General features: G+C 38.6%; 1 protein-coding gene across 2 annotated transcripts; it reads left to right on the forward strand.

Moving 5' to 3' along the window:
- The first annotated feature begins 7,078 nt into the window (after positions 1 to 7,078).
- MANEA (mannosidase endo-alpha) lies at positions 7,079 to 28,509 on the forward strand. Of its 2 annotated transcripts, none has more exons than XM_076333258.1 (5): positions 7,079 to 7,156; positions 13,555 to 14,147; positions 19,823 to 19,932; positions 22,361 to 22,437; positions 23,145 to 28,509. In XM_076333258.1, the coding sequence occupies exons 2-5, from the start codon at positions 13,598 to 13,600 to the stop codon at positions 23,779 to 23,781; spliced, it is 1,374 nt and encodes a 457-aa protein (XP_076189373.1). In that variant the 5' UTR covers positions 7,079 to 7,156; positions 13,555 to 13,597; the 3' UTR covers positions 23,782 to 28,509. The 2 variants fall into 2 exon arrangements, with proteins under 2 accessions (XP_076189373.1, XP_076189374.1); XM_076333259.1 differs by lacking the exon at positions 7,079 to 7,156 and adding an exon at positions 7,689 to 7,700.
- Positions 28,510 to 72,089: the final 43,580 nt, after the last annotated feature.

Genomic DNA, 72,089 nt, shown 5'->3' on the forward strand with positions numbered 1-72,089 from the left:
GACCTTCCAGGTACTAATGCTTGGCTATACAGTACGGACAGATATTTTTGTGAATTGGTGCACCTTCCTAATGTATCCTGGTGTCCATGATCTTGCTCTGCTACTCCAAATTCTAACAATGTTCCAAAAGGAGACCCCCAATACAGGAAAAGTTTTTTGTAGGTAGAATAGCTCTTCAAGTGCAGTTTTTGCAGAGAATGGCTAAAAGAACAATATGGATTCTATGTCAGTAATATGCACCTAATGTTTTATGCGTCTCAATTACATCCACACAGATATACAGATGGAAATAAATGTTGTTTTATACAACAACGCTGTAATAAAAATGGTAACACACTTCCCACTCTTGTTTATGAGCTCAAAGTAACGGAATGGAAGGCAGGAATATTATAAACACAAATACATCTTTTTTCTTTTCTTTATGAGGAAAATCTGTGCTTCATAGTGCTTCCAGTATTGGAAGTTCTCATTCCACAGTCTAATTCCACATATTCCCTCCCATTCCTTTTTCGACTCCTTCAATGCCAGCACCTGTAACAGTGGAGCCTGATTAGGCAGAATACACATTTCTTTGTAGCTTTTTGTCATCACAGCTGCACTACTATTGTCAGGCCATGCAATACTTTTTGGTGGTTTAAGATACTGCATACCTTTGACTTACTTTGAGCCGATATTTATGCTTAATATATGACTACAAATTTAACTTGTTGTTTACTGGGAAATGAGACAAATTATTTATGTCAACCAGCAATCATTTAAAAAAAAATTAAAAATTGTACATTTGTTAATATTCATTTACCTATAGATTAATCATGTACCTAGTGGTCAAAATTAAAATGTAGTAGCCTTTGTATGACAGTTACATGTCTCAATGTGAAATTTATTAGTGCTTCATTTATTGGCGGCTCACAGCTTAGACAGGTGTACTCTGCACTGGGTCAAAAACTGGCTGGACGGCCGGGCCCAGAGAGTTGTGGTGAATGGAGTTACATCCAGTTGGCGGCCGGTCACGAGCGGTGTTCCCCAGGGCTCAGTACTGGGGCCGGTCTTGTTCAATATCTTTATCAATGATCTGGATGAGGGGATTGAGTGCACCCTCAGTAAGTTTGCAGGCGACACCAAGTTGGGCAGGAGCATTGATCTGCTCGAGGGTAGGAAGGCTCTGCAGAGGGACCTGGACAGGCTGGATCGATGGGCCCAGGCCAATTGTATGAGGTTCAACAAGGCCAAGTGCCGGGTCCTGCACTTCGGCCACAACAACCCCATGCAGCGCTACAGGCTTGGGGAAGAGTGGCTGGAAAGCTGCCTGGTGGAAAAGGACCTGGGGGTGCTGGTTGACAGCCGGCTGAACATGAGCCGGCAGTGTGCCCAGGCGGCCAAGAAGGCCAATGGCATCCTGGCCTGTATCAGAAATAGTGTGGCCAGCAGGAGGAGGGAAGTGATCGTGCCCCTGTACTCGGCACTGGTGAGGCTGCACCTCGAATACTGTGTTCAGTTTTGGGCCCCTCACTACAAGAAGGACGTTGAGGTGCTGGAGCGTGTCCAGAGAAGGGCAACGAGGCTGGTGAGCGGTCTGGAGAACAAGTCTTATGAGGAGCAGCTGAGGGAACTGGGGTTGTTTAGCCTGCAGAAAAGGAGGCTGAGGGGAGACCTCATCGCTCTCTACAACTACCTGAAAGGAGGTTGTAGCAAGGTGGGTGTTGGTCTCTTCTCCCAAGTAACTAGCGATAGGACAAGAGGAAATGGCCTCAAGTTGTGCCAGGGGAGATTTAGATTGGACATGAGGAAAAATTTCTTTACTGAAAGAGTGGTTAAACATTGGAAGAGGCTGCCTGGAGAAGTGGTTGAGTCACCATCCCTGGAGGTATTTAAAAGACGCGCAGATGAGGCGCTTAGGGACATGGTTTAGTGGGCATGGTGGTGTTGGGTTGACAGTTGGACTCGATGATCTTAGAGGTCTTTTCCAACCTTAATGATTCTATGATTGTATGATTTATTCCTAAAATAAAAGCTAGTAAAAAGTTGGAATTGCAAACATAGCACATTGTTTGGTACTTGTACATCTTCATCACTGATGTTCCACAAAAAAAGTCATACTACTAATGAAAATACTCGTGTGTATACACATGAGTTGTGTATATGCAGTAGTTAAGCACCTGGTCCCTTTGAACCTCACAGTTTTGAACACGGGTGGCAGTTTATTTAACTCTGCAGTGGGTTTTATGCCATCTCGGTCTTCACTGGGTCCCTTACCAGACTAGAAGAACGTTTTTTCATCCTGCAGAGCTATCCTGACCACAAAACAAAATCACTAGGCTGCTGTGTCTTGAGAAACTTAATGGGCACTCTAAAATGGGGCCTTTTAAAGTGGCAAGACTACAGCCTGTTTGAACATACAGGAAGGGAAATCTAGGGATGTGCGTTTGCATTTTATATGTAAATTGTCTTGTATGTCAATAAGAACAGTACTTATTTCTTCTGAAAGTTTGTATGCCTTAATGCATGACTAGCAACTGAAATGCTTGATTACTCTTAGAAGTGTGATGAAATACTATTCAGCTAATTTATTTCCTCTATTAATACTAACCCAACTAAGGATGCTTAAATGGTATTGGAACACTCTGAATCCAAATGGATGTTTTTAAAGAGTACCCACAGGCTAAATGTGTCACATTTTTTTAAACTCTCCCTTCCTTTGCCTCCTTTTCTTGGCAATACCACCTAACTCAGATATTTTTAAAGCATGTATCACCTTGTCATCTAAACATTCATCTTCCTTGAAGAACTATTTCTTCTGCTGCAATTGTTGAAAACAAAAAAAAGAAGAAAAAAAAAAAAATCAATGCATAAGACCACCTAGGCTGTATTACATTTTCTGCCAGAAAAAGAAAACCTCATTGTCTCATCACAGTTCATTTAATCTGAGAGGAAGCACAAATGAGGCTTCTAATTTCTGAAGGAGATGAGACTCCAAATCAAATACATCCGTAGATTGATAAGTACTCCAGGGAAAATTTTGAAAACAATGTGTAAATTCTTTCTGTACCATTTTCTCTATGGGCAGAGAGAAGAAATTGTTTCCCCTCACCCTCTAAAATACTATGTAACTTTACTTCAAATGAAAGAATACTAGAAAGAGTTATGTTTTAACTGGCTATACCATTCCAGAAAACATCTTAAAACTTAGTAAGAAATGAAAGAAAAAGCACATCTAGATATATGCTAAATAAGTGATGTGCAAAATATTTTCTGCATTCATTGCCCAATGAATAACCTTCATACAAATCCAATATATACAACAGCACAGAGTTCAATAAGCTTGGTAGGTACTCCTATATTAACAAGGTATACAACATTTTTGCCTCGTAAAATTATTAGCTACATTAGATTATTTCTCTCTCTAAGTAAATTTCTACTTGCATACATTGCCTAGATATACAAAAAAGTAAATGGAACTTTCTGAGGTGAGTACAGTACATGTCCAATGGCTACAATTCCAAACTTTTTTCTAGCTTATCCTGTTTGGGGTTTTTTTTTAATTTCCCAACACAAATTAAAAAAATGTGCAAAACCCACTGTTTTCTAAGGAAAAACACTGGTTTTCTAAATTTCAAAATTACTTCATAACTCCTATATGTATAGAATAGTTTCATTTCTGAAAGGCTGGAACAAATCTCTAATACACTCAACAGTTTAGTGAACCATTCAATAAATCCAGGGATTAGTTTCATGACAGAAAAAGAGTATGACCTTTAGTAAGGTTTGTTTATACTCACAGTTTGAAGATCTACAGTTGTCCATGGCCTGCAGTCAGGTAATCTGGCTGTGTACTCTTGAAGTCTTCATAATCAAAACTTTCATTGCTCTAAATAATCTGCATGACCAGTCCTTACTGTTTCAAAGTTACCTTTCCAAACTTGTAAGAAGCAGGCATATAGCTATCTAAATCCCAAATCCCACCAAAATATTATAGTATTTCTGCTGCTGTTGAAACCTTTAGGTGAAAAATGGACCAGGACTTTGCCACTTTTTGTGGCACAAAAGGAAGGTTGTCTTTAGCGTCTGCCCAGCAAAATGTAGGATGCAGCAATAAGAGGCTCTGGGAAGAAGGATTCAAAGAGGTGGCTATGTATCACGTAAAGTGGCAGAGATTCACGAAACTTTGAACGAGGAGCTCTGGAGTAAGAACGACTACCAGAAGGAAAATATTTTTTTTTTCTCTCTGTCCAGAGGGATCCAATTTTACCAAATACTTAGTAAACAAAGAACAGGATTAAAAATGAAGCATCAGGACGAGTATTGATGCCACATTTTCAGTATCAAGAGGAAAAGAATGAAAAGGAGTACAAGAAAGAGGGATGTACGTTCCATGTTCAAGGTAGCATTATCTGTATTCCGACTCTGTAGGAGTATTTTCCTATCTGGAAATATAGCTCAGAATTAAATTTCAATATTAGATTAGTTTTCATTAGAGTCCTGAACTTAAAAACCTCATTTGTGTTGTCACTAAATGAATAAGGTTTCCAAATCCTGGCTTCTCACCTAACTTAGTCTCAAGGGAATTTGTTTTTCATACTTACCTCTGAGAATTGTCTGCTAACTATTCTAGGACAAAAAGTGATTATAGTAAGGATTTGAAAAAGTAAGGAAGTGTAAGAAAGAGAGAGATTCATGATTTTGAGACAGATAGGGCTATTAGGAATAGAAGGAAAGGCTACAAGCACAGGCTATTCCCTCTTTTGCGTTTGTTCTGAAGCCAGAACAGTCTATTACAGCATAAGTCTATTATATGCATAAATAAAGAACAAGTGAGAAGATACAGGATATAATGGAGAAGAAAATTATGGAAGCTGCAGGAAAGATAAGAATATACACTGAAGGCAGGCTAGGGAAAGGTACACCTTGATCTAACACAGAAAAATAAGCAAGCATAAGACCAAGAAGGAAAAATAAATATAACACAAGATATTGAAAAAGAAAGTTAACCAACAATATTACCACAATCATATTAACCTCCCTTGTTCCACCTAAACTTAAACTGAACATAATTATTTATTTCCTTATTATGCAGAAGGCTTGGAGGAAATTGTGTGATATAACTGTTTTGGTTTGTTGTTTTTTTAAATCTTAGCAAAAATGTTCCGACATAATAGAACTATGTCAGAACAACAACTTTTAGGGTTGTTTCCCTTCCCTCTGATTAAATGAATATATTTTTTTCTTTCTGTTTATTTCCTAACACTAGTAAATTTTTATCCTGTAAACATGTACTCTTAATGGAACATGACCACATGAAGCTTCAGATTTACTTTTTCCACTCTTAAGCTTTCCGATTATCTTATTTTCGAACAAACTTTCTTAGTTCCAGTAGGAGTTCTTCCACATGGTAAAGAGAAAGTGAAAATTAAAGTTATGTTCTCCATAAAACAGAAGTGAAGAGCACCCTTGTACCACCTTTTCTTTTGAAAGAGAGAAGGAAAGAAGAAGAAGAGAAAGAAAAAAGAAAGAAGAAAGAAAAAAAGGAAAAAGCAAGAAAGACAACAAAAGAAAGAAAATGCAGTAAAAGAAAAATTTTGTAAGACTGAGAAAATGATACGGATATCCAGTTTTCAAGTGTCGGTCTCCAGTCTATTCATACGCCAACTCATTTATTATTAAAGCATGGCATTCCTGAATCACTTACAACATATTCCCTGTTAATGAAATTATTCGGATACTCGCAAGAAATAATATGAGAAATAAGCATTACTGCAAATGTATTTCCCATCAGAGCACTCAGACAGCCTAAAGAAAACATCATGCAACAATTCTGCCTGTCAATTTTCTCAGGACTCAGGGAGAACCACGGGAGCTGTTGAATTTCCTTGTTTGTATCTACAGAGTGAGACACTCATTCCAAGTCTTTTCATCCACATACGAGGTGAAATACTGCCTCTGTTGAAATCAATGAGAGTTTTGCTATTGATTTCAATGAAACCACAATTCTGGTCACTGTTTGTATTCTGTTTCTCTCAGGGCTTAGAGGGGTTCTTAAAAAAAATCAGGCAAACTACACCACAGGGATCCAACCCATTATAGTCACTTTTCATTAGGCAAAGGGAAGAAATGTTTTCATTCTGTGGGAAAACTGTGCTGTTTACCTACTGCAACAATTGGTATCGAGTCAATCTGAAGTGCTCATCAACAAGTGTTCTTCTTGACAGGGTTCTAGAAAATGGGTTTGTTTGTTTTTTTTTCATTTATTTGCTTACTAATCTCATTATGCCAACTAGTCATAGCTCATTTTCACTATTTTGCAAAAAAGAAAGAGAAAAGCACACATGAAATGTTAGCATATGAAACACCAGTGAAACCATTTTTACATTATTGCAATTACATGCAATTACAAAATGACTGTATGAGCATATACCACACTTCTATCCACGTATTTTTTCCTGATTTATTCCCATATAGGTGACATGGTATAAAGATGGGCAACCACCCCAACGCCCTGACTTCCTCAATGCATCACCATCTTGAATGCCTTACTCTTAACGTAAACTACCATCCTTAGCTGTGCAGAGGTGCCGCTCTTTCACGCAGTATCGTGCATCGTCCACAGATTTAAGCCCTGAGCTTTATCCAGCCATTACCATTGGGCAAGTTCTTCCCCAGCTGAAAAGCAACCAACAATCCAGCAAAGAACGTTAGAGAACGGAAGAATTTTTAGGCCTTTTGAGTAAAAAAGGCTATTTCAAAGCCCAAGAAGGTCTAACACGCAGCTGCTCACGCCCTTTCCTCACAGAAGGAAAAGGCAGGGAGCCCCGGCGCGCACCCGGCCGCAGGCATGCTGACGACCTCGGCCTCCCCCCCCCGCAAGCCTGCAGTAACCGGCGCTGAGGCCTCACAACCGGGCACGAACTGCGCGCTCCCAACCGCGCGTTACCGAGGCACCAGCCGCTCCCCCGCCCGCAGAGACCTCCACCCCCGCCCGCCAGCCCCGCGCCTGCGCGCCCGCCGGCGCATGCGCGCCTGCCCCCCAGCTTCGGCGGAGCGGTGCGAGCCCGCCTCGGAGCCCTTCCTCGGCCTGCCCGGCCGCCGCGCCCGGCTCCCCCACGAGCACGCCCCCCTTCCCGCCCGCCCACCGGCCGTCGGGCAGCGCCCCTGCTTCGGGCGGGTGAGTAACGGCAGCGGCCCGCGGAGCATCTGGTCTGGTGGCCCACCCCGGGCCTCAGCTGCGCCGCGAGCGCCGCTGCCGGCCGGCCCCGGGGGCTGGGGAAGGGCAAGGGGCAGCGAGGAGACGGCTGGGCCGGGCGCCGCGGCGTGCGGGGCAGCCCTTGGGCTCCTCGGAGTCGGGCCCTCCTTGGGCGCTCCTTGAGGCCGGGAGAGGAGGGGAAGGCGCCCGCCCCCGCCCGCGGCCGTTGTCGGAGGGGCCGGAGACGCCCCTGCGCGGTGCCCTCCCTCTTCCCTCCTGCGAAGGCCTCTCGCCCGCGGCAGATGCTCAGCGTCTGGCAGGGAGCTGGTGCTTGGCTGAAGGCTCCGGCGCTTGGCTCGTCAGCGTTAGAGAAAAGCGTGAACGCTCGTCCTTTGGTGGCTTGCTCAGGGAAGGGGAGCAACGCGGCAAGCTGTCTTCGCTCCCCTTTCTTACTTTCAGTTCTCGTCAAACAGCCTCGCTCTGCGGCTGCCTGTGCTGTGAACTGCCCCGGGAAGCCGGTTCGCAGGTAGCTCCCGATGAGGAGGCAGGCTGGAGGTTGCTTTCTTTTCGTGGTCCGCAGCTGCGCAAAGTTTGGCCTGTGTTTCAATGTCCTTTCAAAGCAAGAGAACACTGGCATGTTGAAGTCAAATACTCTTATATATTAAATATAGTTTAATGCTGAAGGCCGTCTTACCACGTTTAGAACAAGAAAATGTAGCAGGATTGATTCTTTGTTCTTGCTGCTATCTTTCTTAAATTCAAATCTGGTTAGCAAAAGTCACATTCCCTGTTTTGTGAGTTATATAGTTACCCATGTTAGAACTGCCATATTTCAAATACCTCTTTCTTAATTGGGTGGACCAAAAGGAAAGCTTATATTATTGGAAGTGCTTAAAAATATATATATTTAGTATGTAAGCACAGCTATAAAGTGTCTGCATACCATATGTAATGTCTTCTTCCATCTTTAATGACTTTCAAGGGCTTTTTTAAAAAGTCTTTAGAAAAAGACTTTTCCTATGCAGACACTTTTTGAGAAATTTCCCAGCTTCTCTAATACTAGAAGCACTCCTGAGGCTCTCACAAAGAAGATGTGGTCAGCCTCTGTTGCTTTTTTTTTAATTATTATTTGTGTTCCCCAGACTAGAATGTGCTATGTCAATGTGATGGTTTGGACAGACTCTTACCAGCCCTCAGGGAAGTTTACTAAATCTCACCTGGTCAATTACTTGGGAACCAAAGTAGGTGCACATCTGCACTGTAGCTCCAGAATGAAGGGCTTTGAAGGCCTAGAAGCTTCAGCTCTGTCTAGAGCTGATCTGTCACTTCAGAGTTTTCAGGTTCTTCGACCTGGGAAATCTTAGCAGAAGTTAAACTTAGAAAATTTAGCTGAGAAACTTTCATACCGGCCATGGGCTGCCAACCTCAGTGACTTTTGGGTGACTTTACCCTTGCATCAAGAAAGTCAGATTTTCATCTCTCTCTTCTGTATTGCACTTTCATTTATTGTGTTTAAGGAACATCAGAACAAATAAATCATAGTATTTGCTGGTTGTCACTAAAATAGATGCATCTGTTTTATCTGAAAATACTTTCTTTGCATTGAGTGTTTCTCTTTTGGAATCAGTAAAACTGGAAAAAACCAACCCATAGGGTGGGGTATTGAAACTTTAGTTATCATATGACCAAAATGATCTAGAGTAGTTAATCCCCCCTTTTTTTTTCAGACTAAAGAAACACCCTTATTTTGGGAAACGGGGGGGGGGGGGAAGCTCTGTTGTCATCTGTCCATCTGTACCCTTTTTTCTTCATATAGTGGAAAGGACAAACAGAAGGTTTGCCTGCAGGATAGCTTAAGGATATAAAAAGCAGCAGCGAGGGAGAAAAAAAATCATCATCACTGTCCAGTATGAGCTTGAATGGGAGAGGTTATCCTTGAGGCAGGCTTGCTATTGAGTTTGGAGAACAGTTTAGAAAATACTTCAGCTTTTTTCACGGATGCAATTTTTTTTTTCATGGAGATATTCATTGTTTTGGGAAGAACAACTGGAGATTTTGTACTACTGTGACAAGTTTCATACTATTTATTCCCATATAAGAAATAAATTAATTTGGAACAGAGATGGTCATAGAGGGATAAATATACTTACATCTATTTTGGACATTTAAGTCTATATAGAAGCTTACAAACTAAAAGTAAAATAACTGTGTAAGATATTTTTGGAGAAGGGGAATAAATGTTCTGGAAATATAGGTTCTACCCATTCATGGTAAAGCTTCATATTTTTCTGATGTGTAATGAAGGAAATTGTAGTATCTGTAATCATAAAAGGAGAAACCAAAAGACATCAGTTGAATTCTGTGCTTTCGATCTGGACCTGAAGGCTACAATTCATGATTTGGAAAAGCGTGTGTGGTAGTGAAGAGTACATTGACAGAGTTAACTGAAGATCCTGACTTCTTCAGGCACCTTTCAGTGCAAAATTTGCCAAAGAACTTTCCAGTATGGAGTGACTGGATGATTAAAATAAATTAAAAAAAAAAAAAGTTTAGAAATATGTAGTGTAACGCACAGAGTGAAGAAAACAGTTTTAATTTCACAGTAATGATCTCTGAGCTCATTTTTACCACTCAGGAACTAGATTCAGGGATGATGATAATTCTGTGGTCAGGTTGTGTGCATTAGCTGTGAACTGAATTGATAGAAAGCAGAAGTTTTTGAAAAAGGGACAGGGAGCAAAATTTAAAAAAAAAAGGGGGGGCGGGAAATGTGTTGAAAGACACACTGTATTCAAATGTGTTCCCTTAATCTCAGAAAGGAAGGATGTAATGGACCTGAAACAGTACAGAAAAGAAACACCTCAAAAATGTTTAAATGTATCCAGTGATAGGGATACAATATATAGATTAAACAGACTAGAAATTTCTCTAAAGGAAAACTCACCTGATAGAAGCAGTTAAATTATTAGCAAAGTAGAAAATGTAAATAGTAATAACTAAATGTAAATAAATGCTTGCTTACTCTCCCTTCTAATTCGAGAACTAGGGGCATCAAATTAAACTAGCAGGTGAGTTTCTAAACGGAAGGGTTTTTTTATATTATACAAAGAAATGACCTTTTGTTCAGGAAGTCTTTGATCCACAAATAGCTGAAGATGTCTAACTGTTCTGGTAAAGCACTGGTATATATTAAACCTGGTTTTTGCCCATCGGCAGAGACTGGTGATCTAAACTAACTCATTCTTCCTTCTGACCTGTTACAGACGGATTTTTGCGTTCTTTTAAAATTAATTCACTAGGCAAGAGAAAGAGCTTGAACTACTTACATTTTTGGCTGGTACACCAACATGGGTCAACAAACTTGGGGTTAGAATCCAAAAGCTGCCTGTGTGCGAGATCTTAATCTGCATAAAGCTGAAGGTATTCAGGCTGACTTTTTCCTACTGAGAAAGGGAATTGACATTAGATCCAAATTTACCCAATAGTCCAAGGCAAGAAACTTCATAAATACGTAGGAGTGACCTGTGTACCTCAGTAAATTGAAGTCAGATTCTAAAATGTGGATGTCCATGACAGAAATACAAAATCACAGCTATGCTATCTCTAATGGCTGTTGAATCAGAAATGTATTCTAAGATTTTTCCAGTTCCAAGGATAGGCATAACTTTGGGTAGCTGTTTCACATGGCGTGTTTGCTCAGTCTGTTTCCCCAATATTACCGTTCTGCTGTGGCACTAGCGTTGATGAGCATAATTTATCTGTCACTGTCTCTAACAAGTAGCTCTGAACAAGATTAAATGACAATGCAAGCATTGCCAACCTGTAGCTCTTCAGTGCAGCTTTTACACTATAGATATCTATGACAGGGCTGAATTATGTCATCATCATTGAGACTGATGTCTCCCCAAAACACAAGCCTTTACCATAGGTACCACTTGTTCTAGAAATTTTGCACTTTGATGCTGAGCCTCTATATAAGCATACCAGAGGTTCATAGTTGTGCTATGGTAGACCAGGGTCTGTCATGATGTTAGTCAAATTTTAGTAAGTATGCTGCTCATTTTTTAATATACTTTCATGATAAATATTCCATTGAAAAAATACTTGTTGAAATAAGAACGTGGAGCACTAAGATCAATTCCTGACACTCCAGAAAAAGCACTTTATGATAGTGAAATCTTGATGCAATGGGGGAGGAATTTAGTAGCAGATATGTCAAGCAAAGAATAAAAAGGAACAGTTTCTTCAATATGGAATAGGAAAGCCCAAATGAAAGACCTTATGAACATTATAATTATAGACATTACAGTCATGAATTCTTTTTTACAGATGAGATGAGATTAAATAATTGCAGAAGTAATTTATCACTGGCAGTCCTGTATGTTGTTTGATGAAGATCAATAGCATCATTCAGCAGTAACTGAATACATTAATACATTAGCCAGGTTAATAATATTCTTTCCTTTTTAAAAAAAAAAAGAACCAAAAAAGAAAATCCTGACCCTTTAGAAAACTTCAGCTTGTCTAATCCAAAAATTGAGTTAAACTCCCAGGGAGAGGGAGCATGATAGACTAGAAAGAAGACTGAAAAGGTCAGGAAAAATAGTAGAAGTAGTTTGAATGTGTTTAAAGTTAATTTCTTATTAGAAGAAAAATGTTCTGGACTCCAAATAATCTCTTTGACATAATTCTAAGATCTTGGGATGGATTGTGAGCTATAGAAAAAGGACCCTGTAATTTGATGTAAAGTGATGTGAAATCTGTTAATGAAAAGTCTTAAATGAAGTACTATAAGAATATATGCCGTAAAATAATTTTCCCTGACAGTAGCCAAAGGTATGGTTTCACAATCCAGTTGGGCAGAACGAGCAGCATCATTTTCGTCCTCTTCCCTTCCCCCATCTGTGCTATTAGCTCATTTGTTGGCATTAGTGCTGTGATTGGTACTCATTCAGCTGAGTCAGCTCTCTAACAAGATAAAAGTGCATAGGGTTTTTTTTGTTGTTTATTTTTGAGATGTTAACAGGGTTTTGCTGTTGAAGTGTATGAACAGCCTTACTATGAAAATCAGATGAATCCCAGAGGTAACTAAAAGTAGGCAGCAGGACGAATGAATTAAGGTTGGAAATGGAAGTAGAACTTCCCTTTTTGGCAGTGTCATACTGCTAATCCAATTCAGGCTGTATTGTTAAAAAGTATATTCTAAAATTCCTTATCTAAATTTATCACAGCAGTAACAAATAGAGTGTTGTGACAACTGACCTATATGTTAATGCACTTTAACAGTAGTAAAGAACATTGGTAGGAAACCAAGGTGAGATACTTTATAAGTGTTTTAAAACGACCTGTGTGTATATCAGTAAATTAAAGTAAGATTCTAAAATTTGGACGTCAGTGACAGAAATACAAAATCACAGCTATGCTATGTCTAATGGCTGTTCAATCAGAAATGTATTCTAATCTTTTCCAGTTTAGTGTTGTCAGTTTTATGCATAATCTTGTTCCACGTAATTCTGTGGTAACCTAAATTTCGCTAATCCTTTTCATTGGCTCTCTTGTGTTTAATGTTGAACAAGAATTAAAGTTATAAATAAAGTAATCAGGCGTTCCATTATACCGATTTTCTTCCCCCTATGTTCAGGGCTCAAATCTTGCTGTGTACTATTGGTCTTGTTTTGAACTTAGTCCTGGAATTCTACATGAAGTGGCATGCAGCTGTGACATTGTACTAACAGGCTGCCAGCAGCTAACTTACAGGCTTTCTGGTTGAGGTACATCCTTAATGCTATGCTGGTTTTTTTTGTTTACATAATTCAGAAAACAAATTAGAATTTTAGATCTGGAAAGTTGCAAGGCATCACTGTTTCGAGATGAATTTGCCAAAGTATTTAGTCAATGTATTGGTTAGCTAAAGACGAAGTGGTTGGTCCAAAGCCAGTAAACAGGTTAGTAAATGAAACCTGTATTCTGGACATAAGCTGTACTTCTGTCATACCCCATTTTGTCCTTTACTCTTGTTCTGCTACGTTATTCTCCTTTCATGGCTTCTGCTTTTTTTCTTCTATTTTCTGTGCTATTTCTATCAGACTTGTCAAAACACAATAGTTCTGAAATAATGTAACCAGAATTTCCATTTCATTTGGGTTTATAAAATATGTGAGTAGTTGGTGGTAGAACCTCAGAACCCGACACATATTCTCCAAAGCAGAAATATTTTTTGTTCCCCACCCCCCCAGCAAAGGGCTGTTAGTTATGCAGTCAGCGTATGTGTCACATTTATCTCCGTATTATTTCTATTATGTAGAAACTTTATGAAGCATTTCATACTGTTGAATTAGGTAATAAGAAATCTGACTTTAAAATATTTGTCTTTTGATCAGTTGCGGCCAAAATCCTTCTGTTTGGATTCTGAACTATGACATCATGGCAAGATTTCGCAGAAGAACGTGCATCATTTTGTTGCTTTTTATTTTGTTTATTTGCTCCATAATGATGGCTTTGAAGACCCTGAGACCTGACAGAGCTGGCTTTGGGGATCCATTTGGACTTGGTTTGTTGCCCGAGCTTCAACAACGGATAGTGCTCTTAGACAATAAACAGAATTCACTAAATAAGGTTCAAGGAGATACTGTAACGCGTGTCAGTAATTTGCATAGTATCGCAGTCAATACTATGAAAGCATCTATGTCTCCTGTAAACAAGCTGGAAGAAGAGCTGGCTTCTCCTAATTATAACTTTCACATATTCTACTATAGTTGGTTTGGGAATCCACAGTTTGATGGTAAATATATTCACTGGAACCATCCATTGTTGCCACATTGGGATCCCAAAATTGCAAACAATTATCCAAAGGGAAGGCATAATCCTCCTGAGGACATCGGGGCCAACTTTTATCCTGAACTCGGATCTTACAGTTCCAAAGACCCTTCTGTCATAGAAGCCCACATGAAACAAATGCGTTCAGCTTCAACTGGTAATGAATGTTAACGTTTCAGCCTGTTGTTCGTGTATCCAGCCTTAAATATGTGAATGAACACAACTGACCATTCTTCCATTTTTCTGTGTAATTCTGGAAATGTCTGAAACTTGTAAATGTCTTTGTATTTCTGAGTTTTAACCCCCCAACCGAAACCTACATCTTAAAAGCTGTGTCTGATGAGTGTAACAGCACAGAAATGCAAGAACTGTATTTGTAATCCTGTAGGTGCACGTATTTCATGACTTACTGTTAAGCACTGATAACGTATGCAGAAAATACGGTAATCATTGCTAGAATATATCATCTGTGTATTTTATTTTTGGAGATGAATACTTCAGTTTTAAGAACAGGTTTCAGTAAATCATGTCAACATGGTTATGGAGCAGTCTGTTCAAATAGGAGCAGTTTTTTTCTGAATTCTTTGTGTGTAATAATGATTATGTATTAATTCATATGTCAAAGAGCATGTAGGATTATAGCTTTTATACAATTTATATTTTTTGCAGTGTATTTATAGGTGTTCTCCTTAGCTATGGAAATGTCTAATCCAAACCTTCTAGAACTCGGGTATGATAGTTTCAATGTAGCTAATTATAGTTTATTTCTTTGTCCAAAAGTATCTTTTTCAATACAAATTGATGTTCCCTTTCTCTAAATAAGAGGGACTATATACCTGAGAATATTCAATATATTTTTGGTGTCATTCTTTGTTGTAGGGCTTTACGGTCCTTTTTATTTTCATCTTCTTTAAAATAAGCAGTCGTATAGGCTAATATTTAACTCTGAACAGCTTCTGTAAATGTAGTTGGAACAACATGACCAGACCTCATAGCATTATTGAGAGTGCTAATCACCTTGAGTATAATCACTTTCATTCACCCAATCATTAAGTTTTGATGTAATTGTTATATTCCCATTAGTAGTGTTTACTTGTATAATGTTTATTTCTTGGTTATTGTTTTCTCCTGGTTTTTAACCTAGCCTGTATTTTGTACAAGGGTTAATACAAATGTAGGAAATTTCTCACCCTTTTCAGTAATATGATAACTGTTAACAGGAACACCAGCAACAGTGGGAAAACTGTTGCAGAGAAATCTCAGGTATTAGTTGCCAGTAAGCACTTTTTTAGTCTTATCTAAAACAAAATAATGCATGACAGTGTGATGAAAGCAGAGAGGGCACTTGTAGATTTAGAAGAATCTGTGATGTTTCTCATCCTCGTAATACAAATGTCTAATAAAGCTGAACTGCTGGTGGAAAAGGTGCCAAATACTAGGAAAAATGCTTTGCAAAATAAGGGGGTTTTTTTCTTAGTAGCTTAAATTAGTTTTCCGTTTAAAACTCAGCAATGTGAATGAGTAGTTCATGCTTCCTGTGACATACTCTTTGTAACATATTACTGATATTTGCCAAAAGTGATTTTTTTTTTTTCTGCTGTTATTCTGACTTATGGATTTAAGTACACTTGAATTTGTTCTCTTCCGTCTAGATTTGACCAATATAAATCATCAACTGTTTTTTCCTCAGGTCATTACTTCAAATATTGCATCTTTTTTTAATAAGAATTATACTTTGTTCATTTTTTGTGTACTGTGAGGTTGACTATTTACAGTTTCTTCTTTTTGTCTTTTAGCCAATGTCTAATCCATGACTGCATTTTACCTTCTGTCAAATAATAATTTTTCTTCTAGCCTTTTTTGAGGCTTTATCAAGGATCTTACAAAAGGAGAAAAATGTAAGTGTTTTTTTCAGGCAACACTGTGTAATGATCAAAGGCATATAAGAGATTGAAGTAGCAGGAGTCTCATGCAGCGCTTCCTTGTATTGTTATATTTTACAATTCTTTCCTTACTTATTAATTTCCTAATTTTTAACAGATTAATACAATAGATTTTATTCCTCGGATTGCTTGGTGAAATTTATTTTTTTGCATCAGCCTATGTTTGTGGTAGTCCGGTTTGAAGTCCTTCATTTATTTTGAATGACTCTACTCTGGTTTTAAACATGTTTTTGCTATTGTTTTTGGCATCGAGTCCATCCTTTTTTAGATGCCTGAAGTGGTACATAACTTTATTTTTTTAACCACAGGAAAGAAAATATTAAGTAGTCTTTCTCAGGGAAAATGTGAATTTAGATTCCTTGATGAACAATTCTGTCTCCTGAACTTTTCTACGTTTCCTAAACATCTTGACAGATGTATTCAGGATACCTTGAGTGTAACCTGAGTTTGTTACTGCTGTTCTACTTGTCCTTTACATCTTACTCATTTGAATTTTGTCCTTTTCTTTTGTGGGAAAGAAAAGATAGGGTGATAAAATGTGGTAAAATATTGCACTTTTCTTGTCCTTGAGCAGACTATCTCTTGTGATAGTTAGTCTATTATTTCTGATTCTCTTTTTGATAAAATATGGAGAGAATATGCTGAGGGTAGTTGAACTAACTTCTCCTGTGTATAGTGAGCTCAAATTTCTGGTTTTGATGTTAGAAGATGATTGTGTATTCACTTTATTTATGCTTTCTTTTGCATAATTTTGGACTTGTTTGTTTGGAAATTGTTAGTCAGAAATGTTATAATGTTAGTAAAATAGATGAAATTTGGAGTATATACTTCCCTATGTCAGTGACCTAATTTGTGTACTTAAATCTTTACCTAGTTAAAAAGAATCACATTGACTTATTCTTCCGTATGTTTTAAATAGTATTGTTAGGAAAATATTCCTACGTCAGTATTTCATGTATTTCTCTCTGTCTTACCTTCTTCCTGATATTATTTCCAGCTACACACCTAAAAGGCCTAACTTATTTATCTGACAGCATTTTATTTTAGAAGGAGAGGGTTTCCTTTCTGAAGAGGTATGTGTTCTTTTGCTTTCATGGAGAGAGCATCAGGAAAATTTACAGTATAGGGACATTGTATTTGTTGGTTTTTTTGACAGGAATAGTAACATCCTTAAATTATTGAGAGTTACTCAAGCATTTTTTTTAGGTAATAAATTTAAAAACTAATTTCACATGGTTGGAAGGATGGATTACACCATAGTAACTGGTTTTGGCAAAAAGGAAGGTTGTGGGATTACAGTCACTGCTTCCAGTATGAAATGGTTGTTTTGGAGTAGAGCCAGAATTGCAATGCAGAAATATGGTGGGGAATAAAGTTTCATAAAATAAGAACTTCTTTCATCACATGCATAGCCCTAATCTCTTGAGTCTTCTCTAACCCTATGTATCCTAATATTCTCTGGCTGTACTGTGGCATAGCTGTAACGCCTTAGTTGGGAGCGTTCTCCTCCTCTTGGTACAACCTGGAGGTTAGGATGATGTGCTGAAAAGTGGGGGGGAATGGCTCTAAGTGTTAGGCTTGGGACACTGAGCACAGATCTGTTCCTGTCCTGGTTTTGGCAGGGATAGAGTTAATTTCCTTCCTAGTAGCTGGTACAGTGCTGTGTTTTGGTTTTAGGACGAGAACAATGTTGATAACACACCCATGTTTTAGTTGTTGCTAGGTAGTGCTTACACTAGTCAAGGACTTTTCAGCTTCCCATGCTCTGCCGACTGAGAAGGCTGCAAGTGCCCAAGAAGCTGGGAGGGGGCACAGCCAGGACAGCTGACCCAAACTGGCCAAAGGGACATTCCATACCATGTGACGTCATGCTCAGTACATAAACTGGGGAAAGCTGGCCGGGGGGGACGCTGCTCGGGGACTAGCTGGGCATCGGTCGGCGGGTGGTGAGCAATTGTACTGTACATCACTTGCTTTGTGTATTATTAATATTAATATTATTATACTATTTTATTTCAATTATTAAACTGTTTTTATCTCAACCCACGAGTTTTTCTCACTTCTACTCTTCCAATTCTCTCCCCCATCCCACCGGGGGCAGGGGGGAGTGAGCGAGTGGCTGAGTGGTGCTTAGTTGCCAACTGAGGTTAAACCACGACAGTCCTTTTTGGCGCCCAACGTGGGGCTTGAAGGGTTTGAGATAATAACAGATTAACCACAGCGTATTAAGGAATTTATATCTGTTAACAGTTGTGGGTCACAATGTTGGTTCTTCTGTTCTCGATGTTGATTTGTCTAATCTGCATCGTGCTCCTTTTTTTGCTGTACATGTTAGAGATTGGTGTTGGTTTTTGCAGTTTGCTGTGGTCTGCAGTGATTGGTGATGTTCTGCTTGGGAGGTTTATTTTTAAAACATTGACCTTGGGCTTAATTTGGTATCTGAGTTTCATACTGAAGCCATTACTGTACTATGGATACCACTTCGTGGAGACAACTAGCAATTACAGTTCTTCCTCTGAGAGTTTTTTTACAGAGGAAATACAGAATGGCAGCATCGCTACCTTCTTCTATGATGTTTCCTCCTTCATTACAGTAACTTTTCAGTATTTTGAACAGCCTTGGGTAGTTAAGATACTTCTATTGGTATTTCTTTGGAATATTGTTTTGGTTTTGTCTAAGGTTAATAAGCAATTTAAGAATATCATCCAGAGATCTGCCCCAAGGCTGGATAGTTCTGAGTGGCAGGGTGTGTGGGATAGCATGGGCAAGTACCTAGGCCAATGGGCACCCCCAGTGTTTTGGAACTTCACCCCTGAGCAAGTGCAGAATCCTGCAAAATTAGTAGAACATTTGGAAAAAGTATGCCGTCACCCTGGCAACTCAGAGAGATGCAGCTCATTGCAACGTGCTGGGGCCTGGCCCATGCCTACCGAGCCCTGTTCAACACCATTCAGTACCCTCAAAGGGAAGAGAAGGTCTCTGGATCTGACGGTAAAACGACAGGCCCTGCAGCCACTCTGACCCCGGCGACAGACCCTGCAGCCACTCAGACCCCAGCCACAGGCCCTGCGGCTGAACCAAAGAACCATTTCTTTGTGCCGGTATCAGTCGCCCCTGTATACAAGAAGAAATCTTGGAAGCGGAAGTCGGCTCGTTTAGTAAGGGAGGAAGAAGCTGCTTCTAAAAGGGAGCCAGAGGAAGAAGTGTATGAGGCAGACTACCCTGGAGAAGGACCATCACGAGAACAGGAGGAGGAGGGCTGGCAACTGCCCAGGGAGGAAGAAGAGGAAGAATTCATGAAAGAGGCAGTAACCACCTGATCTCTATCCCTGAGTGAGCTGCGAGATATACGAAAAGATTTCAGACGTCGTCCAGGCGAGCATATTGTCACCTGGCTGCTCCGATGCTGGGATAATGGGGCCAGTAGCCTGGAATTAGAGGGTAGGGAAGCCAAGCAGCTGGGATCCCTTTCTAGGGAAGGGGGCATTGACAAAGCGATTGGAAAAGGGACGCGAGTCCTCAGCCTTTGGAGGCGACTCTTGTCAAGCATGAAGGAAAGGTGACCCTTCAAGGAAGATGTCATATGTCACCCAGGCAAGTGCATCACCATGGAGAAGGGTATCCCAATTTTTAACCAACTGAGGTTAAACCACGACAGTTCCCTTGACAGATTATCTTACCACTGTTTGTTTTGTTGTCTCTTAAACAAAGAGAGAAGTTGAAATCCACTCTGAGAATACTGAGATTTTGTAACTGGTTAAAAAGTAATTTGAAATTCTGATATTGCGTAGATTTCACATCAAACAATAATTATAACTCATGACAATGTTATAATGTACATGTTATATGTTAAACAACATGATTTAAAACTTAAGTTTTGTGTTTTCAGGTGTAATAGTGCTTTCATGGTATCCACCGGGTATGGCTGATGAAAATGGAGAACCAACTGATGATTTGGTGCCTGTTATTTTGGATTATGCACATAAATATAATCTAAAGGTAAAGTATTTTTAAGATGCATAAAACAGGACTACTTAGGAAAGTAAACCTTGCTAAGAGTTTACTACATTTGACTCATGGTGTAGAGCAGGGAGCCTTGTCATGTAATGGTGGCTTCTGTTTCTGTCTCCTATTATGCTGCACTTATTTTGGGTCACAGAAGCAGGTATAAGTGCCCTTTGAATTACACTGAATTTTGATAAGACCTGAGCAATATTGCCTTATAACTAGAATGAACATCATAATCTGCCTTTTTTCTGGTTTGGATCAGTTCTAAAGCTTACAGAATCTAAGGTATGGTGTTGTGGAATTTTTTTTTCTTTTTAGGAAACAGTTTTTAAAATTAGACAATATGTTGTTTTCAAATGAGTCTTGGGAGTTGAGGGAAGTATTACATTTTTCAAAATATTATGGAATACAATGATCTATAAACTAAGGAACTTTGAAAAAGAAGAAAGACTAACCTCATTTTTTGCATTACTGCATAACTTGCTGGCGCCTGATCATAGAGGTCAGGAGCAAGCATCTGTGAGTAATAAAGAGGGATTTAGAAGTTCTAGTTTGAATGAATGTCTTTATTCCAGAAGGTATCAGGAACACTTGCCTTGGACAGTAAGGTCAGAGCGGTGCTGCTCTGACTTTAGGTTACTCCAGGGCATGACAGCATAGAAAGGCTAAATTACTGGCTTCCTGAAATAGGTGAAATATCAAATCAATTAAAGATTATGTAGATTGATCAGTAGAATCTAAAATCGCAGTTTGATTTTGTTTATTTGTAGAGTAAAACTTGTATTTTCCCTTGGGATAAAGAAAACATGCATTGCCTTTTAGTCTTGCCGAGTAATAAATTTGAGTTTTTAAATTATCTAAGTAGCTGTATACGTTTCATCTCTGGAGGGTGTTGTCTGTACTGGGGACTAAAAATACAGCCTGTTCATCTGCTCTGGTTTTAGTTGGTCATGCAAGTTGCAGAAATTTCCTGTCACTAGTAGCAATTGTAGATTCTTTGACAAGCAGGAGGAAAGTAGGAAGGTTAAATCGGATACAGAAGTAATTTTGAAACTGTTAAAAATGCTGTGTGAATTGCATTATGTGACATAAGTTGCACATATGTAATAGTAAATTATTAAAAAGAAAAAAAAAAGTATTATCCTTCCCCAGAATTTTCAGATCATCTGATGGAGCTTGCACTCACCTAAAAGAACTTACTAACATTCAAGTCTCTCAAAGGAGCCAAGGCAAAATGAAATAAGCTACCAAGGAAAATGCATGTAATAGTATAGTAATGATTGGAATATGGATGGAACTGCTATTATTGCTTGGAATAATTACTGAAATACAGCTATTAAGTATAGATACTACCAGGGAATGCTACCCTCACTGTAATGTTTTTAAACATTCTTGCACTAGTAAGTTATTACAGTTAAGTGTTAGGAATGTCAGTAGACCAAAACCAACATACAAAATACATTTCTATTATGTCTGCTAAATACAAGTCTGCTAAAAGATATGTCTTTTTGATTTGCCTGGTTTTGATAGTTGGAAATGAAATATGAAATTATAGTGCTCTTCAACCTGTCCTGTCAGTTCTAGTGATTTAGTCTAACACTATAGTTTGTACCTAATAGAGATAGATACTGGCTTTACAATGGAAATTTGCTACTGTTGCAGTTATTGAAGACTTTATTAAATGCATTCTGCTCTAAAATTGCTTCTGAAAAACTAGTTGCTTTGATTAATGTAATATACTCTTCCATTTAATTGTATATTTGAAAACAATGGCATTTTTACATTGAAATGACTTCACATGTATAGGTTAAATAGTTCCATAAGCTCCAAGCTTGAAATTCAGAGCAGTAGCAGTACATTATATTAGATTTAGTTCCAAGAGTTTATCGCTGTTAATAAATGTATAAAATTTTAAATTAAAGTTTTCATACCCCATATCTTAAAATCTATTTTGACACTGAAAACTCTCGTTGGAGAATTATCTATAGCAAATTTAATACATTGTTTAGAAAGTAAATATTAAAATGTTTCATTGGTTAATCAGTTCTTTGACTTTTGAATAGATAATATTTTATTTCAACTTTTAGTTTCTGCTGTAGTTTTTTTTAAGTTTTCTGAAGCATGCTTGCTACTTGCTGTAGCCTAGGGGAAACAAAAGCAGTGTTTTGTTTTAGTGTAAAAAACTGAATATTTACTCTATTACCAAACTTCCTTGGATCTGAAGCTTTTAATCTTAGCAGTGCAGGAGTCAAACTAGCATTGGATTATTCTCAAAAAAACCTAATGAAAATGTTTGTTCTGTAAAGAAGAACTATATTTAATGTGACTGGTACTTGCTTCATATAATACGCAGTGCCCATGTATTCAGTAGTATAGTATTTTACGTTTGTGTTGCTCTTACTATGCTTTCATCTTTCAGGTCACTTTTCATATTGAACCTTACAAAGATAGAGATGATCGCAGTATGTACCACAATGTCAAATACATCATTGACAAGTGAGTGCTTTCAGAATGGTTTCCTTTGGGGTTTGTTACAATCTGGTTTAGGGGACTTCTGTATATTATCTAAAGCTTGGAAGAATATATAAAAATGTGTACTGAGACTGAAGAAAACTATAAGAAACTTTGTTCCTATTTCAGTGGTACAAAACTCAGTCTGTTTTTTAAATATTGAAGTGTGAATTTTACATAGATACTCAAATGTAAATTGCTTTCAACATTCATTAGTATTACAAGTCATAATACTTCAGATTAAAGCAGTTAAAGTATTAGCTACATGATATATGAATTAAACATACATTTTTTTAGTGACAAAATAGCAGCTAGAGCTTTAATGTGTTGACCTCTAATGATTTTAATTCAGCTCGACAAATTCTGTACAGCTACTAGTTGTTTTGTTTATCAATGATACTTAGACTGTCTTATTTCATACTGAATTAGAGAATTGCCCGTCAGAGAAAACTAATACCTATAGTGCAGTTTGACACGAAGTTACTAATTTGTAGTAGTTTAAAGGTTCTTTGCAGATTCATTATTTAATACTTCAGCAAACACTGGACTGAAAATGGATATGAATTGCTATGTTTTGAAGTGCATGCACTGTCTTTTTAAATTAGTTTTTAGGAAGAGTCTTCAGCTCAGATTGTAAAACAGTTTTTTCCAAATGGCAAATTTTGTCTTAATGATACTTGTTTGCTTTATAGATATGGAGGCCATCCAGCCTTTTACAGGCATAAGACCAGCACAGGCAGATTTCTTCCCATGTTTTATGTTTATGATTCTTACGTAACAATTCCTGAAATATGGGCAAATCTGTTAACTGTTTCTGGATCCCAGACTATTCGAAATACTCCGTATGATGCGTTATTCATTGCACTTCTTGTAGAAGAAAGACACAAGCATGACATTCACAGAAGTGGCTTTGATGGAATGTACACGTACTTTGCCACCAATGGCTTCTCCTATGGCTCATCTCATCATAATTGGGCAAGTTTAAAAGCCTTCTGTGATAGTAACAACTTAATGTTTATTCCAAGTGTGGGGCCAGGATATATTGATACCAGTATCCGACCATGGAACAACCACAACACCCGTAATCGTGTCAATGGGAAGTACTACGAGACTGCCTTCAGTGCAGCCCTTTTGGTGCGACCAGAAATTATTTCTATTACATCTTTTAATGAATGGCATGAGGGAACTCAGATTGAAAAAGCTGTCCCCAAACGGACTGGACAGGTGGTTTACCTTGATTATAAGCCCCATAAACCAAATGTTTACCTAGAGCTTACTCAGAAGTGGTCTGAGAAGTACAGAAAAGAACAAGAACAGTGGCTTATGTGAGCTGTTGCTGCTGCAGTTGTTTCCTAACACGTTAACTACATTGAGAAAGAAATTGAGAGCTGAAAAATCTGTTATTAAATGTCTTTATTATAGATATGTTCAAATTATTCTCTCTCTTGAATGTATATGCACTACTACTGAATTTGAATTTTGAAGAGTAAAAAGATGATGAGAATATTGGCGTTTCTGTCTTACTGGATATTGTTCAAGAATATTCAGGGAAAATGCTGGGGGGTTGGTTGGTTGGTTGTTTTTAAACTTCGTAATTTGCATGCTGAGCTTCCAGAACATCTGCATGGGATAATTCTATGTGACCAAAGTAGAACAAACATTTGGCATAGTTATACTTACTTCCTTTATTCTTGTAGTTGTGTTTCTAATCTAAGTGATGCTGTAATCTAAATTTTTATCCTGTTAACTTCTTGCAGGATGCATGTCTGTAGTGTGTGGAATAATCTACATCTACTGTTTTTAATGCTTTGCACACGGGGAGTTCTTGACATATGACTAACTTGTGGTAAAAACACTGAAGAGGTATGTGTGATGCAACACTAGTGGGTTTTGTTTAAAAAAAAAAAAAAAAAAAGTATTTGAAAGATGGAGTTCCAAAGAACTGCTGAAGGATTTCTAGTTTACTTCCATTTGTTCTGTTCAGTACATGGTGCAGACTTTTGCAGATTACTGGGTACTGACCAGTAACATTTTTTTCTATGTTACTTTGAATTTAAAAAAAAAAATATTTTTGAAAATGAGAGTGGAAAAGATTTTTTTGAGGGGGGGAAACCCCTAAACATGCAAAACCTGCTAAAACTTCCATTGTTATATGTTGTCTGCTAATTGACTGCAGACACAGATCTAGTGTGGTTTTTAAGCTGTTTAAAGATTCTAAAGCTAATATCTTACTACTCCTACAATAAATACAATTTTAGGAAATGCTTTTTTGTTTCTTATTTAGGAGCAGTCTAGTTTGGTAGCAATGACAGCAACTACCCGTTAGTTTAATTTGAAATCTGAGATTTCTGTTTTTCATACAGTTCATCTAGTTGTTCCAGGATTCAGAATAATAGATACTAAAATCTTGTTATCGTTCAGATAAGCTCCCTACCAATGCTACTTTTAATACTGTGGTGTGGCTGGAAATGAGTACTTTCAGACCTAAGAATCTCACCTTTCAAGTGTTGTGATTATTAACTGTTTTTCTTAATGGAGCTTGAAAGGATCAAGTGACATGGACGTGTCTCCTCAGCAATCCTTTTTTTGGCATTTTCATACAACTTCATAGAAAAGTCCTGAACTTTGGAACAGTAGAAATTGCAGTGATTTGTTTATTTGCAGCAAGTGTTTAATCTGTAGCAAAGTGGCTTTTTTTAGTTGTTTTTTTTTAATTTATATACAAGGTGCTGATCCTGTGTTTTAGTTCATATGCTGGAACTCTTGTGACCACTAGAATTCCATTGATTTCAGCACGACCCATGGAAATTACACTCTTTACTCGGTTCTCACAGTAATCTGTCCATGAAGTTGTAAGGTGAATGTGAGGACTTCTGTTAAAAAAGAAAACAAACCAAAACAGTACATTTTTTCCAGAAACCTTTGTCATTCCAAATAAACATAAGCCAGTTACTACTAATATTTTTTAGAGTCCTTCTGGTATGAAAAAGGTTTGTTTATGTATCTTTCACTTATTTACAGTTTCAGTCTCTTGTCATTTCTCTGCAGTTGTTAAAGAGATGAGGTGTCATATAATGCCCTCAGCTGCTTGAAAAAAATGCAGAAATTAGGTGACATATATAACCTGGCGTGTTGAAGTGCGCCTCTAGAGTCAGTGGAGTCTTATTAATATCTCTTCATAATTTTTTGCATTTTCCTACTGCATTTCTGCAAACTCCAAAGTGCTTCTGAAAGAAATGTTTACTTATGCTTATTTTGTTTTACTTATGCTCAGGTGGATAAACTGAAGTAGATGTAGCTATATGTCCACAGTCACAAAATAGTGTCTGACATGTACGAAGCACTTGCTAGACTTGTATCACTTCCAAGTTAACCACTCACTCCCTTGATTAAGGAAACTGATTTATTTTTTTTTACTATAAATCCCTTAAATAGCTATACATAGTTTGTTTTTATAATTTGTTACACGTTTATGCTTTTACAGCCCAAAGAGCCCATATATTTATTTTAAATGTGAGGGAATCATTAAGTTTTTGCATATCAATATTGCATATATTATTAAAAAAATCTTCTGAAATCAAACCTTTTGAAAGGACAAGTCTCTTCATTTTCCCTTTGCTTAAACTTTTGCCATCCACCAGTCTTTTCTCACTGTAGTTGTCTGAGCACTTTACTAGTCTTGACAGCCTTGCACTCAGCTTTCGGCTCCTTACTTTCTCCCGGTGGCAGTTTATTTTCTCTGTGACTATAAAAGTTGCTCCTTTTGTTGCTGTTTATAGAAATGTTTGAAATTTCTTCTCAAATATTGTACAACTGAGGTGATCTATCTTGTTTAAAATACAATTTATGGTAACAGTTTAATGGATCTTCATTACTCTGAAAGACTTCTGTAATTGCTGTAAAGGTGTCGTTTAGCCCTTGCCATGAACTGGCATGGGCCATGACACACTGGTGTCTTAATGGGATCCTTAGAAGAATTTACAGAATTTCTGTAGGAAAGAATGAAAATTAAGTGCCTAGAAATTCATCGCCCCTGAGCACTTACTGTATTTTTATGTGCTTGATGTGTTTTAAAATATAAATATGCAACTTGATAAAATATTTCAGAGTTTAGAATTTAATTTGATCATCCTAAGGAGAGCTGATGGAATAGCAGCTACTAGAACTGCCCCACCTACCTGCCCAATACTTTCTCTCTACTTAGAGCAAACATCAGTGCTACTCTTGGTATAGGGGATGGAGAGTTTTGCCAATGGACTGCTGCTGCAGTCATGATAGCCTTTGGAAATTTGAGTAAAAATAGGTCTGTGGGAGAGGATTTGTACAAATGCAAAAGAATAAGATTGTTACAAGTGCAGTTATTGGGGTGAGGGAGGGGGAAGGTGAATGTGTTTAGAAGGCAATTGTTCCAAGCTTTATAGTTACAGTAAAAAAAAAAAAAAAAAAAAAAAAGACTCCAATGTGCAACCAAAATTGGGAGAGAGGTAAGAATATTTATCATGAGTTTCAGATCTAAAATGGAATTTAAGGAATATCCAGGTCCTATTTCACTTTGGCTTCACACCTCTATTATTTCTTGACTAATTGAAAAAAAATATAGTAATGATTACTTTTAATATTTTTACACTGATTAATTGCATTTGACTCATCTTGTTATAGTATGTTACAGTACTTAGAGTGATACACAACATTTATATAGATTAGGCAGGAAACACTATGGGAATTTTTAATAGAGATCATGCCATGCTATGCCTCTGCAAATATAGCAATACCTGAAGTTATCGGTCACATACTAGTGACTGAGTATCCCCAGAGGGGAAATGGTTTCTGAGACAAGTAGCAAGTCCTGTGGTAAAACTTCTTTTTAAAAGAAAATCTATAGGTTCATTTCTGCTTCTGTTAGTTGTGATCAAGTAAATTTAGTTCTGTGAGCTATCTCAGAACCGAAGCTTAATACGTCTTCTCTGAAATAAGGATTTATGTTACATCTTGTATAGTAGTGCGTGTTTCTCAGATCTATAAACTTGTACTGAATTTTGAGGGAAAGAACACATGCATACGCTCTTACTATTTCAGTGGCAAGCTGTAGATTATTGTGAATGTAGTTTCTGTACTGATGTTCATCATGTTTGTCTAGTGCCTTTCTTTTGAGGTGCCAACGATTTGTCTCTTAAGAGGTTGTTGAAGCAGAAGGGTCTTTAGTGAACTCATTTTTATTATGAAACTTGATATGTATACACTCTGCATATTTTGAATTAACATGTTTTACACATGGCTCTTGGGTTCTCCTGAAAACATTTTGCAGGAGTGTTTTCAGCGCTGTGTTGCTAGTAGGAGAATGTATCTCTGGGCACATGGACAAGGACGTACTGTAATTTAGGGCACTTTTTTTTTTTTGTGACTCTTGTGTACCTAAAAAGAGGAAATAAAGTATTTACAGACAAATTATTTACCACTTAATGTCAACTGAAAATCTCTCTCCCAGTCTTAAGGTATTTTACAAGTATTGGTCCTCATCTTTCTACTTGCTTAAGATAGTGTCAGTATTTAATTCTTTTTTTTATCTTTTACTTTTGACCAGCATGTTAAATGTTGCATAAACTTCTAAAGTGATTGTATTTCTAAGGCTTCATAGTTGTAATATTCAGTAAAGAGAATCTACAAGATTATTGGCACTGTGGAAAAGCCTGATATGAATTTGATATTGTATAGGTATGATTTTGTTGTGAATGGAGAGTGTATCTTTGCTATGTATTGAACATGAATTAAAAAAAAAAAACAAAAACATTTCTTTTAATACCCTACCTGGCTGTGGCAGCGATGCATTTGCTTACATGCATATATAAAAACAAGTGTGCGTGTGTGTGTCTATTATATATATGCATATAACTGAAGTCATTATTTTTAAAGTACTATATCATTGTATTAAAATTACAGGCTGGATTCTGCTACTTTTAAGTAGGCAATGTTTTTAATTGCCTATGATGTTTACAAAAAACCTAGTTGCTTATGTATGAGTACTTTCATGAACAATAAATATGTGCCCAAAAAGTGTGATTTAAATGGAGTGTGTGATAATATTTTTTTTAATAATACGAGTTTAGAAAGTGAATAAAATAAATAATACAAAAAATTAAAAAATAATTTCATCATTTCATATTTCCTTTGTAAGTGACTCTTCCCTGTAGTTAAGGTATTTTGCTCCACGATGCAAATGATTTCCTGAAAATTTCCTGTCTCAGGAAATGCAAAAGGTAATCAACACAAGGCGTACTTGAAGTTTGAACTTACGTATGTACCTGTAATTGACACTTTAGTAGGAGACTGTGAAGTACTTCTGTATTTTAGTAGATAAAACATCTCCTAGGGTATTTCATGTCACTTCATGTGAATTTAGTAGAAAGAAGAAAGAGATAACAATGAAACAGTATTTATTGCCTTTTTCCTTTATCTAATCTGATCACTTTCTATACAGTATATGGAATATATATTCAATAAATTCTTTGTGTGAAAGATAAGGAAGAATGACTGTTCATGTTTGTTTTCTTCAGCTGGGCAGTGTAGATAGAGGAAACAGTAGTACAACAAAAAGCACCTATAGATTTCATTTTTTAAACTTCAGTTTAGTCACGTTTAAAAAAAATACTGTGAAAATAATGGAATATCCAAAGTTTAATACCAAAAAAATTTGAAAAATTAATTCCCTGACCCGCTTTACTGGTAGATTTGGAGTAAAAATATCTTGCTTCTATCATAATTGTTTCAGTATTTTACAAATAGAAAGGTACAGTCTGTTAAGCTGGAGTCAAGAAAGAGTCTGTTAAGCTGGAGTCAAGAAAGAAGAGACTTACGTTATTGTACAGTGTGATGATCTTATTGAAAGTGATGAGAATTCTGTGTATTCCATTATTGCTACTATTCAAAGCTGGCTTAGCACATTCAAAAATGGGGACTTTTTAAAAACGAATTCTGATCTTAGAATATATGTATGCAAATGTATGCACACACAATTTTTTTTTTCCATTTCTACATGAAAAATCTAACTGCCCTTGTATGACAGAAGAAATCTAGTGCAATTTTAAGCAGTTCCCAGATCTGTGCCTGTCAGTGTTCATGGAGTCTTCCAGAATGGCTCTCTTCTTGATCCTAGCAGTTAAGCAGTGTGGATAGTCAGAAGTAATTAGAGTATTCAAGTTCACTTCCTACAATCTTTTATCTAAAGGCATGGGTATAAATTTACTGAACTTTTCATAATTAGAGAATTTTGATAATTATTAAATGGAACTGCTTTCAACATAGATTATAATGTAGCAAAAGTGTACACTGACTGGCTAAAAATCCATGTTGGAGAAAACTACATCTATTTTATTAGATAATGTTGATGTCTGTTACTGCATTCAGAGCTGATTTTAGAAAATGTTTTGTTTTTAAATTGCATCCCATCTCTACTTAGAATATATAAGACATTTTTATTTAGTTAGAATAGATGTTTTTTAAAACTTTGAAGAGGTATGTTACTAGCTCTGCATAGAGCTAACACAATAACATGGTTTGTTGGGTTTTTTTCTTTTTTTAATACATTGAAATGAGTACTATGCATCTGAGAGCAGGACGTGGCCTTCAGAGTTGGTTTTATAACTTGAAGTCATTGCTATGGAAAACAGCACGATCTCTCAAGACTGATTTCTCAGACTGCAGTGTGATTCAACAAATAAAGAACAAACCAGAACTCCAGTTGTTTTTTAGAATACTAGTGAAAAATTAGGCTGCCAGTTTGTTGTGATTTCAACAGAAGTTTCTTGGAAAATTCTCATGTACTATGGTAGAAAATACTTTTAACATAAAGCTAAGATTGACTACTCATTAGGATAAGGTAGCCAGTTAAAGTTTGATAAGTATGAATTTATCACTATATATATTTCAACAATACAATATTTCATATCACTACCACTAATCAAAATAATTTAATAATAATGTATACTTATTTTTAAAAGAGAAACGCATTGGCTCAAAAGAAGCCAATAACCTCAGAAAGCAATGTTAATCTATTAGTAACAATACTAAGATTTTTCAGGGGGGAAAGAAGTAGCCAGCCATTTACTTTGTGAGAAGCTCAGCAGTCCTTATATTGCCTCATATGTGATTCTTGGTGAGTACACAAATTTTATTCCAGGTAAGTGAGTGAAGGATCTACTTTCAAAAAATACATTTTGAAAGCACAAATAGAAATCACAATTAGTCGTACTGTTAGCATACTAAAAGTACATCTGTTTTGCTATTTAGGTCCAGCCTTTGGCAAGCTTCCTGATCTACTACTAGTACTTGGAATTTGCTGCATATATTTGTACTTTTTTTTTTTTTTTAATGAAAACATAAGAGAACAAGCATAAAGCAAAAATTTTAAAATTCCATTGCAGTAACATGACATTGAAAAGATAAGCTGTATAGAAGTGAGGAAAATAGTTAAGAGATGTCAAAGTGATAAAATGTCTGGAGGTTATATACAGATAATATAACCATATTGAGATTATTACACCAATCAGAAAAGATTTTTAAGAGGACTGGAAGAAGTTAATGTAGTTAAACAACAGAATAAAGAAAAGTGTTAGAAATAAAAGACATCTTTCAAATGAAGTTTCTGTCCAAATGATAAAACCAGTAAGGAGCGTAAGTTCTGTCATTAACAAAGGCAGGCTAAAAAAATCCCCCACCAAACTTGGAGGAACAGCTTCCTAAACCTATAGAAATAATAATGAACTCTTTTTTCCCCCCAGAAGAAAATGCAGCAAACCATGATAGGCAAGACATAATACAATATTAAGACAAAAAACCCCAAAAAACTTAAAAGATCTATATACCGGAGGCATCATTAATGTGTATTTCTAAAACATGTCAGAAGCAAACAGAAAGCTGGTAGTGTGCTGGTAGAGCTGGCAGATAACAGAGCAATAAAAGGAGCTTTCAAAGAAGATAAGGCTGTAGCAGAGGAGTTTAAAGTGTTTTGTATCTATGTTTATTGTGGAAGAGGTTAGAGACTATTCCATGCTGGATCCAGTCTTCATTGGTGATTAATCTGAAGAAATAGCTTAAGCTGAAATGTCATACAAGTGATTTTTTTTTTTTTAATGGATCGATAAAATGAACAGCAATAAATCACCCAGTCTCAACAGTACTCACTCAGGAGTTTTCAAGGAACTCAAGTATGAAATTGTTAATCTGTTAAAAATATTGTACACTCTGTTGTTTAAGTTGGAGTAGTCGTGAATGAAATGGGACAAATGTGATATCAATTTTTAAAAGGCTTCTTTTAAAGGGAATGCTGGGAGGGATGCTGGATTTCAGACTTGTCTACAGTTCCCATGCTGGATAAAAAAAAAAAGCAGTAATGGACATTTACAATAGATGTATTGGGCAATGTCAATATGGCTTTTCCAAAGCAAAGTCATGCACCGCGAATCCATTACGTTTTTGAAAGTGCAATTGAAAATGTGGTCAAGGACAAGAAAGCTTTCAGCAAGGTACTTGGCCTTCAAAAGATGCTAAATTGTTAAGTAAGTAGAGGGAAGAATCTTCAAAAGATTAGTTGCCAGTAAAAGTTAAGAAACAGATAATAAAAATGTTTAACTTTCATAGCAGTGGGCAGGTACTGGTTAGGTCCCAAAGAAACCTGTATTGGCATTTGTGCTGTTCAGAAAGTCATTTTACAAAAAAAGATTTGCTAGTGGTACACATTTTTTGAAGATAATAAAAATTAAAAACCTAATTATGTAATACTAACAAATTGGGTGATAAAGGTGTAATTATTAATAGTTTCCAAAAAGCGGCTCCCGAGGTATGGAGATGATGGCAATGCAGAGAACAAATACAGAAGTACAAATACAAAAATTAGTCTCATGACCAATAATTTTATCATATCATAAACCAGTAGTGTTACACAGCGCAGCAAAATGATACCCTTGATCCAGCTCCCAGAGGTGATGGACAGCACAACAGGGAACATATACAGCAAGTGAGGTGTTACAAAACACAACTTTGAGAGCAAGCACAACAACTTTGAGAGCAAATTAATCAACATTGTGACCAGTGACTGTTAAACCAATATGATGAATGCTTATAGCAAATATGCCTTAACACGCTCTGGTCAGATCTGTCATTATCTCAACCCTTCGTGCCCCACATTGGGCACCAAAAGGACTGTTGTGGTTTAACCCGACAGGCAGCTGAGCACCACACAGCCGTTCACTCACTCCCCCTGTGCAGTAAGATGGGGGAGAGAAAAAAAAAAAAAAAAGTAAAATTTGTGGGTTGAGATAAAGACCGTTTAATAGAACAGAAAAGGAAGGGAAAAAAAAAATAATTATAATGATAAAAGAATATAGAAAATAAGTGATGCACAATGCAATTGCTCACCACCTGCTGACCGATGCCCAGCCAGTTCCCGAGCAGCGGTCACAGCCCCCCCGCGGCTAACTCCCCCCAGTTTATATACTGAGCATGACATCACATGGTATGGAACGTCCCTCTGGCCAGCTTGGGTCAGCTGTCCTGGCTGTGCCCCCTCCCAGCTTTTCCCTGGCAGGGCATGGGAAGCTGAAAAGTCCTTGACTAGCGTAAGCACTGCTTAGCAACAGCTAAAACATCGGTGTGTTATCAACATTATTCTCATCCTAAATCCAAAACACAGCACTGTACCAGCTACTAGGAAGAAAATTAACTCCATCCCAGCCGAAACCAGGACAAAATGGCAGCTGGAGAAACAATGTTGACGGATGCATATCAGTAAATACTATACATACACAAAGCTGTACTAAATGATAGTGGTCTGTTACTGCTTAAAACAGAGATTTGGCTGTCCTTTTGTCTAGTTCTATAAAAAATTAAGCTCAGTGATAGTAAACAACAAATACATTATCAGGAAATAAAATTGAAAGTATCACTGTACCATTGTACCAGTTTGCATTGTGTTTGTGTCTGGAATATTGGTTATCCCATTTTTTAAAAAAAATTGAAAAGATACATGGAAGGATTACAAACATCACAGATTAAAAGAGTTTCCAACTGAGGAAAAAGTACATTAAAAATACTCAGCTTCAAGCGAAATAATTCTTCAGAATGTGGTGGTGGACCAGACTCATTGAATGCCATGAAGAAAATGAATAGAGAACAGTTTTCTGTTCCTTATAACAAAAGAAGGGCATCTAATTAAATTTTCAGATAGCCTGTTTAAACAAAGAAAAGGAAGTATTTTCTTCATTCAGTACAGCTAAATTATCAAACTGATTGCTACAGGATATTGTAGAAATCAAAAGTATAGTAGATGCAAATTCACATAGCATTGATCAGACTTTTACATTGTTTACAGGGTGGTCCAGGTGCAACTTTTGCTTCAAAAAGTCTCTAAACAGCTGATTGTCAGAAGGCAAGAGAAAGTATTTATGGAAGTAAATATGAATATTTCATATACTGCTTTAGGTATTTTATGATAGACATTGTCTGTATTGATTTCTGTATGGAAAGAAAAAATGCCTTAAGCTGTTTCTGAAATTAAGAGGGATATTCAAATTGGAAGTAGAAAAAAGAGGAGAAGGCAAGAAACTTTTATGATTTGGTGACAACTGCTTAATGTTTTTGTTTTGTTTGTATGAGGTTGAATGTTGTTAGCTTGAAACTGTGGAACATCATAGGAATATCACGTATGCTATGCTGAACCAGAGCCATTTATTCTTGAAGATATTGAAGGATTGCGGTGTTGCAGCTTGTCTATCATGAAAAGCAAGCCCCGGAGGGGCTGGAAATAGACCCCACGTGTTGCAGGAAAATTCAGCCTGCCCCTGTCTAGCTGCTTCAGCCTGGTGCTATAGATGATCAGTTTGATTGCAGCAAGTTTTAGAGCTTAGCAAAGAGACTGTGGCATTAGGGGGCCTTTGAATACAGATTATAGAGGTAAAGAAGGGGACAACCAGAGCATTAATCATAAGACCTCCAGGGGAACCAGCATAGAGACTGTAATTTGATAAAGTCAGAATGTAATTTGCTTTATAAACCCACAAATTTCTCTTCTGATTAGCAGTGGAGAACTTTGTACAAGTTAATGATTGTTTTTCCCTTGTGTACCCATTTGTGTTTAAACATTGAATTTCACCTGCAGTTTTATTTACTTATAAAGTTAAGTCTCATAAAGTCTTTTTGCAGAATTCATGCAGTTCTGCAAATTGGCCTGTGACTAAAGAATAAAATTCTTTAGTTATTATGGTCAGAAATCTTTGGATTGTTGACTGCTAGTTACCACTTCTGACAAAGCTTGGTAAGTGACTGTGGAATTACTTCTAGGATATTTTACTGTAAAATAAAACATATGGCTTAAACCATCTGAGGTGAGAAACTGCGTTAAATTAATTCAGTGGGGGTGGAAATATGATACGTCTTCATTCGAACACAGCTTTACAGGAGCAATGTGAGACTACTCACGTGACATGAAGTAGCAAATTCTTCCTAAATGTGAGATGTTTTCAACCATATTTCTTATTCACCCAAAGGCTTTTTGAATGAATCTACAAAAACTAATGATTAGGCTATCAACTTTATCAACTAAGTCTCAGATTTGGAAATAATTTTCCGATAAAACTCTGAAAATAGGAAACTAAGGAAAAGTTGGCTAGTTATATGAACGGCAATACTATAGTTGGCATGTAAAACACATGTGAATTAGCTATTATTATGTAAAACACTGAAGTTTAATGGGGAATTTTCAGGTGTCACGAAGGAAAAAATGAGATTGCATATAACAGTTTCCTTCAATAATTTCTGAAAATGCCACTCAATACTACCCTAACGATTTCTGAAACTTGGGAAGGGATGTTTGCATAGTTATCTGTAATAGAACCGCATACTTACTAAGGATTTAGAAAATGGCATTATTAATTTTTACTACAGCTTATGTGTAAAGTGTTTTTCTGTGGTGAAGTAATTCCTCCTTTGTTTTTGTTCTTATTTTCTTCTTTTTCACTTGAGACTGATTCATGTAGAAAATGTCCATATTCTTAGTTTTATGTACACAGTTGATTCTTCCCAGCCCCAAATGTTCTCTCCTGAGTACAAGTACTTGTTTGTTCGTTATAGGGATCAATACTGGTTTCTTTTTATCTGTATCAGGAAGGAGATAGGGATTGCACATCCCATAGATGCAGTATGAATATGTGTAATAGATGGGAGTGGGGGGGAATGAAGGGGGTGTTCATCATTTCACACAGATCAATTCATACTTTTATCTCTCTGAAAATTTAATGCTTAGAAAAATTTTCAGTGCAGTAATATGCTACTAGTTATGGTACAACCAAATCTATTCAGTAAACACATAAACAATGCAATACTGAAGAAATGTGCTTTTCCAATGATATTCATGTTGTCCTCTGCATTCTTTGCCAAATGGTGTATTACATGTTCACAGGTACTTAGATCTCTTTTTGTAATTCAGAATCTAAAATACTTTTCTATACCAAGTCTGTATTGATCAAAAAATAAATAAGAATTTTAAGTTGTATGATTAATTGAAATACATAAAAAACCTCAGAGCTAGCTTGCAAAATGTTCATACTTCATACTTAGTATGATTATAAAAGCTTTTTTCCTCTGCCAGTATTCAGCCTTTAGTTAAGAAACCTCTGAGAAGAAAGTGAACAAGCAGTGAATGCAGAATATAGGGATTTTTGTTCTTTTTTTTCTGCCAGTGCTTGAAACCTACAAAATAAGGCTGTCATATGATATAGAACTTGTGTGCTTAACCCTATGCACCCAATCACTCTTTTAGTGGAGATTTTATAAAATGTTAACCCGTAGCATGCACAGTGCATTAGAATACTAGGGTCTAACTGTGATTTTTGAGCTTTGGTTTAGGCCCTAAACAGAGTTTCTAAAATCTTCTTAAAGAACAGAGAAGCCAGCATATATATCTGGGTGGTATGAATACTTAACATGCGATGTACATAAAAGTATGGCAGCAACAGCCAAAACGCATTTTAAATCAGAACAAATAAAGAAAGATTGAATAAATGTTTATTTTGCTTCCTTAAACCATATTTTTAATGCCAGTGCTTTGTAGTGAGCAAAAAGGTAGAGGTGGCTAGATGCAATGTTCATGTGTTTTTAAAGTACAGTAAAATCTGAAATCCTAAAATCTCAGTTTTTAAGCCCTTCTTCCATGTAATGACACCATGCTCAGCTTTTTTGCACTTACTGCTTGCTGATGTCACTGGTATTAGACAAAGCCCTGAGGAGGTATAAATGAAGACAGACCGCCTAGCAAAAACAACAGGTTCAAAGGTGTCAGCCCACAGATCCACACGACAGAGTAACAATACAATATCTGCCTTACCTGAGCCAGCACCATTATAAGAGCAGCCTCAATAAGGAAGTAACATCCAGATTAGAGACAGAATATAGTAAATTCAATATTTTGAAATCAAAGTTATAAATCAGCAGAACAGAACTCAAATGTCATCATCCATTTGCAAGCACTAACACTCTACTAAAACAAAACTGGGCACTTTTTTTCCTGTACCTAACTTCCTGTGCAAGCTGCAGAGCTCTGGATGGAAAGATGTAGCCTGTGCTGCAGCCCTGCTAAATCATCAACTTGTAGCTCACTTCCACAAGAAACAGGAGGAAGAATCGAATGTATTTGGGGCACATACTCGGGAATCCAAGGCACACCCACGTAAGATTTGTCACATGGAAAAGAGCTGAGGTGGGGAGAAGGCACTCCTCCAGAGGGAACTGGGAAAACTGTTAACAAGGAGGGCAGAGCAGCCCATCTTGAGTTGCGTGATCTGTAGAGCAGATGGGAACAGAAGCAATTGACGGAGGGAAATGGAAGATGGGGCTTTGCCCTCTCTGCCGGAATTGACAAGGATATAGCGTAATGTGAATCTAATGCTACCAAGACGTGTTAGTGTAAGATATGTGTAAACTTCTGAGCTTAGTTCTGAAATATGGGGGGGTCCATTATTAACCCAAATTAATGAAATATAGAGATGTTATGCTATTCATAAATGTTTCCCATAAGCCCCTCTCTCTCCATCTTTACATTTGCATATTTTATTGTACCACAGATGCAGAAAAATTACTACGTAATGTCTCTTGGTGAGATTCTTAGAGGAAGGGTGATTTTCTTTAATTTAGATGGAACACAAGATTCAGTTCCCAGCTGTGTTACAGAAACTTGCTGGCCTCGGGCAATTGCCTTAGTCCCCCGTGAGTAAAACAGAAGTAATATTCCTTATCTATTATGATCCGGCTGTCTGATTTATTCAGTTGTCAAAAGTATTTTTTTCAGGCAAAGGCTGTTGCTTAAGATGATTTGTGTGCAGAGCACAATGGGTACCCTGTCACCGTCACATGCTTATCTAGATGCTGCTAAAAACATAAGCTGTCTTCATAAGCTAAAAATCTCAGACAGAGCTTTTGTCTGGAGGTGCCTGATGTTTCTGCTTTGTATTTAGAGCAGTTAAAACTCAGCTTTGGATGCAGCTGCACAAGAATAAAGGTCGTCTAACCAATACATTTTTTTTTCCTAAACTAGAAAAAAAGATACTAGCAGAAGAATTCTTTTATCAGCAGATACTATAATTATACCAACTGGACCGCTGAGAGGGATGACAAGCAAATAGTGGAGTTCCCTTAGGCCAGAGAGAAATGAGGGGCCCAGAGGCCCTCAGGGAATACTGCAAATTGCATGTGCTGATCATGCGAGAAAAGGGTTGTCTCAGAATCGCTTCTTCCAGAGCTGCAGCCACTATTTGAAGTGACTAAAGAACTGCCCGTTTTCTTACTTTTCTGCTTCATGCCCTGCTCCTGTAGTCCACAGGGGAGAAGGCTTACAACATCTTTCCACAGTTCCCATTCCTACCTCCCTGCCCCATGCCATCTCCCACTCTTGCTGCCTCCTGCTTACTTCGCAGTTACCGCATACTTAAGATTTTCTAAATTTTCTCATAGCTACAGTGAGAAGTGAAAGGGAGTGGCTGCTGGAGTGAAAGAGTAGGTCTTTGAGAAAAACTCAGAACAACAGATTCCCCTTTCTTTGATGGAAAAGGAGCATTCAGCAATGTATAAACCGAGGAGCGGTGTGCAGGTGTGGAAGGTAACCTCAGCACTGGACTGTAGCATGTACCCAGGCGAATAGCTACAAAACTAAATCCTATGGGTGCAGTATATAAAGTAAAGGGTTGTACTCTAGCACTTTGCTGGCATGACAAATTCAGTTTCAAGTGCAGGATGAAAAATCACCCTGAACTGCCAGTGGCTTAAAGCCACAGTATAGTTTGCTTTTTTTGAAATTTCTCGTTAGATATTAACCTGCCAGTAAGAGCAAAATTCTGAGCGTGGGTCCTTCCTGCTTCCTCAGACAGCATTTAATGCATGAACAAGACTAGCTCACAAGATAGCAAATTAGATAAATACATTATGGACAAGAAATTGTGCAGTGAAATTGAGAAACTCTGTCAGAGTATGAGTGGGGAAGATCTAAGGAAGCAGATTAAAGGGAGTAGGATAATGTTGAGACATGAACTGTCAGAAAAATGAAAGAACAGCAAGTATAGTGAGAAGTACTGCTACACTCTAGCCAGTGTTTCCTTCGTCAAAATAGCAACGGATGGGCAATTTATTGAGTGCACGCACTCAGGAATTCAGAGTTAGCTGGGTTCAGCCGAGGCTTGTGTCATGGAGAGAGAAGAAGCGATCACAAACCAAGACGATACTAGAAAATAAAAGATAACTGAATTTTTGGGTTACTCTAAGCATGAGAAAAACTGGGAAAAGCTCCTTAGAAGTTTGCAGTTGACAGAGTTTGGAAAGAACATGCCTTCATGTGACTACTTCCATTCCCTTTTGTGCCGCCTTTGCTCAGATTGCTAAATGGATGATTTGACTGTGGATTGCTTGTTGCTGTCAGAACTATTGCACAAGAACAGGAGCAGTTTGTATGAAATGGCAAGCATTTTTTGCATTCCCAAGTACGTTTCCTCCTTCCTAGCATAGGTTATGATGAACTGAATGACTTGGTTGTTTGGTACTGTGTTTTTAAATGTCCTTACCATGTTACTCTCTCTTACATACCGTAAGACGACAATCATTGGTTGTATGTGGTAACCATAATCGATTTTGCTCACTGAGCTTTTAAATGAATGATTTTTAAAGATGTGAATACAGAGTAGCTTTATGCACACTTAGATACTAATTCACATATACTTTTTATACAGATACAGAGATTCAGTTAATTCTTTGTATCTCTTATAGCCTTTTATTTAGCTCCTAATTATAGCCAAGTGCTTCAGTTTACTTTCTCTTGTTTTAAATGTGTTTAAATAATTTTTATGTTTTTTCAAGCTCTGTTGGTTTTGCTACTGAGTCCAGACGAAGCTTAGTCTGGAGTTGTAGCTCAGTTTGTAACTAAAGTATTGAAGTTGTTACTGCCAACTTATTGCTGTTTATCATTATTAGTAATCATTGTATTTTAGGACTGTAGTGCCTGAGGATAAAGAGTGAAATCTCTGCAATTTTCTGTTCCAGAAACGTTAATAGGTTTATTGCCTCCTATCCTCACAGAGGACAGAACTGCATACCACAGCTCATGCTATCCTATATGATAAGCCTCCTGCAAATGCACAGAGCACCTGTGGCTTCATGGAAATACCAGTGTTAATGGCACACGTGAAACAGGGAACTTGTATACGAGCAACAGATTGGCTAGCTGTTGGAAGCGTTGGGCTTATAGCACATCCGCAGGGTAGCCGTTCAGTGGAGGAGCAAGGAAACAAGTGCATACCCTGGAAGCATCAAATGCAATGCATGTGTGCAGGGCTGAACTATTGCGCGTGCCCAGGGTGGCTGGTGCTCAGGGGAACAACCACGCTTGGGCATCACCAAGCAACCTGCCAGAGCTCCCAGGACGTGCCAGTTCTGCACTTGCCCAAGGGTGCAAGAGGAGAAAGACCTGAGACCTCTCTGAGAGGGCAGCTGGGAGGTGGCTGCTCTTACACCCTCTTCCAGAACAGTTCCTGCAGGTGCCCTCAGACAAAATGGGGCCACCACCACCAATAGCTATATCACTGACACAGGCTAGGAAGATGCAGAAAGTGGAATGCAAAAGCAATGCAATACACAAATACATGCAAACTGTAAGGCAACTGGGATCAAGAACAAATGCTCGTAACCACCATTCCTAGGTTGACTGCAATAACGTTTTTATTTGTTTATTCGTTTCTGCTGACAATCAATTAATGTCTCAAACTATAGCCTGTACAAATCTCAGTGATCTATTCAGCAGTTGATATTCAGTGCAGATATATTGTATTAAATTACTCTGGTTAAGTGGAATGTCAGCAGCATTTATTACAAAATTATGCAGTACCTAGAGTGTTTTACATAACGTTTTGCTAAGATTCCATTAAATTATATATATTTTCGTCGCAATTTAGAACATATTTGATGAATGATTTAAATTCCTTTTTTTCCATTAATTTATATCATTAAAAAAAAAGCATGACTAGTTTATAACTTTTCATCCAAATAAGTAAGAGTATCCATGGTATAAATAACAGGAGCTATTTAGTAGTTCAGACAACACTTGGGCCATTAAAAATGTTTGGGCAGCTAAGTTAATGTAATTCCACTTGCAAAACATACTAATTTTTTCTCAAAGAAGATGTTTCAAGAGATCAGCTAGTATTTTTTTCTTTAATAGAATGCAGAAAAGGGAATATATTGAGTTTAGCAGAACCTTGCAAATGAGTGCATCATTGCACATGATTAAAACTTGAAAATTAGCAAAAAGGCAAATAAACATTCAAAACACAAGTATAGTCCATTACAGAAATAAACTGTATTTATTTCTGGTTAAGTGCATCATCAACAATATTGAATTGAATTGTCCAGGACAATCAAACACAGAAATGCTGTACAGATACTGTTGCACACCTATACTCTTTTTTCCTAAAGTAATGTAGTTCGGGGGGGGGGGGCGGGGGGGGGGGGGGGAAGGAGATGGTGTTTCACTGTAGTGCCTTCTTTGCATAATGCATGTACATAGTATCTCATACCTATGCTGTGAAATTTCTAGTTGCTCAGCTGTACCCTCTGCGTTCACAGTCTTAAGGTATTTCCTGAGCTTTCATCTCCTTTCAGCTAGAATACTCAAAATATTAGGCAAAAAGAAGAAATATGTAATAATAAATAACACACACGTATAGATATATGTATATATGTTTGTGGCCACATCCTTCAAAATGCTTACGTGCTTTTGAGAAAACTCATATTGGCCTTCTTTAAGCTTTTCTACCAAGCAAGGTAGCTACAATATTGCTTTGCTAGGAGAGGCTGTTGGATATAGTACATGAGGAATTAGCCTGATGATTTAGTGTCGAGTACCCTGTTCCTGACCCTGGCACAGGTCTCCAGCATGGCTGTTCGAAAGCCATTTTCCCACCTTGTGCCTCGGGCTTTCGCCTGGCATTTGAGACTAATAATACTACTTCTCCTTTATACAGCACTGCAAGATCTACAGATGACCAATGCTTTGCAAAACAGTGTTCTTTTTTTGGCAGTATTTCATCTTATATGGAAATCCTAGCCTTTATGTCCCAGCTCAGCTGATAAATAATGAAGGAATATTCACACCATTTTCATTTCACATGTCTAAAAATAGTGTTATGAAGAAACTAAAAAATCTTGTTGCCTGGATTCTTTGCACAGTTACTGGTGAAAGCAGACAGCTTCAGGAGAAGGTTTAGAACAAAGTAAATTACATGAATAACCCCTTCCAAGTATATTACATTTTTCTGGGCCAGAAAGGTCTTAGCTGAAGCTGAGGAGTAGAGAAATGTGAATGGAATAAAGAGAGAGAAAGCAAGGGAAAATAAATACAGAAAATGTGAAGAAAATATGGTGAGAACAAAAGAAAAGAAGAAAAAAAAATAGGAGTTTCAACTAAGTTTTTTTTTTTTCTTTCCTAATCTGATGGCTCATTTTTTGCAAGTCTTTTTAATATGTCATTTGCAATTGAATATTTAATTAAAATTTCACCCTAATAATAGCTTGAGGTTGCTTCTTGATAATTTAGCAGTAATAATTCTATCCTGCTCTAATAAACTGTGAGGCTTTTGCCTTCAGAGATTAACCTGAATATGATTATTGTCTAATAAATAGGGAACTTCTGCAAGCTATCATTATATTATTTATAAATCTCCAGACTACTCTAATAAGTGGCCTGTTCTACTTTGTAAAAGGAATAAAAACATAGTAGTATGAGATCCTGCTATGTAGACCACTCTCTGTCGAGTCAGAAGTAGAGAGAAATCACTGGGAGCATCTTTGGTGAGTTTTGGTTTATAAGCAGAGCACAAAAAGTGAAAGTATGTGAAATATGCTGCAAAGCAGAGACTGGCATACGAGTATCTCCATGCATTGCTGTTAATAATGAGCTAAGGCAAGAAAGAAGGTGTCTAAGGTTAATAAGCAATTTAAGAATATCATCCAGAGATCTGCCCCAAGGCTGAATAATTATGAGTGGCAGGGTGCGTGGGATAGCATGGGCAAGTACCTAGGCCAATGGGCACCCCCAGTGTTTTGGAACTTCACCCCTGAGCAAGTGCAGAATCCTGCAAAATTAGTAGAACATTTGGAAAAAGTATGCTGTCACCCTGGCAACTCCAGAGAGATGCAGCTCATTGCAACGTGCTGGGGCCTGGCCCATGCCTACCGAGCCCTGTTCAACACCATTCAGTGCCCTCAAAGGGAAGAGAAGGTCTCTGGATCTGACGGTAAAACGACAGGCCCTGCAGCCACTCTGACCCCGGCGACAGACCCTGCAGCCACTCAGACCCCAGCCACAGGCCCTGCGGCTGAACCAAAGAACCATTTCTTTGTGCCGGTATCAGTCGCCCCTGTACACAAGAAGAAATCTTGGAAGCAGAAGTCGGCTCGTTTAGTAAGGGAGGAAGAAGCTGCTTCTAAAAGGGAGCCAGAGGAAGAAGTGGATGAGGCAGACTACCCTGGAGAAGGACCATCACGAGAACAGGAGGAGGAGGGCTGGCAACTGCCCAGGGAGGAAGAAGAGGAAGAATTCATGAAAGAGGCAGTAACCACCTGATCCCTATCCCTGAGTGAGCTGCGAGATATACGAAAAGATTTCAGCCGCCGTCCAGGCGAGCATATTGTCACCTGGCTGCTCCGATGCTGGGATAATGGGGCCAGTAGCCTGGAATTAGAGGGTAGGGAAGCCAAGCAGCTGGGATCCCTTTCTAGGGAAGGGGGCATTGACAAAGCGATTGGAAAAGGGACGCGAGTCCTCAGCCTTTGGAGGCGACTCTTGTCAAGCGTGAAGGAAAGGTATCCCTTTAAGGAAGATGTCATATGTCACCCAGGCAAGTGGGCCACCATGGAGAAGGGTATCCAGTACCTGAGGGAACTAGCCATGCTGGAGATGATTTATGGTGACCTGAACAATGAACAGCTATCCAAAGATCCAGATGAAGTCAGGTGTATGCAACCCATGTGGCGGAAGTTTGTAAGGAGCGCACCATGGTCGTATGCCAACTCATCAGCAATGATGACCTGGAAAGACGGAGAGGAACAAACGGTGGATGAATTGGCTGGTCAACTCCAGCAATACAAAGAAAGTCTCTCTTCCTCCCTCATCTCAGCTGTGGAGAAACTGTCCCAGGAGTTCCAGCAACTCAAAGAGGATTGGTCCTACTCCCCACCTGTACGGACCAGGATCCCAGATATTAGAAGTAAGCATCCCTCTGCTCAAGAGAGAGGATATAGTGGATACACACCACAGGCCACCCTGTGGTTTTGCCTAAGTGACCATGGAGAGAACATGAGGAAGTGGGATGGAAAATCTACCTCAGTCCTAGAGGCATGGGTACGTGAGTTGCAAGGAAAAACAATCACAACAGGGGGTTCATCCAGGAAAATTGCTGCTCCGGTTTCCAGCGGGCAGTTCCTCAGACAGAGTAGAAGGGCTGATTTTACTTCAGATCTTAATAAAGGCACTTTGGATTCACATTTACAAGAAGTGAGTAACGAATACTATGACCAGGACTAGAGAGGCCCTGCCTCCAGCCAGGAGGAGGAAAGGGACAACCGGGTTTACTGGACTGTGTGGATTGAGTGGCCTGGCACATTGGACCCACAGGAGTATAAGGCTCTAGTGAACACCGGTGCACAGTGTACCCTAATGCCATCAAGCTATATAGAGGCAGAACCCATCTGTATTTCTGGGGTGACGGGGGGATCCCAACAGCCAATTGCATTGGAGGCCAAAGTGAGCCTAACTGGGAATGGGTGGCAGAACACCCCATTGTGACTGGCCCAGATGCTCCGTGCATCCTTGGCATAGACTACCTCAGGAGAGGGTATTTCAAGGACCGAAAAGGGTACCAGTGGGCTTTTGGTATAGCTGCCTTGGAGATGGAAGAAAGAAAAAAGATACTTGCCTGTTTAGTTTTGTCTTTTTTTACTGGAGGTGGTCATGTAAATGTTATAGGTGAGATTTGCCCAAATTCACTTCTGGCTGACTGAAATGTTGCAGAGGCCAAAATAAAAGCAGATCCATAGGCTTACATGTAATCCTATTCATGGACTTCTGGAATATCTGGGTGACCACAGACAAACATTTCAAGGCTTTGAAAAAATGCATCAAGAACTAGCCTCTGTATTTTTTTTTTCCCTTGGTGTTTGCATTCTGTGCTTGAAGTATTAGTCTATTACATTAGAAATTACTGTAATGACAGTATATCTATGTTGCTGCTGAAGGACCAGAGTACTTCCCAGCTTCTAGGCCTGAGTGCGCACTTCAGCTGCATCTGTCTGTGTTCTAAGAAGACCTTGTTTTTCATGGATTTTCACACAAGAAGAACCCAAACACACTGGAGCTGCAGCACTGGGTAATTACAGAACTGGACTGAAGGCTAGATCACATAGCAGTAGATAGACAGCCACAATCCTCATCTCCAGTCTCTTATATTGTCTTTGTACCAAAGCTAATTTATAAATGTTTCATCATGAGAGCTGTATTATGAAGGAATTGTGACTCAGAATATCAGAGTTCTCTGCATTTAGCTAACTATAAATACACTGTTAACCATATCATCCACAGCTTGAGCAGTGGTATGTGGTCATCTGCACTGTTTAATTTTTGGCATGCTGCTTGTCACAGTTGGGATCCATGCCACCTTCCAGACAATATCCAAGCATGGTTCGGAAAGTAACGAGCCAAAAACTGCTCACAATAGTCAGCATGAAGGAGACCACATTTTGGGGGGAGTGAAAACAGAGTTTAGTTAGATGGATGCAATCTGTGTCATGCTACTGAAAACATAGTAAAAAAAAACAACCCTAAATTATAACAAAAAAAAAAAAAAAAGAAAGGAAGGAAGGCATATTCTCTTATTCTGAGGTCACTAGTATAGATATAGCCCCTCTTGCTGTGGTTAAATTTTTACCATGTGCTCAGCTATGTAGCTCAGCTACCTATCTGTATCGGGGGAGCAGTGTCAAACTACTACCTTTTCTCTGCAGAAATTATGTAGAAAGCTGGGCCGTGGCCAAGCTCAGGTTAGTCTAAGCAATCCCTGCTGCTAAGCAAACAATGGTCCAAGCTTACAGGAATGAATGAATATGTAAAGGCACAAGCCAGTACAATCCACTAGTGGGAGATAAGAATAGAAAGGGGAAAACATTTTAATAATGGATTATTTCTCATCATATTTGCTGAACTGTAACGGTGATTTTCTAAAATCAAAATAAAATTCAGTCAACTTTATTTCTTTGGCTACTTTAATTAGCATAGTTATTGATTTAAAATTCAAAATGAGTTAGTAAATGCCTATTCTTTAGATTCTGAACTAAAGCTTTAGCTAACTCAAAACGTTACATGGTATTGTTATTACATTTCTTTCCCAGGATTGATGATAATATTATTTAATTAAGAGGTTTCAATATTATTTGTATTATTGTTATTATTATGGTGGCTTTGGAAGGGTTTGTTTTCATGATAATCAATTAAATTTCCCTGTTGATTGATGTAGAAAATATTTTTCAAGTGTCAGTGTATCTAAAAACAAACTTTAGCCATAGGTAGTTCTCATGATTGCTGTTGTCTGAAACTTTAGTTCTTCTAAGTTTGGGTTGGTTTTTTTTCTGGTAATCCTTATATCACAGTCACATGTGCAGCCCCTAATAATAACATGTGTTCTTCTGTTTTCCCTGACTTTGGATTTGAAGGTCATTCACTCTATTATTAACAAAATGCTCATAACTTACTTAACATCAGCTACAGATTTGTTCTTCCCACATCTGATCTTTCTGACAGATGCGAATGTCAAGAGAAGGTGTCTAATTTTCTCTCATATATTGTAATGGATTGCATTTGCTTCTGTAACACCTTTAAAAGCTATATCTACAATAGAAGTTTCATAATGTCACGGGCCTTGCTTTGTTTGCATTAAATTCATACCCATGATGATTCTTTAGGACATAGTACTGCAAGGTGCTGAGCAAACCCAGAGAGATACTGAGCAATGTCAATTCTCATAGAAACCAGTGAAGTTAAGGGCAGTTTGCTACCCAAGGAGACCTCTAGTATTTCAGAATCAGTTAATCCATTTGTCTAGTAAAATAAATGGATAAGACTGGTGAGGAAAGCATCCTACCTGCGGCTCCCCTGAGGTGTATCTGTGCTGCAGTCACAGGACTGCAGGCTGGCTGCTTTGACACAAAGCTCTGCATGGGCTGCAAAACCTGTCTCAAAGACAGAACAGCACCTGCCAGCAGGGTTGACATGTTGGGCATGCGACAGAGTTTTCAGAAAACATCTACCAAATCCAATCACTGGTAGAAGATATTTTCTGAATTTGGCAAAGCACAGTCATGAACTGAACCCAAGTGTGCGGTGTGCTTGGGCCTGTTGGGACTTGGGCCGCTCTAAGTATATGCAGAAGTAAAAAATCTTCAGCCTGGGTCAGCAAAAGTTCTTAGGTATTTAATCTTTAAATCCCCCATATGCTCTGTAATGTCCTAGTCTGCTGCCCTCATCCCAAAGGAGGCAGCCAAGCCTGGATTCATAATTCCTCATCATAGGCACTTCACTAAGCCTCATGTCCCTGCACCCTCTCTAGACAATGGAGAGAAATTGAAATCCCCCATTTCCAAATTGTCCTCGGAGGCTGTGCTGTATAAGTAAAACAAACTATATGAGGAAGCATTTCTAGGTGCTGCAGCTTGATCACCTATGCTGTTAATGTCTTAGGATGGGTCTGGCACAGTTTTGGTCAATGCTAATTGCTGCCTCATACTCCCTACCCCTTCCGTTTTCCCAACAACTTCTGGGCATAGTTTGGGCATCGACACAATCAGTAGATCATTTCCAAAGGGTAGTTTGGATGTGACCCTGTTGTTGATGGTGAGAGCATGTAACAGTGTGGCTGCAGGCCAATCTCTGTCAGCCAGCAGCAGCAACAGGATTGCAAGTATATTTTATTTACTGGTAGAGACAGTTTTTCATTCTAACACAAAGTACAGGTGGAAGAATTGACACCAACTTTTGGTTACGGGTGTTGTAATTCCAGCTTTCATACAGGAAGGAAGAGCCCTGGCATCTAGTTTCTTCTGAGCATTTGGTTTCCAAACCCATTTTCATGTTTCCTTGGAGGCTCTTCTGATTGTCAAACTATTGACATAGCTTGGGTTGAGAGCAAAGCTATTTGTCACTTAAAACCAAGTCACACAGAATTCAAGCAATGAGGATAGTGGCTAGTGATGTCCTGGTGTTCTGGTCCCGACTGTTGAGGTTACATTTGGATGGCATAGAGACCTTCTCTAGCCAAGGAATTCAATTCTCAAGCCAGAGAATCAATTTTCACTGAGAAGTAAGAGGTTGAACTCAGACTAACGAGAGCCAAATCCCCTACGAAAGTGCATTGACCACTGAACTTCATGGCCAAATGTGGCCACAAATACTTTCTGTTTCAGGTGCTGTCGAGGGACCCTGACCTTCTGAATCAAGATTAGATGGAGATGGTGAATGTGTGCACTGGGTCAGACACCCCATGTTCAGCATTTCCCAAGCTCATGTGCAATATCGCAGAATTTTTTCATTTAGACCTTTGTTCCTGACAGTAACACTTATCTTTGTAAAAAATCTAATTTATCTCCAGAGACTACTAATAAATTTATTAATATTCAGATAGCATTTTGAATCCTGCTATGCTCTTTTACATCAAAGAAGGTTAACTCTTCTATGTATGACCTCATTAGTTTTGTCAGTTTTAAGTATATGCCCAGCCTTGTTCTTGGCTTTGGGAAAAGCTGAGCAACATTTGCAGAATCATGTTTAATCAAATTTTGGCATTTAAGGGTACAACAAATGTAAATATCATAGCATGAAAGTAATATTTGCATGTTATAGGAGGTAAATCCTGAAATATTTTTAAATATAATAGTATGACACTGGAGTAATTCCTTGAAGTTTACCAATATCTGTGGGAAGGGGAAGGGCAAGGCAAGGCAAGGCAAGGCAAGGCAAGGAAAGGATTAAACTTTAGTTAAACTTTACCCAAAACTTAGTCTGTTTGGGTACTCATTTTCTACTATTGTTTTTTCCTTTGAAAAAAATCTTGTGTACAGCAGAAATAAAGAGGAGAGGAGAGGAGAGGAGAGGAGAGGAGAGGAGAGGAGAGGAGAGGAGAGGAGAGGAGAGGAGAGGAGAGGAGAGGAGAGGAGAGGAGAGGAGAGGAGAGGAGAGGAGAGGAGAGGAGAGGAGAGGAGAGGAGAGGAGAGGAGAGGAGAGGAGAGGAGAGGAGAGGAGAGGAGAGGAGAGGAGAGGAGGAAAAAAGCAAAGAAAAGAGAAGGGAAAAGACAAGAAAAAAAAGAAAAGAGAAAGACAATTATAAAACACAGGAATGTAATTTTGAACATTTGAATGAAAATGATGTACTTTTGTACCTAAAGTACAAAACTTAGTCTGTTTGGGTACTCATTTTCTACTATTGTTTTTTCCTTTGAAAAAATCTTGTCTTGTGTACAGCAGAAATGAAGAACAAATGCAGGAAAAGGCAAACAAATTCATGTGAATAGCATATCCAGCCTGTCCTAGTTGCTAAGGGTACATGTACAGCTTCCTCGTAATACAATAATAAGTATTTGTAATTACAATATAATTAATAATTATAAGAGTATAATAATATAATATGACAATACTACAACATAGATACAGGAGAGCTTCTTTTTAAACCCAGGCAATTAGTAAGTGAGATATAAAGCATAAAGGAGCATAAAGGTTTGAAATCACCAGACATTTTAAGCTGGCTCCTGGCTTATTTCTTTTTTTTGTTATTCTTACAATAGCATTTGAAATCCCATTGTACTCTGCTTCAAAGTCAGATTAGTGCTGCTGTATATAAGCACATTCCTTTCACCACTTTTGAATATGGGGTCAGCCAATTTTGTTGAGGGCAAGGCTCTGAGGAAGGATAAGCAGGAGTGCTCAGATGACCTTCTCTGTACATTCATACATTCTCTAGAGCATGTCACTTCTTATTTGTCTCAGTCACATTGCTCAGATGCAATATCTTCTTCTCCCACTGTAGCATGAGAGAATACAGATGTCAGGACTGCTGGCCATGATAGGTATTCCAATCATGGAAATTCACAGTTTGCACCTGTGCTGGAACACCTGCAGGATTTAGGGTGATCTGGCAGTTTTCAGCTCCCTGCTGTGATTTATTTTCATGTTCACCAGCAAAGTGTGTGTATCTGTATGCTTGTGTGTGTGCGTGCATGTGTCTGTCCATGATGGTGGGACAGCTAATGGATTGCTGTTTGGGAACGACTGCTCAGGCTTAGCTTGCACAGCCATCCTAGCTAAAGATAACATTTAGTTCTCCTCATACTGCCTGCATGTCCCAAATAGATTTTCAAAGTGTCAGGCTCGATTTCTATCTTTCTCTCTGCCCTTCCTACTCTCTGGTACATGTAGCTGACACCATGAAATAGATTTTTCTTCTATTTGAATTTCACCGATTTCTTAAATCCTGTTTGCCTGGAGGCAGAATGACAGAATGAATTCCTGCCTTTTCCACTTGGCTCTTAGATGTAGTGCTCAGGACAACACTATATGTTAAGCACTTAAGCATGACCAGAACTACTCCCCGCTATGGCCAGCTCTTCCCTTCATCTTATTTTCCTTTAATATTTTTATAAAAAATTTACTATTGTTTCTTGTGCCCATTCAGTACTTGTGGCTTTGTGTCCTGAGCCACTGCTCAGATCATCTTGCTTACCAAGAGCACAGAGGGAGGCCATGCTGCAGAGCTTTTGCCAACCCAACTATATTGATTGAACATATGAAAAGTTCACCCCACCAAACTGATATCATGCAGTTCCCAAAGCTCCCGTGAACTTCTGGTTGTTTGTTTTCTTAGTTTATGTCAGAGTCATAAAAAGGCAGAAAAGCTTCTGCTGGCCTTGGATCGGTGCTGGGGATGGAGCGTGAATGCAACTGTGGTTGCAGAGCCTTCGCCACTGAAACTCTGTCATCTGGACAGAGCTTTTGAATAAAATCCAGAAACAGGACAGATGCTCTCACGGCAGAGGTAAGCACCAGATTCAAAACTGCAACTTGAACTCCTCTCCTTTTCCCTTTCCTCCACCCAAATGACAGCTGCTTAGTCTTGAATCAATAAACACGTGTTTTGTTTCATTTTTTAACTCCAAGTCTCTCTAGTGCCTGGAGTTCCCCTTTTTATGTGACCAGACTGCACTAACCATGACATAGCTAAGTTCAGTGCCTAGACTGGTTCGGTGTCCAACAAGGATCTATCAGAGGGAGACATCTTCTCAGAACATCCCTAAGACACAGCAGAGGGACTGGCCTGCTTTAAAAACACAGTTATGACAACTGCTTTCTTTTGAGGACAAGGCTAGAGAGAAAACTGCTCTCCCTTTCAGAAACGAGCCTACTAAACATTTGCCAAGGAAGTGGGAGAACCAGCTCTGCTGAGGATGCCCTGTAACCTACATCGTTCTAGAAAGACATCCTTAGTACTGTGCTACAAGTCATTTAAATTAATGAAGGGCACTTTCTACCTTCTCTCGTAATGCTATGTCAGGGTGCAAAAAAGACATCAAGATTCATTGGGCTAAAGAGAGAGAGGAAGAACGTTCACAAAGGAGCATGGTAGCCAGCCCATTTACTGGTCCTTGCTTCAATAACTGGTTTATTTTGTCGAAGGCATCACGGGCATCACGGAGGGAGAATGTTACAGACCATCTGCTCAAGCAAAGGAACTGGGTGGTGCTTTTGAGCAGGGATTGAATTTAAAAGTTCAGTTAATAAAAAGTCAGAGGCCTATTGAACTCTGCCAGGTGCAAAGCAGAGTTTTAAGGAAGGTAATTTTGGCCTTTGGTACCAATCTTCCACCTAAATCCCACTAAATGGACCAATTTCTTTTTTTCCTTTTTTTTTTTTTTTGACTCTGGTTCTTGTCCTGAGGCAGCTGAAGAAGATATATGAAGCAGCTGGATTTTTTTTAGAAGTACTTTGTCAATAACATAAAGAGTATTCTGTCTGTGAGAATTGAGGCTCTATGAATTATCAGTGCTACCTTTAAGCTGAGCCAAAGTCCATTCTTAGGAGGCCTTCAAGCTGTCTAGCGCTTCAGGACTTCTGTTGCAGGTATTAATTTTAAGTGAACCCTTCCTCTAAATATAGCACAGCCACACAGCAGTTCTCTGAGCTCTGTATTAAACATTGTGTAAAATCCTGGTTGTCTCTGTAGTCATATAGCTACCAGGAAACTCAGGGGACAGCCACGTCAGACCTGTGAACATTTCAAAAATTGAAAAACAGTGTGCTCCGAGGAGCCTGCAGAAAATCTTGCCCTTGGACTCAGCTGATGTTACCATGTCAGCATGAATCACTTGAGGGAGGAGGGAATAGCAATGCTATTCTATTTCTAAAGACTCTTTTACATTAGTTTAGGCAGCATAGTTTCATTTCAATCTATGCAGTGTTATACTGTTGGCATGTTACTTTCACTATTCACTTAAAAATAGAGGATATAAAACAGGGAAAGTAAACTGCAGCGAGGGTGACAAATGGAATTTTTCCTCTTATGTAAAAAATGCTAAGTAATGAATATGTATGCAATCACTTTTTTACTGCGTGGGAATACAATGAATAGGTCTTTGTGCTTCTATCATACCCCTATAATGCTACAACCTCATGGAGATTCTCAAATAAATCAAATGGCACAGAAGAATCTAATTTCTTCTCATTACCAAATGGGAAAGATGCCCCTTCTTGCAGGGAGTGGCAAAAAAAAAAAAATCCCATAGATGTTTAATTAAAGACATTAAAAATATATTTTTGTAGACCAAAAAAAGAGAATGCTGTAATAAAAACAAGTAGCCTCGGAAGGAAACAGCGCACTTTGAACAAATGATCTCTTCTACCCTCTATCAGTTCTTCTGCAGCAGTGATCATCCGGATAGCTGAAGGACTTGTGTTAAGTCTGTGCCTGCATCTCCCTATAGCTGTTTGCTGTATTAATTTACAAAACCTGTGAAAGAAAATGTAAAAATCGTATGTCTAGCTAATCACATGAACTAACCGTAAGATTCACATTCTGCAATATTTGCCCAGGAAATTAGGGTCTTACTTTGTAAGCAGCTGACAGAAATGACATGCAACACGGTGTTTGATCAAGTAGTTTGAACAGTCAAATACAGTGAAAAGTTCATTAAATAGGAGATCTTTGATGAAAATATATGTTGTCAGAACAAAGCCTTCAAGCCAGGACATATCTTTGAATACCTCTGAAGAACCACTGTACTTACCACCTATTCAAAATAAGAAGTAAAATATGCAGAAGTGAATTTTCACTTGAGTCTAGTGAGACAAGCATCAATCTATTTGTTACTTTTGGATGATTTGAATGTGAACGATTTTATTGTCCCTATAAAAATATCTGCAGAAGGAAGCAATTCCTTAACCATTGAACCAAACAAAATTCAGTAATTGAGTAAACAGTAGTTCATACTATATCCTCTGCAATATCTAAGCATGGCTCAGGAGTGCTGTTGGAAAATCTGAACTCCAAATGCTTTGTGGGCTGAATTCTTCCCCCTGTGCCTACCTTGCACAGCCTGTGAACCCACAAACCTAATGCTCAATGGGTTGCTTGAAAGCAAGTGTGGCAGGTTCTTATCTAACATTTAAATCGTGAGACTCTGGCTGAATGTGGGATAGTTCTCCTTACAATTTCTGCTCCCTGGCTAATTTCTGTTTGTCAGGTTGCTGTATGTATGCATTTATTTTAGAACCTACTGTTCACTATTTGGTTAAGTCATAATTGCTAAGCAAATACATCCTTTCAGTCACCGTAATACAGAGCTATTGTTTTGAAAATTTGTGCTGCTTAATTTACAAATCCAAGATGATTTAATCTGCTATCTTCTCCAGCAACACAATGGACTTTGCCAATCATTGTACTAAATTTGCTTAAAAGATAAGACCTAATATGAGCTTATTCAGCTTTGCAATCTATCATGCAGTAGCAGTGAGTGTCCTGTTTTGTATGCAACATAATTAAATGCTGTCCTTGAGGAGTTTATGTATTGCTTAGTTGCATTCTCCTGTTATAATAGGAAAATTGCTGCACCTTGTAAGCTTGATCTCCACAGTCCTGTATCAAAGACGTGTTTATTTACTGTATTTTCAAATAGAAGAGATTATACATTTCAGAAGGTAAAGACCTTGTAAATATGTTTGGTTTTAACTGAACAAAATAGGTGGTACCATAATACGTACCTGAGGGCCCTAATGCTGGCAGTGCTCTGCGGGTCAGACTGCTCCAGAGAGCCGGCACGCTGCAGCCCCTGCTCCTTCTCAGCAACCGCAGTTCACTCTGCAGGAGGGCAGTGGCAGGGTGCTGCTGGGAGCGGTCCAGAGCCCTCGCAAAACAACGTCAAAAGGGCAAATGGCGCCAGGAGGCAGCAGGACTGGTCTGCTCCTGGGGAAAGTTGAGCCAGGAGCCAAGGCTGACAGCAAGGCTGGCAGGGCAGCACCCTCACCTGCAGGGGTGCAGCAAAGAGCGAGGAGCAGGTCGGGTGGCAGATGGGGCCAGCCCAGAGTCCAGTGGTCACCAGAAAGGTGGTGAGGCAGCTCTGAGGTCAAGACAAGAAATCAAGCATCAGCGAGGTCTGTGGCCAGGCATGGATGTTTCCGCAATGCAGCTCAAGGCATGGGCCCCAGCTCCAGTGCAGCTCCCGGGTGAAGGGAGACCATGTCTTCCCACAGCTCTTGCTCTCATGGCCCGGCCGCACCGCCTCAGAGCTAGCCTGAGCACCCGCAGCCAGACCCCCAGGAGGGGCAGAGAAGCTGCAAATTTCCCCTGGCAAATAGGAGACATGGATACTGCTGAGGCTGCCATAAAGCGCTGTATTTGCCTCGTATTTTGGAGTGTCCCAGAACGATTCCCACAATGTTTCCATGGGAAAGTAGTGTGGGTGCTAAAGGAGTATCATGCTCTTCAGCATTTCCTTAGTGTCATGCCTGTGTAAAGCTGTAAAGCCAATGACAGCATGGATCTCTACCGGTACATAGAGCTAAGGACGTCTATAATAATTTCAAAGCCCACATTTAATTGTTATTTTAAAAGGTCATTGACTATTTGAGTCACTTTGCTTTTAGAAAATCAGAAGTTAAACATACATTGTCCTTTGTTGTTTTTGCAAGCACAACCCATATGGCACTAACACAGTATGCAAATACCGTTTATGGTATCTTCTTTATGGGTGCACTGGCTGCGAATGAAGATAATGAGGCTGCTGTATTGCAAGAACTGAACATGCTTATTTCCTCCTCCATCTCCTCAAACAAAATAGAAGCAGAAGTGCGATTAACTATCAATAATTTGTTTGCTGGCTTTCCAGGACAGTGCAGATGTGCAGTGGTTTTTTGCTTTGGGTATGTTGTAAAATTGCAAACTAATCTTCCTAAACATTCAGGAATGCCCAGAATCAAAGCCCATATGGCACCTACGTTATCAACGTTTTTTCTTATGTGAAGATTTGCTTAAAGTGCCTGCCTACCCCAGCCACCCGTAGGTGTAGTTAGTTGACTCAGACTTTCACACAAGATTACAATCATAAAATTTGCTGAATTTTATATGATAGACCCCAGCTTTTAGGCAGAAATTCCCTAAAACTGAATGAAAAATAACATGCACAGCCTGTACCTCAGACCTGCTGATTGATGTCATTCACCCATCTTGTGTTTTCTCCACAAGACGTCAACATAAAGCTGCCATTCCTCAGAAGGGTGCACTTCACTTTTAGGTCACCCTTTTTACAGATATGCTAAGCATAGCCCTGAACCAGGGTCAACATCTAACAGTAGTTTATATTATATGCCCTATTTCACGCCCCTGAAATATCGCCTTGTTTTTAAAGTGGTGTGTTTATAATGGAGACAGAGGAGAATGTTCCTTCAAAATGTTAAGAAAATTTGTTGTAGTGTTTTTGAGTTAAAGGCTGCAGACTTGCCCTGATATGAAATCTGAATATTTACATCTTTTTTTTTCCCTTTTTTTTCCTATTTCCTCAATGCCTTCTTGCTAACGACTTTGCACAAAAGTTAAATCTCCTGGGACCCTTAGACGCTAGCCATGTTTTCAACACAAATTCCTCACTTTGATCATTTCTTCCGGTGAATTGTTTTAGGTCCCAATTCTGTGAGAACGAAGTAAATAATGATAATTTCACTTATATCAGGAGCTTAATGGAGGGTTACCATCAACTTTGCTGTAAGCAGTATCAATCCCACTACAATCGGATTGTTTTTATTTCACGGGCAGGTTGGAACTTCATGTGGCATATGTAGCTTCTGTAAGGCTTCTTAAAAAAAGAAAAAAACCTACAAATTAAATCTTACTTTTTGCCTCCCAGGAGTAAAACTAGTGAGATCTTAAGCCAAGAATAGTTAATTTTCTTTCTCAAGGGTGATAGATATACACTGTGGACCAGCATCACAGTTGGCAACTGTACCTTTCTAGTTCTGTAGATATCTTTTTTTTTCAGGTGTATTGGCAGCACAGAGGAACAGATGGAAGTGTCTGGATGAGACAGGAAATTTCATCTCAAACTGGGGCTCTCGTTGATTCATGACAATTTTTGTGTGACTAAGATTATGAAAAAGTGATTTTTTCTCCTACCACATGAAATAAAGTCGTTATTAATTTCTTCTTTTGAAAAGGAATATTGTTATTACTGGATGGTGTCTGTACACCATTTTAAAGACCAATGAGTGTTACTTTAAGATTTTTTTTCTAAATGTTGTGTCCTAGTTCTTACATAATTAATTCAAGGAAAACCTAAAGGTGCATGTTGTATCTGAGCTCAGATTTGATCATCCTAATGCTGATTCCTGGTTTCATATCTGTATACCTATCCATACTTGTAGACCCAGCAAATTCATAAAGGCTCATTCAGGTTGGAGGGCCTATACTTTATCTAGTTTTACAAGGCCTGAGGATAAATCCCAAATCTATAAAGCAAACTGGGAATAATAATATCAAGGGGATTTATAGAACTGTCAAAGTGAATTGATCATTAATGGTATTTTTTCTAAAATACAAGTGTTATCTGAATGCAATTCATAGACAATATGTCACATAAAAAGGTATATTAATGCAATTAAAATCTAATGAATTACAATTCACTTTAATTAAAATCTAATTACTCATCTAGATTTATGTAACTGGGACCTTAAATTAATGATGGAGGTTTGTTTCTGTCATGTATTTGCTAACCTCAGTCAGAGCTACTTCAGTCACAACAGCTAGGCAGCTGGGATTTCAAGTTTTTTCAAAAGGTTCAGCTGCCTCTGAGTCCATGAGAATTATTACTATACCTTCCTTCCATTTATAATGTTATTTCCCAGAGATGATCTGTGTTTTTCAGTGTGGTTGATGTGATCTTGTTAGCAGTCGGAGCTCCTGTGCAATCAAGCACAGCATAGCTAGCCGGTCAAGGGATGTGATTGTCTCACTCTACACTGCACTGGTGCAGCCCCACCTCAAGTACTGTGTGCAGTTTTGGGTGCCTCAGTATAAGGACATCAAACTATTACAGTGTGTCCAGAGGAGGGTGACCAAGATGGTGAAAAGTCTCCAGGGCAAGACTTATGAGGAGCAGCTGAGGTCACTTTGCTTGTTCAGCTTGGAGAAGAGAAGGCTGAGGGGTGACCTCATGGCAGTCTACAACTTCCTCAAGGGGGGGGGGCAGCAGAGGGAGGGGTGCTGATCTCCTCTCTCTGGTGACCAGAGAGAGGACACGAGGAAATGGAATGAAGCTGCATCAGGGGAAGTTCAGATTGGACGTTAGGAAAAGGCTCTTCACTGAGAGGGTGGTCGGTCACTGGAACAGGCTCCCCAGCGAAGTGGTCATGGCACCAAGCCCGTCAGAGCTCAAGGAGCGTCTGGACAATGCTCTTAGTCATATGGTTTAGTTTTAGGTTGTCCTGCGAGGAGCAGGGAGCTGGACTCAATGATCCTTATGGGTCCCTTCCAACCCAAGATATTCTATGATTCTGTGATTCTTTCAGTTCTTTCCCCTTATGCCACCTGTCTTTCTGTGAATCCTTCTAAAGTTATGAATAGACTTTTGGAAGTGCTTAGGCAGTAGCAGCTCTTGTAGGAATGCTTTCAGAGCTGCTGGATACTGAACACTTCCAAGATATTTTGTCTAGATGCTTAACAAGGAAGAGAAGCCACCTGAAAGATTCATCAGAAGCTGCAGTAGTTTTGCCCTCAGTCTGTTTCACAGCCTGGCCAGTGGCCATAACGCTCCATTGCCAATAAACACAAGAACAGTAAGTACATCTTCTATTACTAGGTGTTTGTATTTAACATCTATTACTCTTTTATGTAAAAGAATCTTCTTAGTTTCCTTCATTTCAACAGAAATATAAACAAAAAATCAAAAAGAAAACCTCTTTGAACATCTCTGTCAATTTTACCAAATTCCATTCATATGGAGAAATGCTCATAGAGAATGTTATAACTGTTTCCCAGTCAGACGAGTACTAAGATGTTCCTCTTGAAACAACTGTCTAGCTTGGATTAGTCACTTCTTTAATCTCAGGTGTATTTTTTCCAATGGCATAGGACTCTCCAGAAGAAATCTGAACAATATGAGCAACTCTGCTTTGAGTTGTCTTTGCATAAATGGGCAAAGAGTTAATGTTGATGAGCTAAGATCCTTTTAGTTTCACAGGTTAGTCCATAATCCCTATGTTATCACATGCAAGCACAGTAAGTTTGTGAAGGTAGATAAAACCAGTGTACTGAGGTTTTGTTGTTTCTCCACCTTCACGGCCAGAGCATCCACAAACAGCCACTCTCATCAGCACTGTAAGTGTGCCCTAGATGTTATCCTTCCTTTCTCATGGTACAGAGGCTAGACTGGTCAAAGCACTGGTAAGAATATAATACACAACATTCCTGCTTAGGCATGGAGCCAGACTACACATTCAAACAGTCTTTTCCAACTCTAATATTCATTAAACAGATTCTGCTTAAAAGTATCAGTTGATATGTTAAGAACCCAGTATCTTACCTTGCTAGACTTATACATCTTATGCCTACATGGGGTAGCTAGTATAGATTAAGTTAGGATGTGAATTTAAAACAAGAGAAAGCATTACCTCTTAATGTACTTAGAGTGCAGACTTCAAAATATAGTTTTAGCATGGAAGGAGAGTATCAAAAAGCATAGATCTGCACTGAGCATCATTAGCTAAAAGCAGGAGAGCCTTACTTGAGCAGGGTGCTAATGAAAAGCTTTGTGTCGTATACTTTGCTCTTGAGCTTAATAATAATTTTCTTGGGCCTCATATGTGCCATGGAAAACTGCATTTTTCCCAAGCTTTCTCATGGCAGTTTTCCATAAAAGCAAAAGGGAATCAGCAGATCAGGTTCTTCCGTGAACTGTCATATGACACAAGTGCACTTTACCTTTTCAAGAATTAGTATTCTCACTGCTAAAACCAAATAACAATATTATGTGCCATTCTGCATGGAGATCTCCAGAGGAAGACCTACCACACAAATGCTAAGAGCAATTGTTGGTTTTTGCAAGTGGATTCCTTGAAAATGGTCCTTGAATCATACAGATTAGGTAGATATTGCACCCTTCAAGCACAGTGTCCTCTTGTATAGTGTTATGTGTCATGTTTCATTTCATCACTCTCTGCTTTTCTATATGATATCCTCAAGCTAGATAAAGTCCAGTGGTAAAAAAGATTGTTTCATTCAAGCTGCAGCAAAGGAAGAGAGAGGAATCTCAGGGCATTGACACTGCACCACCCCCAATAACCATTTTGTATAATAGAAAAATTCTGCTTTCGGAAAACTTTTCTTCATAGCCCATCCCCAGTGTTGCATTGACTATGTCTCCAGTTCCTTTGATGTACCTAAATTTTTAATGCACCTAAAACACAACTCATGCTTTATAGAAAGTTCATGTCCAAAAAGCAACATTCAAGAGAGAGAATCTGCTGAAATAATTCCCCCTACTCTGACAAGCTAAGAGAAGAACCTCTGATCAGTTCTTCAAGGTGCATCCTCCATGGAAAGGGCTTGGAGAGCAGAGTCTAGCTGGCATTCATTGTCCTTACTTTAAACAGTTCAAAAACACCACTGTAGAAAGATCCTGAACTAGCAAGTGAATAGAGTTAGTACTGGGGCAGAAACAACATTTTAAAAAAATCTTTTCATTGCAGTTTCCTCGGGGTTTAATTATAGTTAAATATTTATTTAAATAAATTTAATTCTTTTATTGTTATTACTATTGAATGTTTAATTATCTTGGTAGATAGAATTACATTATTCTTTTTCTTAAACCCCCTTTTCCTAACAGTCATTATCACCAAGTGAGCTCACAAATGGAGGACAACAATCAACCTTTATATGGGGTGAACTGACAACTGTCAGCGAGTCTATTACTGAGGCAGAATTACAGAGTTCTCGGGAATGGAGGCATGTGCTTTCCATCCCAGTGAAAGGGCTGTTTTGGGGAGTGGTGACACTAAATGCCATCTCACTAGAGAATAATCTCTTCTGGCAGGCAATAATCAAAACCCTTTGGCAAGCAGCAAGAAGGATGTTTAAATGACTTCTGACTTGGAGAATAAAGCTGCTCATGACTAATCTATTTCCAGAGAAAAAGCGACATGGGGACTCAAAAGCAAACACCCCACAAATCCTCTGTGTGATTTTCAGGTAGAAACAGAGTTCTGTCAAGTCTGTGAAAATGCCATGTAGGCAGATTCAGGAGCATTTTAAGATAAGAAAATACAGGGGGTTAGCAATAAGGAGTTAGTCAAGATAAGAAAGTTTGCATCATCCTTATCCTATGTCTTGATGTAACACTCTTTGCATTTCACACTTCAGAGTGAGTTATGCAAGTTACCATCATTTTAGAGGTGCTCAGAAAGCCCTAATATACGAGAGATTTAGTAGAAGGGCTTCCCATTCTTACATGCATACAGAAAGAACCAACTTCCAGCACACTTTCTGCGTGAAAATCCCCTTGATTAAATGTGTGTCATAATTGCATATAGATCAAAGTGCTAATCATCTTGGCTGACAGCACTAGTGATGCAAAGCACTAATATTCTACCCACTATTCCCTTTGAAAAATGTCCTCTCTGACTGTAAAACACAGACATGCTTTGCATTCGCCAGTTTAATGTGTTTGCAGGTTCATAAAGCTGGGCTTCTATCTTACAAGTTTTTCTTGGCAGATGTCTATCAATCAGCATCTTTTCATTAAGCTGGCAGCCACTGTAAGAACCATTTAATCTCTGAGCAGTTCTGTCCTAGGGAAGCTGTCCTTCAGTACAGGTCCTTGCAGAGGTCCCTGTACCAAAAGGTCCTTGTAAAAGAGCTCACAGCCCAAAGCTCTAATTCTGTAATGATCTCTCTGTCCAAAGATCCCTGAACCAGTGAAGAATTTATTATGTTTTCCTCTCCCCGTAAGAAGGTTTCAGGAAAATGGGAACCAATGATAAATTAAGCAATCTGGGATGCAAAGCAACAGTCAGTGAAGGAAAAAACAGGAACATATTTTTACACGTTTAAAGTGAAAAAAAAAGGGGACTAACTGCTCTTAGATATGTTCATGTAAGTGAGACAGTCAATGATAAACTGGCAGGCATACTTGCAGGGTGTTGTATTTTTCAGTACTCTATTCTTTCAAGGACTGGATTTCTAAACAAATTTAAGAAGCATAGCACTAAATCAGACGTCAGCAAAGCTCCGAGCTTCTTGAAGACACTGCCATGACCAGGCCTGTGGGCTTTGTTAGCTTGCATTCCTGTTACAGGTATTTCATGACAAAAAGGTGTTTCCAGAGCAAGGAACAAACCAGAAGAAAATAAAAACATGAAAAGATTAAAAGATTCTGAAGATGGGAAGATTGCTATGTATTCATTAATGATCTAATTATCAGGATAATGAATGGCTGTACTGGGTCGCGTGGCTATTTAGTGTATATGAACATTGTTATGCTTAATAATAGGCAATGAAGAAGCAAGTAGTACTGCTACAGCCACAACTGTCCAAAGATATGAGTGAGACTAGTTCGTATTAAAGAAATAATATCTTTTATTAGACCAACTGACAGAGCTAGAAAAAACACAGTCCCTTCTCCAGTTTGGAAGCAGGAGCAGAAAATTTTCAAATTGGATGCTGAGTAAGAACAAGTGGTTTCTGCTAAACTTCTGCTAAACTTCTCTTACGCTAATGGATATGACCTGATTCTGATAAGCACACGTAGACCAGAGCAGGCAGTTTGCAAGAGAATAGGTGCTAGGGTCATTAGGTCCCAGTCTTGGAGAAGAGCAAGAAATATTGCCTAAATCATGTGAAACATTAAGGAATTACTTCAGAATCAGAAGAGAAGGAAGAAATTTTATTTATTGCATTGACATAACAACATCTCTGTGGGTCTATGTTGGGTCTATGATTTTAAGTATTTGGTAGAGTCATGAGCTTTAGTTCCCAGGTTTGTCTTTTGAAAGTACTTTATAAGTCTCCCCTGAGTATCAGGACTGAATTGTCAAAGATGAAGTAGCTGCTCTGTGAAAAAGTTTTTCCCAGTGGTAGCTGTATATTTATGTCCTGCATCGATTGCATGTGTGAATTCATTTTAGTACCCAGTGGGTGTGTTGTTTTATCCAAGTAATTTCAAAGATGCCATTTTCTGCACTAGGTGAAATTCTGGAATGCACATTTTCAGATATTTGTTGTGAGAAGGAACACTTTGATCTATGTTGCTATGCATTATCAAATAGGATAACCAAAGATCAACATGCTTGCCTCTAGAAAACCAGCACTGACAAAACCCTCTTAATCAGTCTGAAGATGAATTAGTTCATCAGTTCACCAAAAAAGGGTATTCTTCTAAGGAAATAAATCACACCTGAATATCGTTGTGACTTACTACAGTACAAACTAAACAAAATACAACAACAGAACCCACTGTCCACACACTTCTACGTAGACCAAATATTTTGCTAAGCAAATTTCAATGTATACTGGGTTTTAAAATGGAAGTATGCACTAGACTTGAGCTTGTCCTATACTGCAATCTGTATAATGAAATCATTAAATATATACAACCCACCCAGAACCCTCTCTGCCTCTGTCACCCTCCCTACTCTCCTGAGCTTTCAAGTACTCCTCCACAGCTCATCAAAGTTCTCATCAAAAGCAAGCTTTCCATAAACCGGCAGGCATCATACAAATGAAAAAGCTGTCAGCACAACTCCACAGGCACCACAATAAATGTTTCACCAGACACAGGCTAGGTCCCTCTACTTAGAGAAACTTGACTCCAAGTTCTTCTCCTTTTCCTTACTGTTCTTCTTCCAAACAGTCCACCCATGTTTACCCTTTCCCCAAAGGTCCTGTTTTTGTTGACTCTTATTTGGTATACATATGATCATTCTCGAAATTCCTACCTCTGTCAGCAGTCACATCAAACTAGCATCCTCCTTGTGTTCTCTATACTTCTCACAGTAGTATCTTGTTTGCAGCACCCCATGAAAAAACAGGAGCAAGAGACTGTTGTGTAGCTCTAGCTACAGGCTCAGCAGATCAGTGAGGTTAAGGTGAGCTGAACTGGGCTTTACACTGTTTTGCTGTAATGCATAAACAGTCACTGGAAAAAAGTGTCCTGGGCAATCTAACATCCTTTTGATCCAATGTTTCAGTGGTCTTTTACCATGTATGGTTTACCTTTATCCTCACATAACATTTGATATCACATAGTTCCTTTAGTATGAACCCTTCTCAGTATAACCATTTTAACTGGAATGCTACTGAGCACATTTTGTCTCATAATGAAATAAGGTGAAGAAAATTCTATTTTTGAGCTTCGATTCAATAAGAATCATTAGAAGGATTATGAAAAGCCTTCTTCTTACAGCATCAGCATGAAGAGGAAATATAATAGGTGGTTACTGGAATAGCAAGTAAACTGAACTCAGATACAATTTAGGAGATCAAAATCAGGGAAGAAGACTGATCAAAACACAGGAGCAACAAGGAGGGACATTGCCTTAGTTGTTAATGCAATGCACAGAAGACATTGAACAGGTAGGTTACCTAGAGGCAACTTTATTAAACACCACAGACTAGAATGTTCCAACAGGAACTGTCCCATGTAAGTCACCTTTCTCTTGCAGTATCATCTGTCTTGTATTACATGATGTCCAAAGAAGAGCAATGAAGCTGGTGAAGGGTCTAGAGGACAAGTCTCATGAGGAGCAGCTGAGAGAACTGGGGTTGTTTAGCCTGGAGAAAAGGAGGCTCAGGGGAGACCTTATGGCTCCCTAAAACTACCTGAAAGGAGGTTGTAGCAAGGTGGGTGTCAGCCTCTTTTCCCAAGTAACTAGTGATAGGATGAGAGGAAACAGCCTCAAGTTGCACCAGGGGAGGTTTAGATTGGATATTAGGAAAAATTTCTTCACTGAAAGGGTTGTCAAACATTGGAAGAGGCTGCCCAGGGAAGTGGTTGAGTCACCATCCCTGGAGGTATTTAAAAGATATGTAGATGTGGCACTTAGGGACATGGTTTAGTGGTGGACTCTGGCAGTGCTAGGTTAACAGTTCGACTGGATGATCTTAGAGGTCTTTTCCAACCTAAACAATTCTATGATTCTATGATTCTATGTGGTGCTTAGGGACATGGTTTAGTGGTGGACTTGGCAGTGTTAGGTTAATGGTTGAACTTGATGACCTTAAGGGTCTTTTCCAGCCTAAATGATTCTATGATTCTATGATTCTATGTTCTATTCAATATCGATACCTCAGTGCCTAACATCCTCCCATCACACAGGATGGAGAAAAAAAAAAATCTCTTTATTACACTAGATGCAATAATCCACTTCCTGAATATTCGCTTTTGCAAATACTCACTTTTGCAGACTAGGAGCTTACAGCCTGCTACCCTGCCCAGGCAGAGTGGCCCTCTTTCCCACATTCAGGAGGAGCTACTGCACCTTGAATTTTAGTAGTAAATGCAATGAAAGGAAGAGGAACAGGAGTCAAACCTTGGAAAAGTGGAAGATGTTCCTTCCCCTGATAGTCCATGCAACTATTTCCTATTTCTGAGGCTCGTGTTGGGGGAAATTTTCAGAAGCACAATGCGGTGAAGTCCAATTTGGATGTTGCTGCAATTTAAAGTTAAGAGATCAGTAAAAATGTGAGCTTTCTGGACAGTTAGTGACATTTTATTGTTCCACCAGCACAGTTTGTCTCCCCATAGGCATAAAAATAATATAGTGAGTGTACTGCAATTGTTGTGCTCTTACATAAGCTCCTGTAGAAGGTGTGATTGAGATATCTCTACATTAAGGGTAGTAACCAGCCTTAGAGAGAGAGATGGAAACTGTTTGCTCAAGGTGATGAATTCCTCATTACCTTCTCCCTGACATAAAAAGGCAAAATGATGTATTTTGGAAAAGTGTCGACTCAAAGTATTTCTTGTTTGGAAGTCGATACAAAACTACCACGTTATAATATTTTCTATGTTGCAATCTGTTTTCCTTCTGCAGCTTTCTGTTTTGCTAGATTGGAAATTCAAGAGTCACAGTTTCGGTTTGCACTCCAGTTACAAAGAGCAGAACATTTATAACATTAATTTATTTTTCTCATTCCAGTGTCTTTAGGAGTTTAGATCAAGAGGGTTCTTTGACATTTGCTTGCACATGTCTATCAGAAGCCATAAATAAATTCAATATGACTGAGACCTTCATCATTTCTGACTCTTCTGGTTTTGCAATAAAAACAATCCAATACATAACATGCCTGGAATAAATAGGGACAACATTTAGTTTTTCAACCAATCCTGTTTAGGCAAATCAAAATGCTGATTTCTGGGAAGCATGTTGCCAAGTATCATTTTGTTGCAGCTTGATAGAGGACTGACCAATACTGCAAATGAGATCAAGCAGAATCCACCTATCTAGTTCTCACAATAAATGTAGGATAATTAATCACATTATTTCTGCTGGAAGGCAATTCCAGAATCTCACCACTCTAGTGGCTAGGAATATATAAGTTTTATTTTCAGTCTAAGTATATGGTTTATACATATCTTGTTCTTGCACCAATATTGCCTTCTATCTTAGATAACTGTTTCCCCTTCAGTCATGATACCCTCCTGATATGTCTAGACAAAGCAACATATTCTGTGCGGATTTGTCCTATTCTCAGACTTTGCTTTGAGGCTAAAGAAGCCACATTCTTTAAGTCTTGTTTGTCTGAGAGGGTCTTCACATTCGTCCTCATATCCCTTACCTTTTCCAATTCCATCTTTCATGAAAATGAGAGTTTACCAGATCAGGCTTCCCACCACTTTGCATTAATTATACTCTCCCTTCCTTCTTTCTATTAAAAATTGGTCTCAGGATAAATGTGAAGTTAAAGCCTGAAATTCATTTTCTGTGAACTTTTCCAATAATTAATCTTTGCTCAGCCACATGTTCAATGGTAGAAGAGTAAGTTGTTCTGAACTGGCAAATAAAATCACAAGTTTCCTTTAGGAGAGGAGAAACTTCTGCATTGTAACCAGCCAAGCTTCCCTAACTTCAATCTGTCACGAATTCTGGCCTCACCAAAGCTCTTTCGGTACAAATTCATCTCGGTGTCCATTTGCATGTAATTCTGGATACTGGCATGTAGTAAAGCATGAAGTAAATCCTGGAGACAGGACCAATGCCTTATTGACAGATTTACAAATTCTGGGGGATTGTTTAAAACTTTGACCTTTTGTTAGAGAGCAATATTTCTAGGGAATAAAGAAACTCGATCAAATTATTGTATACTGGATTACATTTAGGTTTATTCTGCTAAAAGAATTACTCCATATTCCACATGGAGAGCTCAAGGCTTGGTCTTTTTGGCCGTCAAGGTCACATGGTTCAAAGGATTTGGTTTTGTATGTTAATTTCCTGATTACAAGTTTGATTTGACTGTCATCAGACTTCGATTTCTACATCATTTTGGTTTTCTAAGTCACAAAAATTCATCAGAACTGGAGTAATACAAAATTGAATTGAAGAGCAATAACTATCTGTATGAAATCTGAGTCTGTGTTCCTAATATAACTGTAAGTTTTATTAATTGGATTTTTAAATGAAAATTATTTCTTAAGTGAGAACTATTGGGAAAAAAAAAGTTTATTTCTTCCCATTCTTGATGTAGATGTGATGGCCTGATAATGGTACGTTATGATACATTGTAAATAGTTTTTGAAATTTCAGTTGATATACACATTCTTCCCTCTTTCACAATCTGTTCTCTCTTTTGACTTTTACCCATTAAAAAGGTCAACTAAGTAATTTCGTCTACAAGCTGAGGCAATAAATTTGCTACCATTAGAGGCAGCAAAATTTGTATGAGACCAGTTTATCTGTATGTCTACTATATGTTTTATGCAATGACCTTTCCACACAAGTAGTTTTAAAAAGACATTCTCCAAAATGAAAATTGGATCCCACAGTATCATTTTCATTTGCACATCTGTTACCATTCCTCTTATTCACATGATGCTGGTGATTTTTTTCTTTTTTTTTTTTTTTTTTTGACTGCTTTACAATACCTGTATTTTTTATTCCAGGCTTGAAGTATAAATATCACATTCATCAAACTAAACAATGAAGATGCAGGTAGTTTATATCTGGCCAGATGATCATGGAAGGTGTGTGTAATTCATAAAACTTCAGTAAATCCAAGGGTCAACATAGGATCTGAGAGCTTCCCAGATCCAATTCTGAACATAGCCAAAAAAAATCAAATGAAGGTGAGACACTACAGATCCAGTAACACTGGAAATGTTGCAGAATGTTTGTAATAGAAAGAAGAAGCTGTTGGATGCTTTTATGTCAAAGACGCAAAACAGCAATGACACTGACAAAATAAAAACTTTTAGAAAGTCAGTGAGAGATTCCAAGTGGATCGATAACGAGGCAGAAAGTGCCATCTGTCAGAAGAAAAACAAGTACTTGAAAGGACAAGGGTCTTGCAAAGTGCTGATTAAATATAATACGCTACGTGAGGATGCACAAATGTGAAATGCTTCAATGAAGAAGATGAACAACAGGTCCTCCACCACATCAGGAAAACAGATTATTCTTGCAGAGGTACATTATCGTTAAAGTTGTTAGCATTTGTATAACAAAAAATTAAGAAGAAAGAGTCGGCGTGGAATACTGTGAGAGGGATGATCCAGATTCCAAATGTTCTAATAAACTAAAAGCTCTGAATTACTTGCATTCACCAAAAATAATCTCTTTGCTAATACCACTTACTAACAAGTCACAGCAAAACTAGCTCTATCTGTGAAGTAACATGGAAGCTGCTAAAGAAAAGGTTCAGCCATGAACAGCATCCATCACAAACTGAAGGTCAAATTTGAATGAGTCCTTCATATTATCCCTACTGACTAAGGGAAATTTATTGTATATCCAGGATAATTTTGCCATAGATTATCTACAGCTAAAAAAGAAAGAGTTGAAAGCAGCCAAACCAAGAGCAATAAATATCCACACACTTTTGAGAAGAGCTGATTTACAGATAGGAGGTGACATTAAAGTAAAAAGTACAGATAAGTTCTGGTACTCTCTACCTTCCGTTCTGAACGAGTGCTCAATAAATTTTCATGCCAAAGGATTAATTAAATTCATCAGCTAGGACTGAAAAGATGATAATATTATTTCGTCAAGACTTAGTTTCTACAGTCACTTGTGGAAAAAGTCATTCATGAAAGCATCTGATGTTTCTTCAGAAGTTAATAACCATCAGTGTGAAGTTTGTTTGAATATTAAAAGACATGGGACACAAACTGCAGTTTATTCACTAACTGGAGAGACTGATAGAGCCCTGTGCTTCCAGAAGTATGACTTCTGCTTCATTCACTCCTATGTGTATACGGCCCTGTCTTAGGACAGTGTGGACAGACCTGACGAGACTTTAAGCACAGGGGGAACATTCCACCACATAAATGAATACCCAGATTGTATTCATTGGACTGCAGCCTGAAACACCATTAGTTAATTTTATGAAGATTAAACAGAAAGCAATAAGCATCATAGTGTTGTCTTTGCCAAACCAGTTTCTGGTGTTGCAGAAAGCCTGTAATACTTGCAACGTAGATCTAGAAAGATATAGAATCACAGAATCATAGAATATCTTGGGTTGGAAGGGACCCATAAGGATCATTGAGTCCAGCTCCCTGCTCCTCGCAGGACAACCTAAAACTAAACCATATGACTAAGAGCATTGTCCAGACGCTCCTTGAGCTCTGACGGGCTTGGTGCCATGACCACTTCGCTGGGGAGCCTGTTCCAGTGACCGACCACCCTCTCAGTGAAGAGCCTTTTCCTAACGTCCAGTCTGAACTTCCCCTGATGCAGCTTCATTCCATTTCCTCGTGTCCTCTCTCTGGTCACCAGAGAGAGGAGATCAGCACCCCTCCCTCTGCTGCCCCCCCCCTTGAGGAAGTTGTAGACTGCCATGAGGTCACCCCTCAGCCTTCTCTTCTCCAAGCTGAACAAGCAAAGTGACCTCAGCTGCTCCTCATAAGTCTTGCCCTGGAGACTTTTCACCATCTTGGTCACCCTCCTCTGGACACACTGTAATAGTTTGATGTCCTTATACTGAGGCACCCAAAACTGCACACAGTACTTGAGGTGGGGCTGCACCAGTGCAGTGTAGAGTGAGAAGGAAGAGGAGGAAGATGACACCGTAACTATGGTTCATGAATCAAAGAAGAAGAATCTGTTATAGAACCTTTCTTGGTTCCATAAAAAATAAACCAGACTAGATTACATTCTGATCTACTGTGTTGTCTCAGTCAGACAAGACAGAATAGGCTATCCACCCACTCTCAGTATCTCAGCACCAAAGATGTCTTTTATCTATCTCCACTATGAACCAAAGCCTTGCTGAAGCTACCCAGTGCAATTTGTATGTTTGACATAGGCAACAATGAAAGGAATAGCATAAGAGCTCTAGAATATGTCTCCACACATTATTCTCAGAATAAATAGCTTGTGCAACATCTGTAATTTTATGTCTGAGATGTCATTTTTTGAGAACTATGCTAAGAATCTAGTTTAAGTATCTATTCAGGGGTAGTGGGTAGAGGTATCAATGTTGTAGTCAGGCTTCATAAAGTCATACATGAGGCACATCTCCAGGTGAGTATGGAAAGAATTTCTTCCTTGGTTACAAGACGATTACATTGTTGATGTGTTTCACTTGGAAGAGGCATTTAAATTCATCAGCAGTGATGACATCTGCCAAATACATGTCAATGTTGTCATTTAAAATTGTTTATTTTCATGAATTGTGTGCATTGCTGTGATTTTTTTATCACAAACTACTGACAAGAGAAAACATTCTGCTTTTCTTACATTGGTAACAGGCTGGGATTAGAAGAGCCTTCAGAGCGCAAGACTGATTAGCCTATTGCAGTCCACAATTCCCTTGGCTTTTATATATGATAAGCCAAACTAAGCATAATACTACTCATCCCGTGATAACCTAATAATTCCTTATACCTGCTCTTCCATTTCCTAAATATAGGTGTGTCTCAGTTTAGCTGGGACATTCAAGCTCTTTGTAAGAATCTCAGTATTTCTACTGGAAGACAGGTAGTTCAGGAGACAGTAAATACTGGCACTCAGATTCTAGGAGGCATAAGGATAAGGAATACTGTGTGCAGTATTGGACCCCTCACTACAAGAAAGACATTGAGGTGTTAGAGCGTGTCCAAAGAAGGGCAACGAAGCTGGTGAAGGGTCTGGAGCACAAGTCTCATGAGGAGCAGCTGAGGGAACTGGGGTTGTTTAGCCTGGAGAAAAGGAGGCTCAGGGGAGACCTTATGGCTCCCTAAAACTACCTGAAAGGAGGTTGTAGCGAGGTGGGTGTCGGTCTCTTCTCCCAGGTAACAAGTGATAGGACGAGAGGAAACAGCCTCAAGTTGCACCAGGGGAGGTTTAGATTGGATGTAAGGAAAAATTTCCTCACTGAAAGAGTTGTCAATCATTAGAAGAGGCTGCCCAGGGAAGTGGTGGAGTCCCCATCCCTGGAGGTATTTAAAAGACGTGCAGACGTGGTGTTTAGGGACATGGTTTAGTGGGCATGGTGGTGTTGGGTCGACGGTTGGACTCGATGATCTTAGAGGTCTTTTCCAACCTCAATGATTCTATGATTCTATGATTCTATGGTTTAGTGGTGGACTTGGCAGTGTTAAGTTAACGGTTGAACTCGATGATCTTAAGTGTCTTTTCCAACCTAAATGATTCTATGATTCTATGATACTCATTTTCCAACTGTGGACGGCTAGACAGTACCATGTTACAACATGGTATCTGAGATATGATTCTCCTATATAAATCAAGAGAGAAAAATGGTAGAATTTTTTTTTTTTTTTTTTTTTAATTCAGATCTGCAGATGCTTAGTGTTTAAAAAGCCTAGCAGATGTTGAAGCCTTGCTTGAAATGCTTTAGGATAACTGGATGATGCTATGAAGTGTGCATTCATCACAGAGCTATCATCAGGACTGTGTATTTCTATATGCGCTTTTGAAAACTGTTGACCTGAAATGTGGAAATGTTCCCTGCTGTAGACTTCTACCTCACAACTATTCCTGATTTATGAATGATGGCCATGAGTATTAAAGTTAAAACATGAAGGAAAAAAGGCTACCTGTATCTTCTATGTAGAGAGGGTAAAACTTTAAAGGACAGCCTCAAGGCTTTCCTAACTTTTTGGACTCTTGTTTGTTTCTAATATTTATGCCCAGTACACATTCCTGATTATATGCCTGTTGACTTCTGGCCTTCAATAGCATGTCTCCAATCAAGCAAATTTTGCCAAGCTTTCTGACATATGATACCACAGCAATAAGGCTGAGAAAATCAAATATCCATTTTTGTTTGTTTGTTTGCTCACAACAGAGTTTTTAGCTTCTAATATAGTAATAAGAAGCAAAAAATAAT

The sequence above is a fragment of the Aptenodytes patagonicus genome, chromosome 3 (genome assembly GCF_965638725.1).
Source record: "Aptenodytes patagonicus chromosome 3, bAptPat1.pri.cur, whole genome shotgun sequence".
Taxonomy (NCBI): Eukaryota; Metazoa; Chordata; class Aves; order Sphenisciformes; family Spheniscidae; genus Aptenodytes; species Aptenodytes patagonicus.

Excerpts from the sequence above, each read along its gene's own strand:
- MANEA (XM_076333258.1), top strand. The coding sequence starts at position 13,598 with ATGGCAAGATTTCGCAGAAGAACGTGCATCATTTTGTTGCTTTTTATT. Across the intron at positions 14,148-19,822 it reads AATGCGTTCAGCTTCAACTG|GTGTAATAGTGCTTTCATGG; the intron begins GTAATGAATGTT and ends TTGTGTTTTCAG. Across the intron at positions 19,933-22,360 it reads CACATAAATATAATCTAAAG|GTCACTTTTCATATTGAACC; the intron begins GTAAAGTATTTT and ends TTCATCTTTCAG.